At 48.9% G+C, this 70952-nt stretch overlaps 2 protein-coding genes across 3 annotated transcripts in view; both read right to left on the bottom strand.

Annotated features, from left to right (window-relative positions):
* Nucleotides 1-22079: 22079 nt before the first annotated feature.
* Nucleotides 22080-52597, bottom strand: ANKRD10 (ankyrin repeat domain 10). 2 transcript variants are annotated; one of them, XM_081294091.1, is made up of 7 exons: nucleotides 51558-51704; nucleotides 51213-51524; nucleotides 48722-48874; nucleotides 44673-44764; nucleotides 34308-34543; nucleotides 26908-27003; nucleotides 22080-23590 (listed from the first exon to the last, which is right to left on the bottom strand). In XM_081294091.1, exons 3-7 carry the CDS (start codon nucleotides 48860-48862, stop codon nucleotides 23142-23144), a joined length of 1014 nt encoding a protein of 337 aa, XP_081150217.1. In that variant the 5' UTR covers nucleotides 48863-48874; nucleotides 51213-51524; nucleotides 51558-51704; the 3' UTR covers nucleotides 22080-23141. The 2 variants fall into 2 exon arrangements, with proteins under 2 accessions (XP_081150217.1, XP_081150216.1); XM_081294090.1 differs by lacking the exons at nucleotides 51213-51524; nucleotides 51558-51704 and adding an exon at nucleotides 51793-52597.
* Nucleotides 52598-59158: 6561 nt separating this feature from the next.
* The window catches only part of LOC308648922 (uncharacterized protein), a 12888-nt gene continuing 1094 nt past the window's right edge, over nucleotides 59159-70952 (bottom strand). The window contains exons 3-4 of the mRNA XM_081294125.1: nucleotides 61228-61305; nucleotides 59159-59404 (exon numbers count right to left, since the gene is read on the bottom strand). Coding sequence (XP_081150251.1) covers nucleotides 59334-59404; nucleotides 61228-61305 — 149 coding nt within the window. The 3' untranslated portion in view covers nucleotides 59159-59333. The remainder of the gene's footprint in view (nucleotides 59405-61227; nucleotides 61306-70952) is intronic.

The raw sequence follows: 70952 nt of genomic DNA, 5'->3' as shown, positions 1-70952 counted from the left end.
GGAGGGATCACAGGGGGGCTGGAGGGAGCACGGGGGGCTAGAGGGATCACAGGGGGCCTGGAGGGAGCATGGAGGGGCGGAGGGAGCACAGGGGGGCTGGAGGGAGCACGGTCAGGCTGGAGGGATCACAGGGGGCTGGAGGGAGCATGGAGGGGCGGAGGGAGCACAGGGGGGCTGGAGGGAGCACAGGGGGCTGGAGGGAGCACAGGGAGGCTGGAGGGAGCACAGGGAGGCTGGAGGGAGTACGGAGGGGCTGGAGGGAGCACGGAGGGCTGGAGGGATCATAGAGGGCTGCAGGGAGCACAGGGGGGCTGGAGGGAGCACAGGTGAGCTGATGGGAGCACGGGGGGCTGGAGGGAGCACGGGGGGCTGGAGGGAGCACAGGAGGGGCTGCAGGAAGCACAGGGGGGCTGGAGGGAGCATAGGGGGGCTGGAGGGAGCACGGGGGGCTGGAGGGAGCACAGGGGGGCTGGAGGGAGCACGGGGGACTGGAGGGAGCACGGGGGGCTGCAGGGAGCACGGGGGGCTGGAGGGAGCACCGGGGGCTGGAGGGAGCACAGGGGGGCTGGAGGGAGCACAGGTGGGCTGATGGGAGCACGGGGGGCTGGACGGAGCACGAGGAGGCTGGAGGGAGTACTTGGGCTGGAAGGAGCACAGGAGGGGCTGGAGAGAACATAGGAGGGCCTGGAGGCAGGGGGCCCATCCGCCCTGCTGCAGGCGCGCCCCGCGGCACCCTTGGCTGCCAGGTTGCGCGGCCCACGACGGCCCCGCCGACTGGTGGCGGCCACTCGGGGCGCCCTGCGGACCCGGCCTGCAGGCGCGGAGGGCCGGTCGCGGAGGCGTCCTTCCCGCGGGCCGAGCTCACCAGCGTGGTCCCAGCAGCCTGCGCTCGCCCCGTGCCGCGCGGACGCGCCTGCCCCCTGCCGGCGGAGCGCGGCGCCTGGGCAGCTGCACTCCTGGCCCATGCGTCCTGCCGGCGGGTGCTGGGGACTGTTTTTTACGTGCAATGAGTGGGGGTACCTGTGAAAACATTCTTCCCTTTTCACTTTGATTAGTATCTTGCATACTTTCTAGGAATGCAGGTGCCATGGCAAGGCGAATCTTACATGAAATGATGCCAACTTATTTTGTAAGGGCTTTTTATTTATCTGGGAAGCACTTGTAAGTTCACTAGCAAATTTGCTGTGCTTCAGTGTAGCCATCGAGCCGTGTTTACAAGTGCACCCGCTGCTCTGTACCTATGCGGCTTTTCAGTTTTCTTTTGGGGGGTTGGTAGAAAACTACCACATGTCTAAAACTGATTTCAACCAGATTCCAATGTACAGTATGACTTTATTTATGCCTACTTATATAATAGCTTGAAAATAGCTTTGAATACATAAATGTGAAATGTTATGTTGTTCCAAAACGTCATTAGCACTGTGCATGCCTGTAATCCCAGCGGCTTGGGAGGCTGAGGCAGGAGGATCTCATCAGAGTTCAAAGCCAGCCTCAGCAACCATGAGGCCCTAGGCAACTCAGTGAGACCTTGTCTCAAAATACAAGTGGGGTGTGGCTTAGCCGTTCAGGGCCCTGAGTTCAATCCCTGGTACCTGTCCCTCCCCCCCAATGCCCTTGTTGACATATCCCAACCCCCCTGCCCCTTCTGAGCTGCTCTGCCCAGTGCCTCAGTACCAAGGCTGCTGTGGGCACAGGCTCTCAGGTCCTGGGCACAGCGAGGCAAGGGCCCCAGACGACTCCTGACGGACAACCTGGGAAGTGGGCTGGCAGCCCTGTCCTCTGGGAGCATGCGCACAGCAGTCCCTCAGAGAGAAGGCAGCTCTGTGAGCACAACGTACAGGAGACCAGGGCAGTGTCCCAAGCCACCAGGAGCTCCTCGGCAGGCCTTCCAGGGACACAGCGCCTGGCTCTGCATGTCTGCCTTTAGATCTGCTCTTGAGTCTGCGTATTTCTCACAAGCCTTGCACTCTCTCTGGTGAGCACGGCCAATGAGCACCCCCTGACGTGGCACCAGCCCCAATCCTGTGCGGGTGGGAAGGAGCTGGCATTGGCAGCTGAGTGACAGGGCCAATGCTCCCCTGGAAGGTGGGTCCTGTTGGGACCTGCCAGATGCTTACGCTGGGAGCTGGCTGTTGCTTTCAGGATGAATCACTATTCTGGAATGTTCTCACGGAGTCACAGAGACAAGGATTTTCTCTTTACATTCCTCTCTCTTTTTCTGCTTCCTGAACCCAATGACATCATCTGCTGTGAGGGGTTTGAACAGCGGGCCCCAGGATTCATGGCCGCTCAGGATCTCAGAGTGCAGCCTTGTTTGGAAAGTAATTTTTGCAGACGTAACTAGTTAAGTCATTCTTGCCAATGACTGGTGCTCTTGCAAGAGGGGGGCACACATGAGGATCCACAGGAGGTGATGTGCGCGGCTCAACCCAGGGTTGCTAGCCACTGCTCGCAGCTGCAAGACCAGGAGGGAGCCGCCCCAGAGCCTTCGGCAGGAGCACAGCCCTGGGGACAGCCTGCCTCAACCCCCAGGCCCTTCTGTTTTGAAGCCCCTGCCCCCGGGTCTGGGGTGCCTGTCAGCCCAGGGCTGATCCACTAATCCACCACAAATAAGTGATGTGGGGGGGGGGCTCCAGAGTCCACAGGGACGAGGAGGAGGGTCGCCCAGGGAGGCTGGGCGTGTGGAGTGCTCCTCCCTGGGCTGCCCAACCCAGGAGGCTGTCACCAGGAAGCTCCTCTGCGGCATGTCCGTCCTGGCTCAGGCTTGTTGCAGGTCTCCTGGAGCAGCCCCTTCCTGCTCCCCAGCTGCCCTCTCCAGGAGGAACCTGCTTCAGCAAAGCTCCGCTCTGGGCCTCAGCCTGGAGCATGCCCTGATGCTGCCCATCAGGAAGGTGGGCAACGGGGGCACCAAGAGAACAGGGCTGTGTGGGGAGGTGAGGAGGGGACACAGCGGGCCCAGGACAGTGGCCGCTAGGAGCTGGGCCAGCAGGAGGGGTGCTCCCTAGCGGTCCCCTGATCTTAGAGGTTGGCTCCAGAGCTGAGGTGACAGTCCCTGTGGTCTGAGTCCCTCGGCCTGTGGTGCTGTTGCAGTGGCCCTGGGAAACCACTGGGCACCGCAAGAAAGCACCTTCTGCACACGAGGCGCTGGGCTGGCTGAGGGCAGAGTCACCAGTGGCACCGGTGACCAGCTGGTTAGGCGCCCCTGGTGAAGGTTCCTCCCTCTCTCAACACCACCAGCCGGAGGACCAAGCTGCTAGGACATGAACTCAGGGGTGACAAAACCCAGCCACCTGGGAGTCTCTGAGCACCTGTCTCCATGTTGGAAGCTCTGAGAGAAGCCATCATGTCGCCTGGCAGCCCTCTGGCCTAGAGGCACAAGACTCGCCTGTTGCAGCTGACTGCTGGTCCTGCTGACGTCTAACCAGAGTCCATGGCGGAGCCCCATCAGGAAGCCCATGGGGCAGTCCGCATGGCCTCTGCTCAACCCAGGCGGTCGGTTAGGTCTGCTGAGAGGCCAGTGCCAGGTCCTTTGGGGAAGGCCCTGGGGCCAGCAGAGGGAGCCCAGAGCCGCCATGGACTGCCCATGGCTGGAGAGAGCCAGGCTGGAGTCAGGCAGCAGGGGCCACCAGGTGCTCCAACGGGTTCACCGAGGGTACTGACAGCGTTAGGACGGTGGGCACAGCCGTGTCGCGCACGCGGAACAGCCCCGGGACGTCCAGGGACCGGCCTAGCGTGAAGCCGCTCTACCCTTGGTCTTGGCCTGGGTCTCACTGAGGCTCAGCCCTGTGTGAGGCAAGTGGCCCCCAGCTGCACCCCAGCCCTCGGTGGGAAGAGCGTCACTGAAACCACTGTCGTCCCTGTTCCAAAGCACGCAGCTCCAGGGGCCTCGCGTGTCAGGTCCCAGCACCCTGGGGCAACGGTACTTCAAGGTGACCTTGTGTGTCCTGGCAGGTTCTAAGCCTGTCAGAACCACAGTGGACAACATGGAACGATGACGTGGAGGGGAAGGTGGGTCCATTCACTTTCTCCAAGTCACAGCTGCTCCGAGGGCACAAGCCGTGAGAACGTCCCCTCCTCAGGGAGCCGAGGCAACTCCAGCCCGAGGGGCTGCCGTCCGGCTAGTCCCTGCCACAGCTGGGCTCCGGGAAGCCTCCAGGCCGGCAGAGGTGTGCCGTGCCAGGTGGAAACGCTGCCTTGGTGGTGTGTGTCTGTGTGTGGCAGAGTGTTGTGGTATGTGTTGTGTGACTTGTGTGTCCTGGGATGTGTGTGGTGTGTGTGCTGCATGTCTTGGGCGTTGGTGTGTGTTGTGGGGTGTGCGCTGGAGTGTGTCTGTGTGTCCTGGGGGTGTGCTGTGTGTGCTGTGTGTCTTGGGCGTTGGTGTGAGAGGCGAGCATTCTCAATGCAGGAAGGTTTTCCAGGCACAAAGTCTGCGTTAGAAAGTTGGGTCAAGAATTGTTTTCTGGGGCTGGGGATGTGGCTCAAGCGGTAGCGCGCTCGCCTGGCCTGCATGCGGCCCGGGTTCGATCCTCAGCACCACATACCAACAAAGATGTTGTGTCCGCCGAGAACTAAAAAATAAATATTAAAAAAAATTCTCTCTCTCTCTGTCTTCTTTAAAAAAAAGAATTTTGTTTTCACAAAGGTGTCACAGTGCGGGGACTCCTGCCTTCTTCCTCATGGAAATGGCTGATTTAATAACTGCTGGCTAAAGGCAGACACTCCAGGTCTCCGGTCATGGTTTAAAAGGCGTCGTCCATGCTAGTGAGTCAGTCGATACATCCAAAGCAAACGGCCCTGAGAGGCGTCCCGGAGCGAACGCACACCCTCTGTGGGAACCGCTATTCTGCTCCCCGCAGACCCGCTGCCACCGTTGGGTGGGAGGAGTTTCAGGAGCAGAGCAGTTGAGCAGTGACCGGCACAGCCTCTCCTTCGCAGGGGCCCAAGCTTGATGGGAGCTTGATTAAATCAAAAATGAAGAGGCAGGGCTGTGTGTGAGGCACTGGGTTCGATCCTCAGACCACATAAAAATAAATAAAATAAAGGCCTTCTGTCCTTCTGTAACTACAAAACAACAAAACAAAACAAAAAACAAAAACCCAGGAGGCAGGCGCCCTGGCCCCTCCCAGGTCACAGCTGCTGCCCCTTGCTCTCACCTGGGAGTTCTGGGTTCCAGGTGCGCCCTCTCCCACACCTGGGAGGTGGGGGCAGCGCAAGCCTTGCCGAAAGCCTCAGGCGTTTCTGATGTGGGCCGCCTCAGACCACCCTCCACCCTGGACTTTACCTGGGTTCCTGGGTCAGCAGCAGCAGTGTCACCTGGGAGCTTGTCAAATGCAGCACTCTGGGGGCCCGGACCTGCTGGCCACAGCCACAGGACCTCCAGCTGATTGGAATGCACATTCAAGCTGAGAAGCTGGGATTCAGTCTTTGCTTTGCACCTGCATGGTACCTGGGAGGCCACGTTTGTGAATCAACTCCTGTGAGCAGGATGGTGCTCTGACACCATGGAAGAACACCTTTACCCGGGCCCAGGTGCTGAGAGCTTGCTTGCTCATCCAGGGTCCTTTGGCAGCAACTCACAGACCTGGGGAGGGCTTTAGGGACCCCTGATGCCTCTGCCTTCTTCCTTGGAGTGGGTCGCCTGAGACCACATCCTTCCATCTTGCCCCCGCCCCCTTCCCTTATTGGCGCCTCTCAGTAGGCAGCCCCCTCACGCCCACCCAGGAGAGATGCTCTGGCCTGGAGGCACTGCCTGGCTGCAGAAGCAGGCTTCGGAGCAGAGAGGGTGGAACAGGGAAGGAGGAGAACGCTGTCTTCAGGTAGCCTGGAGCTGCGGTAAAGGACTTACACACTCCAGACGACAGAATGGCCAAGGGTGGGGAGATACTCCAGGGAGAACACCACGGACACGCACTCCGCTGTGCAGATGCTGTGCAGCTTCCCATTAGCACCGAGGGGACTGCAGAGGCCCCAGACTCCGCCCAGCTCTCTCTCTCAGCTCCATTCTCCACACCTGAGCACGGGCCCTCAGCAGCACTGGGGCTGTGCGACTTGTGTGCGTGACTCTCCTGAGTTGTTCAGGGCTCTGCCTTGGTCTTCCCTTCTGTGGCCTCCCTGATGGACACACACGGCCAGGTCCTCCCCTGCAGGCCCCCTCGCCCCGGCCCCTGCGGGACCCTCTCTGGCAGCTGTTCCTCTCCCTCCACCTGCTCCTCCACCCTGCCATGGGCTCTGGTCTCCACCATCCACGAGGGCGCTTTTCCAGCTCTTGTCTGACTTGGTCTTGCAGCAGCCAGCGCTGGACGCTGTGGCCTGTCCTCTTAGGTCTCTCCTCCCAGCCAGCCTGCCCACCCTGACTCTCCCTGCCCACCCTGGCAGCCTCCCCTGGCACGCCTGTTCCCCAGCCATCCCCGCTCCCTCCTCTTTCCCTACCCATCTCCTTGGGGTTCACCTGTTCCCCTGTGGCACAGGCCCTGAGGCATTGGCTCGCACACCTTCTCGGATCCTCTTGGAGGTGGGAACACTCACTCACTCACTGGAAACCAGATATTTTCAGTGGATTTGGTTTGAACTGTGTCCTCCTGAAAGATGGAGTCCTATCCCTGAACCTGCAAATGAGGTTTATTTGGAAACAGGGTCTTTCCAGATGATCACGTTGGGGAAGGTCGGTAGGTGGGCCGTAACCCCAGGTCACTGAGTCCTTATACAAAGGGAGATTTGAGCACAGAGATGGACGGACAGACACCGGAGCGTGCCCTGTGGAGGTAAGATGTAGTTTACAGGCTGAGGAGCAAGGCCTGGAGATTGTCCCTCACAGCCCAGGGGACCAGCCCCACAACACTTCCCTGCAGGCTTCTGGCCTCCAGAACCGGGAGACAATAAGTTTCTAGTTTGCTGCACCAGGTTGTGGTGCTTTGTACTGTGGCCCTGTAAGCGACGGTTGGAGGGCAGACCCTTCAGAGGTGCCCCTTGGGGGACCCGTGCCCTCCAGGGATGTTGTCTTCATGAACCAGCTTAGCTCCGCAATGCCTGGGCAGGGCTGTGCCCCACTGCACAGCTGGCCATGCGGCTCCCCAGCAGTCAGGTTCAGGACCCTTTCACCGACCCTCTGACCCACCAGACCCAGCCTGTCGGGCAGCACCAGTGCCGGCGCCTCCTCATGAGCACCTCCACCCTTCCCTGGGTGAGAGGGAGGCAAATCCAGCAAATGTGTGCGGCCAGGTGCACGGGAAGGGACCTGGACTCAGCTCTTCATTAAAAGGTGCTAACCCACCACCACGGCCAGCCTGGTGCTTTGGAAGGAGCTCTGCAAAGGTGTGGAGGATGCAAGTTCTCCAGCTAGAGATGGTTACGTCCGAGAAGCCGAAGGACCTGGTGCAGATAGCACAGGGGGTGGCGGGGAGGGGGATTCTGGAAGCACTCAGTGACGGGCTCTGGGGTGAGGAGGAGCAAGCGGCCCCGAGCCAATGCTGTCCTCTGGCTCTGGGGCTGGGTTTTCATGAGCCAGGAGAAGGATGGGTCTGAGGAGGAGAGAGGGCACCCAGCAGAGCCCCTGGGAGGCATAGTGCCGCGCAGGGTGAAGCTCGGGCAGGGCAGGCTGCTTAGCCCTGAGCAGGCACGGGCTGTCCATGAGGGGCTGCCAAGATGCCAGCCAAGCTCCATCCCACTACAGAGAGAGAGAAAGAGAGGGAGGAATGAGGGGAAGGAAAGACGGAGGGAGGGAGGGAGGCTAACTCCATCCCTAGTACAGAAGGAAGAACGAGAGAAAGAGAGAGGGGAAGGAAGGAAGGAACAAAAAGACAGACAGACAGATAGCCAAGCTCCAAGTCCATGTGGGAAGGAAGGAAGGAAGGAAGGGAAAAAGAGGCGTTCCCCAGAAACCCGCTGCACATACACCTTGTGGGGTGAAGCACTGAAGGCATCCTGGGGAGCCACGAGGCAGAAAGGACAGTGGCTCAACGGCTTCAGAAACTCCAGAGATGAACCAGAGACCGGAGAAGGGAGGGACACCAGGGAAATGGCCAGCAAGCATCAGCTTCACACTCTTTAGTTGTAGGACCAGAGACTTGGTGTTTTTTTGGGGGGTACCAAGGAACAAACTCAGGGGCACTTGACTCCTGAGCCACATCCCCAGCCCTATTTTGTGTTTTATTCAGAGACGGGGTCTCAGTTGCTCAGCGCCTCACTGTTGCTGGGGCGGGCTTTGAACTTGTGATCTTCCCGCCTCAGCCTCCTGAGCCGCTGGGATTACAGGCGAGGACCATCACATCCAGTTTAGGACTAGGAACCTTTAAAGCCTTAAAAAAAAAAAAGTTGGGATGGCAGAAGAATTCAGCAATGTGACTGCATACAAGATGAATTTAAATGAAATTAAAATAAGCCCCACTCAAAATGGCAGCAAAAGCTGAGAAACACCTAAAAAGGAGCATCCACATGGACTCGTTCCTAGTCGACACCCCACGAAGCTACACATCTGATGGGTATGTATAGGCCGGCCTTGCCCAAGATCTGGACAAGAGGGACGCACCCCCGGGAGGAGATGTGATGTGAAAATGCCGGTTCTTACGTCCACCAAGAGGTGTGGTGCTGCTGAAGCCGCTCTCGAAAGGGCCGTGGCTGGCTGACCACCTAGTCCCTGTCCAGCAGAAGAAACGAGTGCATGAGAATAAGCAGTGGAGCTGGCTGGATGCACATGACCAGTGGGGCTGGCCTAGGCTCAAGTGACCAGTGGGGCTGGGCCTAGGCTCAAGTGACCAGTGGGGCTGGCCTAGTCACAAATGACTGGAGGCAGAGCTGAACCTGCGGCTTTCTGCTGAGAGCCATAGCCAAGTAGGAATGACGCATGGCAATTTCCTTGTCAGCCTACCCAATGTTGCTTAGAAGGAGGACTCTCCATTGTGGAAATGGGCTTGCCTTGGACCCAGGTCATTTGCAGTGACATTGCATGAAAGGTGACCTTGCTCAGGGATTAGGGCGGATCCGGGTTTAGGGTGATCCGGGTTTAGGGTGGATCTGGGTTTAAGGTGGATCCGGGTTTAAGGTGGATCCTGCTGGGAATAGGGCGTATCCTGCTGCCTCAGGCGCCCGCTCCTTGAGTTCCCGTTGAGTTCTTGGGGGATTCAGAGGGTATTTCGGGTACGCAGAGCCCGGTGGAGGTAGTGGATTTTCCCCAGAACCTGCGTGTAGAGTGCCGGCGAGAGTTCGGGAATAAAGAGTTGCTGTTGGAATCTACAAGGCTTGTGTGGCTGCTCAGTTATTTTGTGCCCAGCCAGACTGCGGCAGCTTTCCAACCACAGCAGATGTTCAGCACATGGTAAAGGCAGCATGTAAATGGCCATTGGTAGAATTTGGGGGCAGCACCTATAGTTTTAGAAGAAAACAAACGCTAAAGCTGGCCTCATACCATTGGCAAACATCAATTTTAAATGGATTAACAACTAGATATAAAAACAAGATTATTATAAGTGAATAACAGAATAAGTAGCATGTGTTTTTGAAATCCTGTGGTCAAAAAGCGATTTTATTTAAGAAGTTAAATTCAGAAACTGTGCAGCAGAGCAGACTTGACTACTTGCAGACAGAAGCCTATCTGTGAAAGGCAGTAGAGCAAGTAAAGAGCGGGGATCGTGAGGCGAGGAGCACCACCATCCACAAGGACCGACCACAAGCACCATCCACACGGAGGACAGGTGCTAGAGCGTGGGTTCCTAACGACGGTGTGGGTGAAAATCCCCAGGACATAACCAGGAGTGGGGCGTGGCAAGGATGGTGCCTGGAACTTCCCTGTGCTGGAGCTTAGAGCAGGGTCAAACCCTTGGTGGCTCCGTCTAGAGCGTTAACACCTGCGGGGTTTGAGGACTCCTGGTCGAGGATGCTCACGGGGCCACTGCAGCAGGCACAGACCCCACTTGGCATGGCCCGATGGACAACTCTGACCAAGGCTGGCAGGCACGAAGCCAGTCTTTGTTCAGGTCCTGGGGGACCCTGTGTGGCCTTGCCTCATGAGGACGCTCTGCGATTCTGCCGGAGCACGCTCTCAACTCCTACCCCGAGCTCTGCTGGTTAAACACTGGCACGGGGAGTGGGCAGGGGCACAGCAGCCCACAGAGGGTGCCTGCTCCTGGAGCTGGCGTCCTGTCTTCCCTGTGAGGCCACCTCCCCTGGGGACAGGGCTGCTCCCTCTGGGTTTCAAACACAGTGCGGGCTCCTTGGCCGGTCCCACTGGACAGACCCACGCGTATCCAGCCAGCCGGCTCCGTGGGATCAAGAGCAGACATAATCTGAACAGGAGGATGGACCTGAAGGTGGATGGGGTGGGCGGGGTCACTGAGGCTTTCCAACCAGGAGGTGACACCAGCCCGAGGAGCTCTTGGCCTCTCTTTGAGACGACAAATGTCACTTAATGTTCAGCAAGAAGCACCAGCCAGGCCCATGGCAGGATGTGGTGCTCCGGGTGTCTGAGAAGGGGGACTGGTTGTCACAGCCCACCTCTGTCCCTGACTCCTCCCCGCGGCACAGATGCTGCTTTTGCAGTCGGAGGCCTTCCTGTGCCTCCTGGGATCCGGCCTGGAGGCGCCAAGACAGATGCCACGGCCACAAGAGCTCTGGCTCCCGTGAGGGCCACACGGGGGATAGCTCTGTGCTGTCGGAGGGAGCAGGAGCAGGGGTCTGTGGGTCTCTTGGGATCCCTTTGATGGACACTGCTCCTCCCAGCTGCCTTTCCTGTCTTTGGTCGCTATTTGGAGCACAGGGGCCACATCTGCAGGGTGGGAGCCCAGGGAACAGAGAGCGTGTCTGGTCACACAGGCTGCAGTGGTGACCAGAGGGCAGCCAGCACTGCCCTGGCACGCATCAGGGACTCCTGGTGACAGAGCAGCAGTCCAGGAGGCAGACAGCTCAGAAGCAGATGGAGGACCAGCCTTCCAGTCAAGACTATACAGTAGGTGGCACCGGGTGGCCCCAGGCCCAGGGCTTCATCCCCAGCTCTTCAAACGCAAGTACAGGGAGTGTGCTAAGGTAGGGCACACGAAGACCTGAGCCCCTCCCCACGTCAGGGGGACGGTGAGCTCACATCAAGTCTGGAGTGATGCACACGCCCCCGGCCATCACTGGCCTCAGGAAGGTCACGAGACGCCTGAGAAGGTAGGTGTGTCTGTGCTGCGAGCTGTGGGCACACTGACCACAGCCTTGGTGCTGCCATCCCAAAACAAAGTGGGCACTCCCAGTCAGAGTAAGGCTCAAGACATCCTCTCCCCAGAGGGCAGATGTTAACCACACCACGCTGCTGTTACGGTTGCATGTGAGATGTCCCCAGAAGCTTGCGGGTGAGTGCCTTAGACCAAGGAGTGCACTGACCCTCTGATGGGATTAACTGAGTGGGCGCTGCACACGGGTGGTGGCTGGAGGAGCCGGGGCCCTGGGGGGAGCCTTCGGGGTTTGTATTTGTCTTGTGGAGGGGAGCTTTCTCTGCTCCTGGAGCCATGGCCCCCGGCTGCTTCCTCGACCACGCCCTTCTCCAGATGCTCTGCCCCACCTCAGGCCCAGGGCAGTGGAGCTGCCGTCTATGGACTGAGGCCCCTGAAACTGTGACCCTCAAAGTTTTCCTCCTCTAAAATCGCTCTTGCCGGGTCTTTAGGTCACAGTGGCCAAAAAGCTGACTGAAATAACTGCCAAAACATTTTATGGGGCTGGGGATGTGGCTCAGGCACAAGATGTTGTGTCTGCCGGAAACTGAAAAATAAATATTAAAATTCTGTCTCTTTCTCTCTCTCTAAAAAAAAAACATTTGAAAGCTCTGAAAGTCATCAAAAACATATTAAAAAAAGAAAATCGGCATATATAAATTAAGATACAGCATATCAAAATTGTGGGAATAGCAGTATTGAGAGAGAAACCTGCACTGTCAAATGCACGCATTTGAAGAGAGGGAAAGTGCCAAGCCAGGAATCTAAACTACCCCTCAAGAAGCCAGAAAAAGAAGAGCAAAATAAGCTCAGAGCAAGGAGAAAGAAGAAAGCAACAAAGACGAGAGAAATCAACGAAATCTAAGAAAATCAATGAAAGAGCAAGCTTGCGTTTTGAAAAGATCAATACAATTGACAGGAAAAGACAGAAAAGACACAGTTTACCAAGACGAGAATAAAAGAGAGACTGCCACCGTCCATTGGGCATCCGAGGGGATTAGGGAGACACTGAAATGGAGCAGACCCCGAGTCTCACAGTTTCAGACTTAGAGTTTTAGTCACCTGTCATCTCCCCTACTGCCAACCTCAAGGAAGTCTCCACGTCAAGTCGGTTTCTCTGGATAATTCTACAAACGTCAGAGGAATACCACAAATTCTACATAATCTCTTCCGTCCGGTGGGACTTTATATGTATATATTTTAAATGAGCTGGCCTGCATTTTCTGCCGCATCCTGTCCAGTCTGTGAGCAGGAGTCGCTGTGCCCAGCCCACACTCCAGGGGAGAATTAGACTCTCCTGGGGAGGGCCTCTGTTTGCACCTATTTTAAAGCCACCACAAGCTTCCTTGTGGCCAGACCACTGGGGAAACTGTTGGGAGGCGGCCAGATACCGAGGGGAGCTCAGGTAGAGGCAGAGATGAGACGGTGAAGAGGTGGTCTGTGAGGCCCAGGATCCATCACGGGGACACCTCCTGTGCAGCCTGAACTGGGGGAGCGGTGGAGCCTGGCCCCCACAATGGCCACTCTACAGCCTTGTCTGCCTGACTCCACCTTCACAGCAGCTCTGGCGAGGCCCCAGGCCCCCACATGAACAGGAGGGGAAGTGGTACTGTGTGCATCGGGTGTGGGTTTAGGATACAGAACGTCCTATTGTGCAGTTAAACAGGACCATGGAAAAACTGGAGGCCACGCAGCTGCCCACCAGCAGCCTAGAACCCAGAGCCAGACAGGCTGATTCTGAGCCTCACGGCATTCCCGATTCTCAGCCTGGCCTCGCGGGACTGTTGTAGGAGACACTGGGTTGTTCTGCAGAGCTCTGTGAAGCAGGACCAGCCTGTGAACGAGGAAAGCCCTGGTTAAGCAGGAAAACCAACCCACCCCCACGGACGGACATTTCTCAGGAGATTGGTATCAGATCAATTCAAGGAGGAAACTAATTAGAAGTTCATCTACTTTTACTCAACAGAAACATGAAACAGAAATGCACAGCCTGGGTGCCTGCTGTCCACGGATCACGAGCCTGGGTCAGGAAGGGACTCCAAGTGCCCCGTGCCCACTCTCCCACCAGGACTCTTCCTCCCTGACTGGGAGCAGGCTCAAGGTGGGGTCGTGTTGTGGCTTCTCTTTCTACGCTGGCCACTTCCAGTGTGGGACAGCCAGTGTCACAGGGGTCCCTTGGTTTGCATCTGTGTGCACGAGTGACCGTTTCTGTGAAATCCCGTCCTGGAAGGGCTTGTGAGACTGTAGGTCTGAACCTGGTCACGGCGGGTGGACAGTGGCCAGCTGTTAGAAAAGTTCCACTTCCTGCCCCCCTTTCAGAGTTTCCAGTGCCACACTCCACAATGCCTGGTGCCGCCAGATTTCTGGATATTTCTGTCTTCAGAGAACTCATGCGTGGACTGGAAACCAAGCAGAAGCCCAGGGAGACTCACCCTTAGTCCCACCCTTCAATGGTGTCTCCAGTGGCCCCCACTCTTTGTCCCCTAAGTGTGTGGTCTGCACTTATCACACCTCTGGCTTCCCAGTTTCAGCCCCACCCCACCTCACCCACATGCCCTGCTGGTTAGTGACCTTGGGCTGCTCTGCTGTCAGCCTGCGGCACAGTGGCTCCTGCATTTCCAAGGCCCCTTCTCCGTGTCCTTCTGAGAGGGATGCCACCGTCAGCCAGGAGGCATGGATGTGGGGTCTTGAATCTGGTGGCACCGTGGGGGGAAACACTTCTGATTAAGGTGCTGTGCTCTGGGGTTCTCCACTCAAACCCTGATACTGCAGTGTCATTGTAACCGTGTGGGGACCGGCTGGACCTGGTGGCAGCCACAGTTTTGCCAGCCAGGTGACCCAGGCACACATTCTAAGGCCCACAGGAGGGTGGTGGCTGCCCGACGCCTGGCCTGTTTCTGGCTGATGCTGCACGTGCTGTTTGGGGAAAGGCAGGGACATTCGGGTTGTCCTCGGCCTGCTTTGGTTGTCATGCACACCTGCTCCTGCTGCTTCAGGGTCAAGCGTCCACCCAAGACATGCTGCTGTCCGAGAACATGCGAGGCTCGGTGGTAATGCTCCTCTGGGGTCAATCCCAGTAAAAGGAAAACAAAGACAAGCAGCCGTGAGGCCCCCCTACCTCCCCGCCCTCCAGTGCTCCCTCGTCTGGTGGAGGGTCGCAGGTTGTGGTAACAGCCTGGCCTGCTGATATGTCCCCGAGTGCCCCCACTTGGAGGAGAGAGGACGGATCCCACCGCAGCTCTCTACCCTGGGGCCAGCCCCCTGCCAGGAGGGGTGTGCTCTATAACTGTTGGCTATTTTGGTCATACTCAGAGACTTCGAAGCAGCTCACACTTTCAGAGGAGTTGCAGAGGTCACAGGGCCCCCAGGTGACACCTTGCGTCTGTGGGGTCCGTTCCCAACATCTTGAGAGTCCACACCAGTGCCCGACTAGCCTTGGCCTTCACCCTGTCCTGTTCCTGGCCCGGCGGTCCACATCACTGCTCTTGGTCTGCTGGGCCTGGCTTTCCCTTTTCCTGTGACCTGGGCCCAGCCCGTGTGCCAGTGGTGTCCAGCCCACGTGCCAGAAAACCACAGAATGCAAGTGAAAACTGAGGCCAGGTGTACACAAGTAAATCTTTTTTCCTCGTATTTTAAATGGCTTTTGCTGGAGCGTTATGATACAAAACAGGGGACACATGGTGACACCACCACGTCACACATGCCATGCTCAACTCGTCCTTCCTCCCCTTCCCTCTCCCTCCTCCGCTCCCCCGTTCTCATCTTATTTCTGCCTTCCACACGGGAGAGAACTTGAGACGGCTCCTGGAGTCTGGGGCTCACTTCACTGAGCACCGTCTTCTCCAGGTCCACCATTTTCCTGCCAACAAGGCCTTGTTCTCCTTCAGGGCTGAGGAGACTCCCTGAGTGGAGAGCCCGCATTTCCTGGGCCCTTCACCCACAGAGGGGCCCTGGGCTGCTCGAGGCTGGCTCCTGGCACCCAGGTCAGCTCTCCCAGTTTTCCTGGACGGGGACACATGCAGTCCCCGCTGCTGCCACCACCACAGCTCTGGCCCCCATCCATCTCCACACCCACCGCTGCACCTCTTGGCCACCAGAAGGAAAAGAAAGCATGTCCTGCCAGGGCGGTTGCGGGAGGGTCATGTGGGTGCAGCTCCTGCAGGCGAGCTGCCGGGCGCCTCTGGCCAGCTCTCCTTGCAGGCACTCTTCCTCTCTGCTGCCTCGGGCTGAGGCCTTAGGGCAGCACAGCAGCACCACCCTGCCCAGTGCCGGGAAAGTCTCCAGAGCAGGGGGGTCTTCCACAGGGCTGAGCTCAGCAGACCTTGCCCCAACAAGCTGTGAAAACAGAAATCCCACCTGGATGCAACCCCCTAGGCTTGTTCTTGTCTGGGGGGCCTGCAGCTTGGGAGGTCAGCGCCAAGCAGGGACAGACAGACATGGTGGGAACGTGAGGTTAAGGGAGTAATTGGATAAACTGGGCCCACTGTACTGACGCCCACAGGCCTTGTCTTTAAAAGCAATTTACCTGGGAAAAGGCAGGGACGGGGTTTTTTTGTTTTTCTGGAGCATTATGATACAAAACAGGGGACAGCCCTGCAATCCCAGCAACTGGGGAGGCAGACTCAGGAGGATTGAGAGTTCAAAGCCAGCTTCAGTCATCTGTCAGGGCCCTAAGCAACTCAGTGATACCCTCAAAATAAAATATAAAAAAGGACTGGGGGGCACTGGGGTTGTAGCTCAGTGGTAGAGCACTTGCCTAGCATGTGAGGCACTGGGTCCAATTTTTAGCACTGCATATATAAATAAAATAAAGATCCATTGACAACTTAAAAAAAAAAAAAGGACTGGGGATGTGGCTGAGTGGTTAAGCACCCTGGGTTCCTTCCCAGTACCAAAGACAACAAAAAAGCAAATTGCCTGCAGCCCTGCCTGGCTTAAGTCCACAGGACATGCTGCACCGCCTTTATCTGCAGGAGAAATGCAGGCTCTAGAAGTCAAGAACACAAGTTACCCTGGGGGAGGAAGGGTTGTGACCCTTACACAGACCAGGTCCTGGAATTCGGGGAGATGAAACTATTTCCCCTAACCATAAAATCTGTAAGAACAGGTTCTCATCAGAACCAGTCTGTGGGTCAAAGTGACCTACCGTGGTCATGGCAGTGGGGACTTGATAGTGTGATGTCATTCTGTGCTATCAGAAGTCAAGAGGTGGAGCTGGGACCCAATAAAACAGTACAGGAGATGTGTGCTGCCCCTTTCCTCAGAGGACCCTCTCCCCCTTCCCACTCCTTCTGATAACCTGAGCCTGCAGCTCCGAGCACCGTGTTGGAGGGGAGGCCCTGTGGTGCCTCAGTTTCCTGCAGACCCCAAGAGCACTGGAATACATCCACACCCACAGGCCCAGGAAGTAGACCCACCCCACTGTGTCCCCGCAGAAACCATGTGGATGGTGGGCTGCGGAGCCTGGGGCAGCGCGCGGGACCCCAGGGCTGGCCCTTCCTCCTTATCTGGGAAACTGAGGCAGTGTGGAGGCCCCCTGACCCCAGGTCCTCGTGACCAGGAATTGTGAGGCGAGCCCCTGCGGGTGGCCCAAGCAGGCAGGGAATGCAGAGGCTCACTTCTGCCCTAACTGGGGATGCTTTTCCTTCTCTTCCAGTGGGCTGTGGAAGCCTCAGTAGCTGCAATTCTGAGGCTGTCTCCCGTCTCTGGGCCAGCAGCCCATAGGGCCAAATGGCCAACCTGGTTCTGCAGGTTGTCTTTTACATGCCCCACTCTGGAGATGAGGAAATAGTGTCACTTGTCATGTACTGGAGAATTAACGTGCTATTTGAGGCACAGGTTCATGTTGTTTTACTGGCAAACTGGCTTCAGTTATCTTGAATCATTGTCAGAAAAATCCCCCAGCACAGGGAGGCCAGTGAAAAGCTGGCAAGGGAGTGGCGCCTCTTCAGCACACAGGAGCTGATTTCTGCAGCTGTTCCTAAGATTGCGGACTATAATTCAGGGCAAGAGTGTGCCACAGACAGGGATGGTGAAGCGCCAGCATGAGGTCCTTCTGGAAGACACCTGGTGCAGCCCTGCAGAGGCCAGAGGCTTCGGAGCGGCCTTGAGAAACCAAGCAGGGCTGTTCCAACTTGCTCATTCTGTGCTTATTTTTTTTTTTTATTTTTAATATGTAAAAGGTTTCAGTTCTTCTTTAAAAAAGCAAAGAAGTGAAACTGAAGCCTCCTGAGCCCCACCTGAGGTGCCCCTGCAGTGGCAGTTCCCAGGTTCACTCCCCCACCTCCTGGTGCCAGCTAGGTTTCACTGCTGTGCGCCTCACTACCTCAGAGAGGCTGAGGGGCCTGAGGAGCCCAACAGAAGCAGCTGAGGCCACTTGCTGGGGGGTCTCCCGTGTCTGCGCCGGCTGGAGAGGCCCTGGAGGGGCCAATCTGCTCAGAGGTGGCAGAGATCCTCCTCATAGCCTCCTGAGCACCCGTGAACCCTGCACCCAGCAGAGTTGCACTGATGCTTCTGGATAAGTCTTAAGTGTTGGGCAACTCACCCCATGCCCTAACTGCCGGGCACTCAGTGCTTTGATCCAGCATGGGGATTGCTGGGAGTGCGCGTCTTCCTGTCCATCAGGAAGTCCCACCTACAGACCCTGGGCAGCCCGGGGAGGCTGGCTGGTCCAATCACGGTTACTGTGCCATGCAGCTGTTCTCATCTGTGCCTGATGTGAACAAGCTCGACTGCTAGGATCAGCCCCAGAGCCCCCCAGGGCCCCCCAGGCCTCAGTGAGGCTGCTGCTCTTGGGCTCCATGCTGAGGCTGCACATTGCTCCTGCTGTCTGTGGCAGTCACACTGCTCTGACCTCTGACCCCTAAGCCTGTGAATCCTGAAGGACTGCCGGGACTTCCTCCACAGGAACCTCTGATGCCTGGACACCACCAAGCATGAGTGAAAAACCAGGCACAAAACCCACAACACACTAGGACTCATTAGCATGGGAGCTGAGCCCAAGTCCCCGCTGCGGCTGGAAGTTCCCCTGGGTGGCCTCAGGAGAGTCCTCCCTAACTTCCTCTGATTACCTCTCCTTCCAGGCACAGGCCAGGACGGACGCTGTCAGTCACCAGCTCTCCTTGTTCCAGATCCAAGCACCCTGCCCCTGCTGTGGCAGTGGGCTGCTGGGTGGGACGTCCTCTCACCAATCCTAGTTGTTGCCAGGTGTGTGATCTGACCTGGGGACCTTGCGGCCCTGGTGTGCCCCACTGCACTCAGGTCACAGCCCAGTGCTGTGCCTGAGCCCCACTTGGTGCCCACCGGCCTTCATCCCAGAGGCATGTCCCTGTTCACCTGGGCCCTGACCGTCCAGGGCCCTCGCCTGTGACCTGGACAAGGGACTCTGCTCCAGGTGTGCTCTCTCCAAGGCCTCGTGCATCCACCAGTGTAGTTTGGTCATCATATCAAACTTCCCTCTTTCAATCGCTGTGGTTTGTCTTGACCCAGGGGACAGCTCTCTGCTGCTCCTCCAGGCCTCCTCAGCCTCCCACACACCTGCCCCTCAGTATCCGCTGCACCCGGTGTTGTTCTTACCTTTGGTCACTATCCAGACATGGGGCTCTGAGCCAGAACCATCCAGTGACAGTGCAGGGTGACCTTGAGGATGACCCAGATTTTCTTGCCCACCCTCCAAAAATTTAAGCAAAACCAGGGGCTCGCCCACACTTCTTGCATTGTTTGGAGCAAAAAATAAGACACCCTAGCACCCTGCGTGCCCAGGACAATTCCCTGCACTGCTCCCTGGAGGACTGGCCACTCCAATGCAGTGTGAAGAGGAACTCTGTGAACAGGTCGTCTCTTCCCACTGATCTGTCTATCTCCAGTTCTGATTCCACTAGCCTCTGTCGTTGCCAACCTCATCTACCCCAGAGCTAGGTGCCTAGAATAGGGCTGGCCACAGATGGGGTGGGGGATACCCCTGAGATGTCCACACAGGGCCACCTGGAAGCCCTGGCCAGCTTTAACTACTTTTCCCTAGGGCTGAGAGCCGCTTGCTCTAACCCTCACCCCGGCTGACTCATCTTCCTCCTCATCGCACATGGCCCGGTGGCTGCCTCAGGCTGGCCTCATGGTTACTCCTTTCCAGATACTTGGGTGTTTGGTGAGTGCAGATTCTCAACAGGCCAGCAATCCCCCCCCCCCCCCCAAAACTCTCTTGATGACATGTCCCCTCTTTTACCTACTCCTGGCTCTCAAGAAAATGGTTCCAAGAGCTTTTCTGTCTCTTATCGATCCTTTCCCTCTGTTGTCCTTGCTACAAAATCTGGAAAGAGCCAAATTCTTAATGAACACACTCCCCACATCTCCAGAATCTGTTACTTGGCTGCTGGGACCTCCCAGCTCAAAACTCATGGCTGTCACCCAGTAGCTCTCACACTGCTCCCCAGGACCATTCAGACCATCACTGCCAGAATGGGACCTCCCTTCTTCATCAATGGCTCTGAGAAATGGCTGGGGAAGTGCTAGCTCAGAAGAGCCAGAGGCTCGGTGACAATACCTGGTCACTTCTCACTGCTAGGCGCTGAGTTAAAGAGAAAAGTTAATTACTTAGGAACGCTGTGAAAAGCTTACCTTCGGCCGAGAACTTGTGTGATGAAGGTCGGTGGGCCCCTTCTCCAGGAGCACTGCCAGTGTTATGACCAAGACTTCTGGCCCTCGCCTATGGCCTAGACAGACCTTTCTTTGCAAATGTGAATGGCAGGTGATGTCGAGGAAGACCTGGGTACTTGGTAGACATGATTAACCAAGAGCCTGCCACTCAGAGAAAGACAGCTGACATTTGTGGCCAAGAGAATTTTAGCTTTCCAGCAAAAATTTCAGTTATAAAACATGTACCACTATGAGTCAGCTTCCCACTTGTGACTTTTATGAGACCATTAGTGATATTTATGTGATAATAATAAAATATTTCAACATTTGAAAATCTGCAAACTCAATTAAAACAATACTTTCCAAATAACCAATGCAGAATGTTATTAACGAGGCATGGTGGCCAGGTGTGGTGGCTCATGTGTGTAATCCCAGCAGCTCCTGAGACTGACAGGAAGCTTGCAAGTTCAAAGCCAGCCTTAGCAAAAGCAAGGCGCTAAGCAACTCAGTGAGACCCTGTCTCTAAATAAAATACAAAACAGGGCTGGGGATCTGGCTCAGTGATTGAGTACCCACCCCCGAAACCCTACAAACAAACAAACAAAGGTATGGGCTGGAAGTCCACTCTTGAGTACACGGCAAATGGACTTTAATTAAGTGAAGACCATTAGTTCACTGATGTGGATTTTGATTCAATATTGCAATGAAGCTTTAAGAAATCACCAAACACCAAAGTCAGCTACAAATGCTATTACCATGTCTGTTCCAGTTATGTGTCTATGTGAAGATTTCCTCTGTAAAACCACTAAATCTTTATCTGGGGCTTCTTTTTCCTGGCAGTGTCTCCTGGTTTTCAGTGTAGAGGACTTGAACATCTAAGAAACAGCCCAAGGTTTCATCGTTTTGGTGCTACTGTAAATGAACTTAATTTTGTTTTCTAATTGTTTGTGACAAACATATAGGAACACAAGCATAAGAAAGGGTCTTCATGCCAAAAAGGCTGTGAACCAACAAACCACTCTGGTAGTCTGGTATAAACTTACCTTTGGCGACTTAGGTTTAGTAAAATCCAAACCTACACCTGGCCAATATCAAAACGACACCTACAATTTTCTAAAGCATTCTTTTTCTCCTTAGAGTGCTCATTAGAAACAAAAACTTCTCGAATACAAAGTGAAAACTCATGTGCCTACCACTCAGCCCCAGTGCCAGTTCATACCCCTCCTGATCTGTCTCTACCGTTTCCTCCTCCAGTACTGCGAAGCAAACCCACGACCATCACAATGCCCCTGGTATCCCCCGACAAGAGCTCTATGCCCCAGCAAAGCTGGCTCTGAACCAGACTGCACCAACCACCTGCTGGTGTGGGTGCTGCTCCCCAAAGCAGCTGGGCAGTTTCTGCTCCCAGTGACATTGCGTTTAACAGTCCAGAAGTTCATGAGGTTCACTAAATCATTTCTCAGCATGAGGTCTCTGAAATACTTCAAAGAATAGTCCAAGCAGGGGATGGCGTCAAGTTTGATATCCTTTAAAGACGCAGAGCAATTGGGTAGCTTCTGGGGTCTGCCAGAGTTTCTGACACCAACTTGGCTTCTGTGCTTGACACCTGCTGCGCTCCACAGCCTCCCACTCCTCCTGCTGGCGTTCACCAGTGGGTCTTCGACAGTCGGGTCACATGTGATGCCACTACAATTCACATTCTTCAAGAGTCTACATTCACTTTAATATCTGCCGAAACCAAAGTCTGGAAAATTATGTTACCCATCTCTTATGAAAATAAGCACCCGAAGACAAGGACATATTCCCCTACAATAGAGTGAGAACAAGTGCCACAAAACTAGAAGTTTTTGATTCCCAGCCCCCAAACTAGAGGATCTGGGGGGTATGTGTGTGTGGGGTGTACCAGGGATGGAACCCAGAGGCACTCAGCTACTGATCCCCATCCTCAGCCCTATTTTGTATTTTATTTAGAAATAGGATCTCACTGAATTGCCTAGCTACTCGCTTTTGCTGAGGCTGGCTTTGAACTCGCCATCCTCCTGTCTCAGCCTCACAAGTCGCTGGGATTACAGGTGTGTGTCATCGTGCCTGGCTAAAACTAGATTTTAACAAAGCAAAAACATTTTAAAAATACAATGGAGATCATGAGAATAAAGTAAAATCTCACCAGAAGAATAAAACACAACACCAAACTCCTCCTTCCCTCCCTCCTGCTCCTCCCACTGCCAACTCCACCTGCCCTGCGAGAAAGTACACCTAGGAACAAAGTGACCGCGAGAGTGTTTTACTCAATTTGTAGAGAACAGTCTTAAAACAAATGTTAGTACACTCTTACAACACTGGTTTGCTCATGTGACATTTTCTCCATCTGCATCAATTGTTATTACAAAAATCCAAAAAGTAAAAATTCATTACAATCTTTGCAGTGTAACCACTAATTTTGCCTAAACAAAAGCTAATTTCTACAAAACCATAAACTTAATGCAGTTTTATTAAGAGATTCAAAATTCTCTCAATTAACTGGATATACATAGTGATATATGTGAGAATATATATATATACATACATATATATATATAAAGCAGAAAATCTCAAAAAACAAAAAGGGAAAAAAAAAAGTAAAAGTAGTTAAATATTTTGATCTGACAGTTCCTACAAAGAGTAATATTCGCTACGTATAAAGGAAACCATTATATGTGGTACAAATCCTAGAGAGCAAGTAGGAAATGTGGAGTAAAAACAGTCAGAATCCGCCCCAGGCTGGGCCTGTTCTAATGGAACCCAGGGCAGTAGGCTGCATCATGAAGCCACTGTGTGCCACACTAAAACCCCCACCCTGTGGCAAGTTGCAGTTTTAGTGAGAAGACTCTGAAAGAGACAAACGCTCTTTTCTTCGTACAATCACGAGCGGAATCTCTGTGAGGCTGCATGGTCAGGACCTTACAGAGAGAGCAAGGAGGGCCTCAAAAAGATTCCCAAGTGTAAGAGGTAACTCGCCAGGCATCTCGATTACTGCCCCCTTATCGTGATCAGATATAACTTACAAAAAGGAAAATGGCAATTTCTGGTGACAGTATTAAAAAATCAAGTAGACACCGGCATCAGAAAAACCAAACCGCAAAAGAGAATCTTCTAAAAGGATGAATACCCTGCAGGGACACCTCTGGGCACAGGAAGCCTGCTCAGGCACCACTCACTCACTGGGAGCTGCTCGAGCGGGAGTCTACTTTCTCAGAGTTCAAGTACAAAAGCAGGACGGGGGAGACCCTCCAAGTTGGTGCTGCCATGGTGCTATGAGTTATCGTCGGGGAGGTGGCCAGTCCCTTGTCCTCAGGAGCAGTGGTGCAGGTACATGGCACCAAGGACGGCGCTGTCATACCGCTGCTCCACCCGTACGCAGCTGGAGTGCTCGACCACGCTGCTCAGCTCAGGGATGCTCTCGGCAGTGTCCCCAAAACCGTGGTAATGTCCATACTGCAAGTTCTCCCCAATGTCCTCCACCCAGGAGGGCCTGCTGGCCACGCAGCTACTGGGGCTTCCATTCAGGTGCAGAGAACCGCACATCTCAGGGTTAACACTCATGGTCTTTTCTGGCTCCTCAGTCCCATTAACACAGACAGAACCCACTAATCCATTGCTAATTCCATTAGGTCCTGTCAAGCCCGGGTCATTCCTGCTTTCCATCCCATTGAGCGGGGCCACGCAGGAGAAATCCAAATGTCCATTGATGACACATCCATTTGTCAATGTATTCGATACGGAGCTACTGTTTTTCATATCTGCATTAAGAAATACACCTGTCACCAAAATTCAGAACAGGGTGGGAGACAGTATAAAAACGCTTCATTGCTGCCACAATTGTAAGGGATTTAGTTTCTTTTCTGTTGCTTCTTTTAGACAAACCAGCTCCTTTTCAAAAATTAAAATGAAAAAAATGAACAGGTATGTTTACAAACAACACACGGGACTAGAATCTGCCTGGCAAGATAGGAAAACGTAAGCACTCAACATCATTGGGCAGTCAAGTTTAGAAACACAGGCTGACAAACACAGCACGCAGAATACCAACAGTAGGAAGAAACTCAAAAAAATCTTATTTTAGAACTACTTTTGAAGAGCAGTTTTAAAAACAGCACCTGAAAAGGTCCATCAGAACTGAAAACTGTAAAATTAAAACTTCTCTATTTCTTAGGAGGAGGTGGGGCAAGGAAACGGGTAAATGAGGAATGCTCCGACCACGTACAAAATACCACAGGACAGGAGGAGGAGTTGGCTTTCCTCTGTGATGCTCAAATCCACAAGGGCCTCTGGGAAAGGCGGTGAAAGAGCACCAGCAGAGCAGCGAGCACAGGCAGAGAGAGGCTGCGCAGCCAGGGATGCTCTCGCATGGCAGTGGGCCAGGAGCACAGTTCTGAGGAGTCTCTTCAAATCCAGCAATTAAAATGACCATGAGGGCCGGGGTTTCGTGGTGTTAGGTCATTTTCAAAAACCACTTATGCTGGGGAAAAAAAATGCTGACAGTTTAACCTGCATATACTAACACCCAGTAGGAAGGCCACGTCCCATGGATGTAAAGTCCATCACAAAACGCTTGTATTAGAATTTGAGAATATCCAGGTTTTCAGGAATTCACAGAACACTACAGAGAATGATCTAAAATTATCTCTTGCTTGAAGATAATAAATTTCACCTTGAAGTCCTAGGCTATCAACAGAGGAGCAATAGATACAGAAGAGCTCAGTCCTAGTAACGTTCAGAATAAGGACACGTGTAAACAATCCAAATACCCTAACGAGCCACACACTGTGCCACTCTTATCATGAAGGGCCTCCTTTCTCTTTTACTATCAGACCCAAGGGGGACTCTGTGTCCTGCCTGTCTTCTGACCAAGACAGGATTGTTTCTGGTTCAATGAACAAGACATCTTCTAAACATTCCACAATCATCAAATTTTTTGGTGATTTAATCAACAATTAGCTTAATTGCTATTAACTCTTCAGGGTCAATGGATCTTTTTTTTCTCAAACTAAATACTAGCTTTTCTATTTAGTTAAAACTGAAAACTAGAGACCAGTGTCTAAAGGACTAAATATAAATAAAAAGAAATTAGGTTATTTCCAGGGCAAATTTTATATTAATTTTTTTTTCAAAAAATAAAAGTATTAAATCACTTTACACAATGAAACTCATAGATATGATGGCAACACTGGACAGTTACCAGTGTACTGTGTATATAGTTTTTTACTGACATAAAGTAAGCTGAAGCTTTCTGAAGTGCTCAGACCTCATCTTGCTCTGGAGACTGTGAGGGAGCCTGGGCAGGCGGTTGCTGCAACACTCCCTGGCTCAGCTCCCGCGGCACTTCAACAGCCCCTGTCCCACCACATGTCCAGCTCCCCACAGGTGCCACCAACAACCACACCCACTCCACAAGGGAGTGGGCAGCTGTGAACAACCTGGGGACAAAGCCTATGATACATCCTGCCCCAACTCCAGCAGTCCCAGAGAAAGCCATGCTTCTTTAGAGAAGGGAGGGCTATGGACCCTGCTTGAGGTCTTGAATGAGGGGCATTCAAAATGTAAAGGCAACATTTGAGCAGCTTTTCAAATATGCACTGTCCTTGAAAATGATCGTGTAAGAACAAAGAACAATACTTGGAAGTACTCAGGGGAAAGCAGCCTGACTCCTGTGACGTCCTAATGGACAGAGGCGGCAGTTCCTGTAAACGTTCAGTGGACAAGAAAAGTTGTTTCACCTAAGAAAAACGCAAGTAATGTCTAGTGATTTGTAAGTTTGTTTCCTCAGACAGTGTCCTAAGGCCACAGTGGAAAGCACAGGAAGGCCTACGGCATCTGACGTGGGAGTGCACAGGGCCAGATGTGAAGCCAGCCACCAGCTTTACATGAAAGGACTGGAAATCATGTGGGGAGAAGGCAGAACAATTGTCCTGCCCACTCAAAAGCACACAGCACAGTCCACTTTTCTTAAAAGCAGGCTTTGAGCCTTGTTTATCTTTAGCCAAGGCCAAATAGCCCCTGACTACAGAAAATGTACTATTTAAAATGTGCTATCCAATGATCAGATTTGCCCATGGCAAATCTACCCATTTCGTTTAATTATTTGGCAAAAAAGTGAAGCTACCCATAACAATTTGGTGGCTTCTAGAGATAATGTATTTCCTTGCATTTTGGTGAATAGAAATGATATTTTTCATGTGGGTCTGTGAAACAAAATATGATTTTTTTCTTCCCACTGAAGAATTTAGCATAAAAATGTACTCAAAAAACTTTTTTAAAAAAAAAGTATTTCTAAATTGATTAACATATTAAGAGAAAGGCTAAAATGTTTTTGTGGTCACCTAAATAAAAGAATGGCAGAAACAAGTGTTCACTAAATAGATAAATCCTTTCAGAAATTCCAAATGCTAGAAGAAATTGAGCTTTTTTCCCTTTAAAAATAAAAAAATATGACTATTAACTGTTTTAATATTAAACATCTTAACATATAAATTGTTTTGAGAAATGATGTTCAGACTTAGAGGGAATGCCAGACATCAAAGCAACCAAGACCATGGGACCAAAGATCCCCACGGCATGAGTGGGTCACAAGTCAGCACCATTGTTAACAGTTCCCAAGGTGCACAGTGGGCTCTTCCTGGCTACACACTGCCTTGAAAAGACTGGCAATAGCATGACTGGTATATTCATCCAAAGGCTGTCAGAAAATTAAAAATGCAACCTCATTAAAAATAAGCAAGGCACATTAAGCAAAACTTCAAATCAAAACGGAAGATTGCACTTGTATTCTCATATCCAGAGAATGCACCAAACACTTGTCCTTGTATCTACAAACTTGCCCAAGATGCGCAAATTATTACATTTTTTAAAGATACTGGACAGCACAGTGCAAAAATGGTTGAGAGAAAATTATGTTAGAAATAATATGCATACTGATTCTTGCAACGACAAGGGGTTTGCATTGCTGAAACAGTATATATTTCTATTTCTTTTGGTCCAACAGAACCACTCTCTTGTTTTGTGGTGTCTTCGACCATTGGGTTGTTGTTGCAGACAACAGGAAACTGTCCACTCCCACCTGTTACAGCAGAAAATTCTCTATCAACGTGCATTCTGTCAGCGTCATCTTCGGTCTCGCCGTTCATTAGTGGCATGGCGTAGTCCAGGCTTGGAGCTGCAAAGAGAACAAGGACTTCAGACCCTTTGAACACACAATAAAACTAAGACACATTTTCAAAAACCCTTTTTATCAGCAATGAATGCTTTTGAACTCTCAAGTAATTAAAAAAGCAAAGACCACTAATTTAATTTCCCACAATAAAAAATACTTCTTGAAGCGTGCAGTTCAATTAATGTCATGCAATTCCAGATATATTTTCTAATTATACTTGATGGCAAAAATACTAATTTAGGGATCTTAAGAGAACAGAGATCGGGGCTGGGGATGTGGCTCAAGCGGTAGTGCGCTCGCCTGGCATGCGTGCGGCCCGGGTTCGATCCTCAGCGCCACATACAAAGATGCTGTGCCCGCCGATAACTAAATAATAAAAAATAAATAAATAAATAAAAATTTATTAAAAAAAAAAAAAAAGAGAACAGAGATCATACAACCTATAGATAATTTGAAACATTTTTTCCCCAAATTCAGAAAATATTTTTCAAAAGAAATGGATAATTCTTAAACACACTGCCCAAGTGGCTCTTGATTGTGACCAAAATACAAAAAAACTGAAGACACACACTAAAAAATCTTGAGTCCCAAGGAATCTGGAGCTAAAGCTACACATGCACACTCTGTCCAGAGGTGGAAAAGGCACACATCTAGTCATGTCCACAGGCAACACTGTACATATCTATTCACCAAACTCGACAACACTCATGTCTCTAAATGTAACAATGCTTTTTTTTCTGCCAGAAGGATTTTAAAAATCACTGTTATATTGTGGTTTATGCATTCACAATGGCTTGAATCCCACCATAACTTAATTTCAGAAGGTCTTTAATTTGCCACATTCACGTGTACTTAAGATCCACCTAACCAAAGTTCCCTGAGGTCTGGTGGTTTATTCTTCTTTCCTCCAAATACCAAAGTTAACATCCTTATAAACACATCTGGTTAGTTTGCACTTCTGGTTCCTGAATAAATATCCAGAATTATTTCTGGATCAAAGAATGCACAACACAAATAACAACTCTTGCTGTGTAATATTTCTCTCAAACTTTTGAAAATAGAGAACTGAACTCTGTAACTTTAATCAGTTCTAATTTTAGAAACCTCAATCACTGTCAAGGTGTCAATCGCAGATTACTCCCCAAAGATGCTAATGTACAGAATGGGAAACATGATTCCTAACTACAAAGAGCAAGTTGTATATTTAGGAAATAAAGTAAAAGTCTGCACAAGACAAACACATTCTTCAAACACAGGTGATCTGAAACTCAAGGCACTAAAGCATCTTTTACTCCCTAAGATTTCCTAAATCCTCCACACCCCAAATCAGCAATGCCAATCCTCAACCTCACTAAAAAGCAGTACTCACTTTTCCAAAATCAATGGTAAACAGGTTAGTGTAACAAAAATAAAAATAACTAAAACTGGGGGAGGTAGCAGCACTGATGCCCTATGTGCAGGGGACGCTCTGCTCACTTCAGGGGGCTCCTGGGGGAGCTGTTACCTCTGGCTCATTTCCTTGACTCCACCGCACTGCTCAGCCAGACCAGCGTGCTCCCTCAACAGACGCACCCCCAGAACACACCCAGCAAGGCTGAGCATCTTCGCACTTGGCGCCTGGTTTTGTCGGAGGTTCAGATGTCAAATGTTTCTTGTATAAAACGACAACTAGAGGTCATTTTTGCAATTTCATACTTCTGAAGAGCAGGATTTTTAAGAAAAACACCTTACAGATAAAAGAATGTGAAGATCCCCTGCTCCCACCCTAATAAGGGTGCCCATCCTTTCATTTGCCCAGAGCCCAGGACAGTACCCAGGTCTAGGAACAAAGCCCACTCACTAGCCAGAAACACAGAGAGAAAGAAAGAAACAAACTTCAGAAAAACTAGAGTGTAATAAAACCTGAAGAGCCACAACTGCCTCAGGCAGGAGGGCCCCTGTAGCAGTGAGACTGAGGGCAGCTGGGCTGCCAGGGGCGCGGAGTCTGGTGCCAGGGAAGGCTTGGGGATTCATTCACAGACTGTTGGGACCAAGCAAAACCTACCCTGGAGCAGGATTCACTGCTCACTGGGCGGGTGCCTCCTGCTAATGCAGATGCTTCCTCATTTATAAGGTAGAAAGGAAAGGAATCCACACCGCAGCAAGCAGTCTTTCCCCCAGTCTGCAGTGTTGCTCCTATAGCCTGGTCCAGGAACTTGGGTGACCCGACTCTGCACCAACGCCTTCTTCCTCTCTGTATCCCTAGAACCTACAGATACGTGGCTCAATGGCTGGGCTGTAATTTTACGTGGCACACCACCAGCCATGGAATTAAACTGGCCTCTCCAGACCTTCAGAACCTGGGGCTTGAACTCCTGGCATTTAACACCAGGCACCTGTGGCAGCTCCTCCCACAGCTCCTACACCTGCTGAGGGGCCATTTTAAATATGGCACCCTGAACTGCAGAGGGTGGCCTGTGCAGACATCTCAGAGGAACCAACACTGGCCTCGGTGACCAAGCTGCATTCTATACTTGTAGCTTTGGGAAGGAAGCACTTTTATTTCCCGTCTTCCTACTGACTTGCAGTTCAAGGAAAATGGCTGAATATTTCCCAAACATATGTGCCATGATCCTTACCTTCCAACTGCAAGAGCAGACATCTGCTGAGAAGTCTCATGGTGGACACTGGAGATGCAGGGCAGAGAACTCCCTGCATTTGTCTCAACGTCCCAGCCTCCCATGCACAGATACAGCCCTGGTTCTTGACCTGGGGGGCCAGAGCCTCGGGCAACTCAGTGGCCAGCAAAACTACAAGTTCTATTACCAAAAGTTAAAAACATGGGGAAGGTGTCACTCAGTTTTGAGAGCCATGAGAGGGGGCTGTACTAAGAAAGTAATGTGCTGGACACCAAGGATGGCCACTACAGAGCCTCGCTGAGTGATACCCAGCGCAGGACAATGATGTCTGACTGCTAGGCACACCTGCAAGCAGACCAGGCTGTGCAACTACCATGGCAGGAAAACCGCTACATAGTTGCACCGCTGAGCTGCCCATGCTCTAGTTAGCTCCTGGGCACTGCTCCCAAGACCTGCCCACACTGGTTCTGTTCCTCAAGATCAGAGAAGCAGACGCCCTCTCACCTGAGCAGAAACTTCCAAGGACTCATGTGTAAATCTGAGGGAGATCGGATCACATTAGGTTCATGATCAACTTTCAAGTGCTCAGGGGGTGACTTAGAACCTGAGAAGTGGCCAATTGCCAAGTGGCCTTCCCATGGCAGAGTGCCCGTGAGTGGGAATGTGATCACAGGGAGGATGCAACTTCCCGTGGAAGGAGCAAGTGGAAAACACTCCTTCACGGTTCCCACCAGCCACTGGTCGTTGGGACTGACTGACTGCGATTGTCTACTTTTTTCCTAGGAAGGATCTCAGTTAAACCAGTACTCAATTGACCTTCCGTGGAACTTGGTCTCCTGTCATGGCCTGAATCCCAGCAGGCAGATGGTGAGAATGCTGTGAGGCGGGAGGTGACACCGACGGGGAAGTGCACCCAGGAGACAGAGCAGTAGTGCTGTCAGACTGAGGATGGGAAATCAGTAGAACAACCAGATGCTGTGTGGTCTCAATGTAGCACAGCCTGCTCACAGCATCTGAACACAATGAGGGGTGTTCTGCTGCTCTGAATTTTTAAAAACAATATGAACAGTTTTTCAGTATAAGTTTTAGGAGACCAGAGACATAAGAAGTTAAAGCATCTTATGTGGCTGCATTAGGGGAGCTAAATTAAAATTTTATTTTTGGGGTTTTCTTTGAATCTCATCTTTAAGACATGAGCAAACACCTAGTATTTACCAAATTAGCTAGTCACATTGCCCTTAAAACTTGTACTCTTCAAGTCTGCTCAACAAAAGCAATTACAAACAGAAAAATAGGCCAGTCTTAGCAGGGCACACATTCTAACGCCAACTACATGGGAGTTTGAGGCCAGCCTAGGAATCTTACAACTTTTTCTCCATATGAAATAAAAATGGCTGGGGATGTAGCTCAGGAGCAGAGGTTTGTCTGGCATGAGGCCCTGGTTTCATCCCCAGGGGCCACCAGAAGAATCAAACAAACCCAAAACACAAAACCCTCAAACTCAGAAAAACAGAGATACTTGGTGTTAAATTCATCCTGGAAAAAAACTATGCTGGGAAATTTCACTGCTGATTTACAGTGACAGCATTGTAGATATTTTTATATTACACACCTACATATCACAAATGAGAATCTGAGGCCAATAGCTATTTGGTTAGAATGACTGTGAAGTCAGTTCAACTTCTGAGACCTGCTGTCACCATAGACTACTCCTCAGGGCTGTGGTGGTACCAATCATGCCACAAGAAGTTTCTGTGTCCATCTGGACCACCAGCAGAAACAAACAACTGACAGGATCGAGTGTCCACCTGTGGAAAAAACTGCATTCTTTCCTAACCAGGGGCACTGGCAGGCTTCAGGATGGTCTTCAAGGACTACACATGCCAACACTGTACTGAGATACTCCTGAAGATGAACTAGGAACACCAAAAAACCCAAACTTGCTATTACAAAGCAGGTGCAGTCATGAAATCTTGAAGTTCACCTATCATTCCTTTCTGACCAAAGGACAGAAAGAAAGGACCCCACGCATACACTATCACTATCCCAAAAGAACAGGATTCCATCCTGGGGAAGAGGCCCCCTCCAACACTTCTCAAGACCAGCTTCTCATCAACTTTAGCTTTACTGCACCCTCCAGGGTTTATATGCCCATGTTTATCCAGTAACACTTCTGTTCTGAGCAAATTGCATTTTGATATGACTTGAATGGCTTTAAGTTATTTTAAAGTATGAACTTTCCTTGTGCAAGTTGTTTCCAACGGTTTATATTCAATTCAAAAAGGCCTAGTCATTTTTATCCATTTAAGATACTTTGTATCACGTTATTGGGGGGGGGGGGGAACTGCTGCAACAGCTGTACTTCCCAGTGGTTTACTGAAAGCAGAAGTACTACCTTCTGTAGGGCCAGACTCATGATCCCAAACTTAAAGAATGCATTTAGAGACCAAGCCAACTGGAATTATTGCTTATTTGAATAAACTTCACACTAAAAACATCATTCTATGTGATGGCTGAGTTGTAGGAAGACAGAAGAACTGTTTAATTAGTAAGGTCAAAGCTCTGATTTATTTAGTCAAGGTATTCCAGGCACCTATAGATAAGGAAAAAAACCTTAAACCCTTCTGATTATTTTTATATGTGAAGTTACTCAAAAGGATTTTTTATGCATGTTACATGAGGAAATGAAATATTTACTGACATGAGAATAAGGATTTATCAAAACCAGTAATTTAGATACAGAGCAAAACTTGTGCTCATACACACTTAAATGGCAAATCAAAACGAAATGTTAGAAATTATGAATATGAAGTAGTGCTGTTATTTTGAATTGCAAACCAAAAACACAACAAAGAATGTAAATAATTATAGATTCAACTTCATGCATAGTGGGAAAAAGAATCAGCTCCAGGACCCCACATTTCACACAGTATGTGACAGTAGGAAAAAGGAAACAAATGGCAGGGCAGGCTGGAAAAGCCCATCTGTGCTAGCAATGTGCAAACCCAGTGGCTCGCGGGGCATGTCCAAGGACTTGATCTGCAGAAAGGACCGGACCACGAAGGAGCTGTGAGGTCACAGTCACTCCAGCCATGGAGAGAGAATGGACATCAGGAAGCAGCTCACAGCAAAATGCATGGAGGCTCAAAGATGTTATGGAGACACTCTGAAACTGCACCCATCACGGAACATGCTCCATGAAGGACAGTGCACCTTTCAGGTGTGCATGATCGTTATCTCCAGCCACATGCTCTTCTGCACAAGCACCCTCAGGCTGAGGACCATGCAGTGTGGGGTGTGCAAACTGGACCTCTACCCACTGGACAAAATCAGTCTGACTCTACTCGATTGGCTGCAGTAAAGTTCAGGAAACCTAAGGGATCCTTGGAAACACCTTTTAGGACACTTGATAATGATGTACTTGCCAACTCAGCTGACATTAAAACCTTTTTCTTTTATTTTTTAGTTGTAGATGGACACAATACCTTTGTTTACTCAATTTTTTATGTGGTGCTGAGGGCCTCACATATGCTAGGCAAGTGCTCTACCACCCAGCCACAACCCCACCCCTACATTAAAAACTTTTGGAATTGTTTTTAAACTCCCTAAGTGGTATTTTAGAATCTGATTAGAATGTTAAGGGACATCTTTTTAAAATCACTGAACAGAGTTTAGACTTGTCAGCGATGAGGGAGAAATAAAGTATAAAGAACATTTAAACTAACACACATACAATTGATGCACAAGGGCATAATAAGGTCCACACTTTTACCATTTCACAACATTAACCAGGCATTAAGTCAAAGTGCAAATGTCGGAAAAAAGTAGTCTTAAAGCACTCATGACGTTAACTGAGGCACAGCGACAGAAGAGGACGGCTTGCCCCAAGCCACGTGCACAGAAGATCAAGATCTCCTACTTCCCAGGTGCCTGACAGCACTGGGTGTTTGGCATTTTTAAGACCAAAGAGCAGGATGCTGAGATCATCCTCAGCAAGTCCCACCTGAGCCTGTAACTTCAGTGGTCACTCACTCCACACTTGCTTCTCTGTCATGTTCTCCTCGCGTTCCTGCCATCAGTCAAAGACATTTCATACGTAAGTACGCACAGTCAGTCTCTCCTCTATTAAAGGGAAGACTTTTCAAGTTAAAGAGTGATCAGAGACTGCTACGCAAACTCCAAATCCATCTTTAAAAAACAGGGAAGAATGAAGTAACTTACCTCAGACCTGACACCAAACTAATACAGGAACTCACATATCACACAGGGCATGAAAACCAGTCGAAGTCACATTCCCCAAGCCAGTGGTGACAGATATTTGACATATCATCTACAATTATTATAAGTTCAGAAACATTTTCCAAGAAGTGAACAAACAAATCAGGTATGGTGGCATTTTTTTTTTAGTGGTTGTATTCTGAACAGATACAACAGATGACCAAATTCTTCCTAATTCCTGGCAGGGTGCTCAGAAGCTGCAGGTACACACTCACAGGTGAGGTAACATGTTCCTCCCACACCTGCCCTTGTCATGAGATACATCTTCACAGTGGTGGTCACCGTCCTGCACAAGAACTCTCCAGGCACGGCTTACCTTGCAGGAAGGTGCCTCTCCAAGGTATGCTCTGCCATGCAAGATACTTGCCGGGGAAGGAAAGTCCTGCTTTTCCCCAGCCCACATGGTCTCACCTCCAGTTCTGGCTTTCTTCACTCCCAAGGATTCCGAATCTTCGAAGCATCTCTTTCGATTTGTTCCCACACTAACACGATTGGGAAATCCGTTCTCATGGCCCCCACTCAAGGCACCATTATGACAGAAACGGTTCAGGTGACAATTCTGGAGGTTCAAGAGAAACTGGGTGCACTCTTGGAAACCCTGGGTTTGTGCAATGTCTGCTGCTGTCAGGCCACTGGCATTTCTCAAGCTGCACAACACAAAAACACTGAATTACACCTATTAGCATTTGAACCTGGTCTCTGCTCCTGCTGAACTGACTATCTATCTGAAGGTGATATGAAAAAGCCAACAAATTTACAGCAAATCTTCATTAAAGTAGTTAACTATCCTAACTCCATAACTAACTTCTCTTATACACATTTGATTTCTAAGCAATATTCGGGAGATAATAATTTTTAAAAAATTAATATGCTAAACTTTAAAAAAAGTCATCTTCCTATTACTTCTCAAGATTCTTTGTTAGTCTGAAGAATCTAAATTTATGCTAACTTCAGACTCAACCTGAAACTGAATTCTACACATTATCTGCACTTAATTTTTAATAACCCATCCTTTAGCTTCTGTAAAATCATAACAAACAAACATGTACTAAAATTGTCCATGGCATTCACACCAACTGGCTTCCTAAGAACAGTCCCAGTTCAGCAACAAGCTGGATTTTGTGCTGGCATGCAACACTGTAAGTGGAAGTTTAGAAGGATGCCCTGATGTTAAAGTAACTGCTGTCAGACTCAACGTCCCCCAAAAGTTTTGGTTTTGGGTGGTCTTAAGAAAACTTGCAGGAGTTCTACATGTCAGCATTTCTACAGCATCTGAGTAGATGTTTCCTATGAAAAGACTCTGCATAGTGTCCTAGGAACTCATCCTGAGACTACTCTTGCCATTCCCAAGAACCCATGTTTCACCCGACTGATGACACTAAAGTAAAGGTCTCTCATGTCTTCTGCAGTCACTATGTTAGAGGAGAAAGACCTGGCACAATTTAAGTGGAGACTCTGAGTAACACACAAGAGAAACAGCTGAGTGTGTAAATGTTTGGACACCAAATTTAAACACAGGGCACAAAAGCAACTCCATGTTAAAATTCCCCTGGAAGACAAGAGTACACAGGGCTCTGTGAAATCCTCCACAAAGAAGGCACCATTTCCCTGGCTGTGCTGCATATATATATAAGAGACCAGGCAACGCCAGCAAGCACCTCAGCCTGCACCACTGAACGGCCAATCCAGGACCCTGAGGCTGCTGGTTAGGGAGACCAGGAAGGTAACAAAAGAAAAAATCTGAAAAAGACAACTACAACCTAAGAGACAAATATTCTTCTTTTCAAGGTCAATCACAGCCTTGTATTCATATTTCCAGCCACACAACCAAAGCTCCAGCCTCAGAAGTAAAAATCTATGTTTCTGGATACTCACTGAACATGTTTACCTTTAAAATCATGATATATAAAAAATAATGCAATATGTATTTGGAAGGAAGGCCAAGCCCAATTTAATGGGATATAAAGAGACAAAAGACTTAAGAATTCCAGAAATGAACAAAATTCTCTTAAAAAACAAAGGTAACAGTGTTCAGTACTATCAGGAGCTTTAACATTTTTATTTGATCTAGGACCTTGTGGCTGTGAATCCTGATAAATATCCATCCCAACATTTGAACTTTGATACATGAATAAAAAGGAAAAACCAAATTTGGGCAGAGTGAGTTACATTAACCACACAGGCCCAAACCAGTGTCCTCTTGTTGCTGAAGCCTCCTGCAGCATCCTGAGCACTGCCACGCACAGGTGGTACTTTTCACCCACTGCAGGCTTCATTCTCAGGACACCAGAGAAGATGGTCTAGACAGGTCTACTCTGTCGAGAAATATAAACTGCTATGTGAAGACTTTCAAACTCTGAAAAATCTGAAGATAAAGGCAGAACATGAAGATTACAAAATAACAGTTCCTGTAGATAAACAATAGTCTCACTCTCCAGAATGCCAACCCCAGAGTATAGAAACAAAAAGCTGCCATTCCTAAGGGAAAAACAAAACCACCAACAGCACAGCCAACGGTAAAGAGCACTTCTTGATGGGTCAGAATGGGAAAGAACAAACCACCACTTTCAAATGATACAATCATAAAGGCCAATTTGGTGGAGAAAATTAAGACACACAGGGTACAGCAATATGGAGACCATCAAGTGCTGGGAGCACTGCAGCCAGGGTGCCACATGCACCCACGCAACACCAACTCACCACTCTCCTGAGGCCAGAGCCAACAACCTCCAGGCGGCTCTCAGCAGTGTCTTCCCGACTTTAAGGAAGATCTCAAAAGGAGGATCACAACCAACTCACACTGTGCATGACACGTGGGGGCCACACCAGCAAGCACAACCAATCAGCCAAGGTTCTGATGGCTTCCCACACAATCTAGGGTTCTGAAGACAACATGGAAGGGAGACTGGAAAAAAAATTTCCGGAGAAGTGTACTATACAGACAGCATCTGTGACAGAGGACAGGACACAGTAACGGAGGAGACTGATTTACCCACTGTTTAGGTGGCACTGCCCATGTGGCATTATCAGTTTTCTCCCTCTGTTCCCAGTGACTGCAGAAGACCTGAGCTACACAGTGACTTGTGTTACCAGGGACTGACTATACAACAAACAGCCTAACTTCACAGTGTCCGCGTTCTTCTTGAGCAGGACCTGTAGCGCCTGATGTTGGCCAGGCACCCCCTTCCTCTCCTGCTCACCTTCACCCACTGCCTGCATGCTCCTTATGCAGCCACCTCACTCCTCCCTGTCCACATCAGAAACCTCTCCTTGCTGGCTCTCCACACTCAGGCTGCACATGACAGACATGCTCACTAGGGAACATCTGATCCTGGGGTGGCACTTCTTCTTAAAGGGCTGGACAGTAAATATTTTAGGAACTGCAGGCCATGCCCTCTCAGAAACCACTCACACAGACAACAAAAAAGGCTATGTTCTATAAGCCTTTGTGGGCATTCAAATCTGAATTTCATATGATCTCGTTACAAAATATTATTATTCTCTTGATTTTTGTTCAACCAACCTAAAAAAGCAAGAAACATTCCTAGTTTACAGGCCATATAAAAAACAGCCAGCCAGCTAGCCAGCCACATCTGCTGAATAATCTCCCAATTTATGACCCTGGTAACTATCCCTCTACTCTCAATAATGGGTTTCTTGGAAAATGACACATTCCACACACTATTCAATTCAAAGATCACTTTTTAAAAAGTTGCCACATCTGTCACAAAACCTTAAATACTGAGAAAAAGACCTCAAGTTAAACCAACTGCTCCCAGTACAGGCCCTCGCAGAGAACTCAAGCAAATGCCGATGGCAGGCATTGAGAGACACCTTCAGGCCCGAGTTCCTCATCTATATCACCATGTAGGCTTCCAAGTCAGCATTAGAATAAATAATTAAAGTGTATAATTCTCAAAACATTTTAAAAATGGTTTGCAGTGCTGGGGACTGAACCCAAGGTGCAAAGAATGCTAGGCAAGTTCTCTACCACTGAGCCATACCCACAGCCCTCAAAACACTTTATTTAAAAATAAAAGCCTGGGTCTTTTCATTTTCACATATGCTTCACAGTGAATCAATATTTCAATTGTGGTATTTTAATAGTTGAAAAGTGATTCTGGTTAAAATGTATCAAATTCAGAAACCCTCATACTCTATATTTACAGTTCCAATTTTAAGTAGGTTATTAAATCTAAGGTACTTGTTTTAATTTGCTAAAGTTCATAAGAGGTAGACATAGAAACTAAATCACTGACTTACAAGTTTGTTACTTCCACCTGGGATCTAGTACTTATCAACACTCTACCCTTCACCCTATGGTCCACCAACATTCACTGACTCCCTATACCAAGTGTGGAATCAGTAAGAACAAAGTTAATCTGGACTGCAGCATTACACACATTCTTCTCACAGGAAACTGAAACTACCTGGAGGAAAATGTTAAAAACACTCAAAAACTGTGTGTGTGTGTGTGTGTGTATTTTTTTCTAACAGAGATTGAGTCTAAGGGCACTTTACTGCTGAGTCATACATCATCAGTCCTTTCTGACACAGTGTCTTGCTAAGTTGCTGAGGCTGGCTTTTATAACTTGCAATCCCCCTGCCTCAGTCTCCCGAGCTACTAGGATTACAGGTGTGGTCACTGCACCTGGCTTCAAAAACAATATTCTGGTGAAGACTAAGCTAGAGACAAAATCACACATGTGGTATTTTTAGATTGACACTTAGGGTGTTTGAGGCACGGGGTATGCAGGCTGTGCCTGAGATCCCGTTAATCTTTGTCCATGTTTGACAACCAGTGAGTGTTCTGGAAGGTCATTCTAAAGCCCTCGTCCACTCTCTGCTCCTAACGCCCACTGGAGAAATCTTTGAAAGTGGGCAGATATTTTTAAAAACAACAATCATTTGATTTTCAAATCAGTTGTAGTTTTGTTGAAGTTTAAACACTGATTTTGTTTATTAAAAGGAGGTTTAGCAGGAGCAGATTCTTTTGTTGGTGTTCTACCATAATGAGTGCTCCTCCCCGTCATTTCCAGCTCCTGTACCATTCACCAAGACTACCAGAGCAGTCTCTGGGCAGACACCCATCCTCTCCAACACTTCCTGCTACCCTTTCAGCATTGGAATACCAGCACAACACGTGGAAGAATGACCTCCACTTTAGTTAAGTGTCCTGACAACCAACTGGCAAAATAAATCAAATTGCCACTAGCTTTACCGAGGTTAGAACAAGTGTTTCTACTTTCTGTAAAAATATTTGAATGGAGCATTAAAATTTATTATACCTAAGAATTCCTCTCAAACGACTTTAGACTCCAGCTCCACTGAGGCCAGCCAGCTTGCTTTCGATTTTCCACTTACAGTGCCACAACACCAGAAGAGAAGCCATTCTGATGAAAAGTTGATTTTGGGGGGTTAATTTTGAAAAATCAAATATCAGAAAATACTTGAAACACAATTTTTAGAACCCAAGGTGCCACATAACCTCCAGGGTGTTTTCTTTTTGTTAATGCCATGTGACAATAAAAGATAACCACAATTTTTATATAAATAATATTTCTGTTAAATTTCTGATCTCAATTTAGCTATTGTTAGTTTACAAGTAAAAAGGTAGATATCATAAATTAGGGTAAGCAAAGCATGCAAATCTAAAGAGTCTATATCTGAATTCCTAGATTAGCATTAAAACCAATCACCGCAACAAATACCTCAACAGTACGCCTCGTGTGCAGAAAGGAAGCGATACTGAGCATTCAATGCCACAACCGTAAGGTTTTCGGAGAAGCACCTGTGGCAGTTTCAGCAGTTTCTATATGGAATGCTCCCCCTTTCTAGGATTACTTGAAAAAATCAAGTCAATTCGAATTACGTAGCTGTAAAACATTGACACGTGTAGTTTTTACAGATTCAGAATCTTCTGTGTGACTTAAAACGGGCAATGGTGCATACACAGGAAACTTAAATAATAAGGGATCACATTTGCAGGCAACATTTGATTAAAAATACATATACACATATGGGGTGCAGAAGTAATTGCTGAGCTAAGCCACTGGCCTGTCACCACCCTGACGCCGAGTGGCTGCTCCCAACACTACCTGTTAAGTTACCTCTTGTAATTTTTAGCATGAAGCCAATTTAAGTATGTCAATATTTTAACAAAAGTTTAAGAGTATGGACTAAAAAACCAACAACTCACGATTCTGGTTACTTTAAAATTTGGTATGCTGTATCACAAATACATTAGTAACTATTCCTAGATGGAAATAAGCAAATAAATGGAATCATTACAAAAAAAAAGATAAAACATTACTAAATGTCCATTTGTACAGATAAAACATAAGCAAACATCTAAAATTTCTTTAGTAAAAAATACACTGTGTATTTTTAACCCTTTGGTATCCAAACTTACATAATTAGGAAGACTTTCTTAAATATATTCTTTAGTTAACAACAGGAAGAAACTATTTTTTAAAAAAGTTTCTACCTGAATAAATTTGGTGCCAAGTTTTCATTTCAAGTTCAACATTACCGAGGACAGTTTTATGCTATAATTGAGCCACAATCTTGTCTACAGACATTAAAACACAAAGCTCATCATTCAGGAGTGTGCTATATATGCAACATGCTCTCACTTTAACTCAGTAAGAACGAAACATCAGGCTATTGCTGGCTCGACGTGAACGCACTACCTGTAAAAGCAATGGTTTAAAACAATTAAAATTCTAAACTAAACTGGTCAATAACTTGGGAACACTGTCAGACCACATCTGTTCCTGTCTGGCAGGGAACCTGTATTAGGACCTTCAGAAGGGACATCCCCACCCGCAGCACTGCAGAGAAGGGATGAGCAGGAGATAGCAATTTGACAGATAAGCTGTCATGCAACCAGGAAGGGCAAGGGCTAAGACGTGAGGGCAACTAGAGCTCAGGCATCTGAAGACTGTCTCAGCCATAATTCTAAAAAATGTCTTTAAAATTAGACTATTATCCTGAAGGACAAACAAGCAGCAAATGAACTAAAAAACAGAGATTTAAAAAATGATGGCTAATAATGTGAAACTAAGTTCATTTCTACTAAGGACAAAAGATGCAAGTGAATTTCTGACACTAATATTAAGTGCCCTCATCAGACATATTTGTCCTGGTGAAAATTCTGCCTCTAGGCCGGGCTTCAAGGTAAGCAAATAAAGGTGGGTCATTAATGGCCATTGATTTTGAACCATAGTAAGCCAATTCCATTTTAATTAAGAATTTCTAAAAGTTTAGCAGCATTTTTTTTTCCCTGTAGCATTAAAAAACCATCTGTTGGCATCTCATTTTAGGCTTCTGTTATTTCAGACAACTGTGCCTATTTTCTAAGTTAGGCAAGAATGAATGCTCTACAGTGAATCATTCTTCTTATTATCTCAGGTTAGAGCTTTCTCCAGCTACCTGGAGATTACAGTGAGATGCCTTCCAAGTTCAAAGTAATTAGGTTGACAAAATGTAGCTCACTTGATCTAGATGCTACAGACTAAATGGCCTCGAAGGAAATTCTCTTCTAGGAAGGCTGTGAGCCTGTAGCTGGCCTTCTCCACACAGTGTGGGATTAAAAGAGACCTGCAAATACGTCTGAGGCTCAAGTAGTTCTAGTGTCCTTCACGTCCAGCTAAACCCCCTTCACTCCATGTTAATATCTAGAAGACATGGAAACATTCTCCTTTCCCTCTCAAGAAAACAAAGTAGTAGCCAAAATTCTGAAAGTGAACCTGCTATTTACAGCATCAGTGTAAGGTCTTCTTATCAGCAGAAAGCAAAGCTTTAAGTCTTTCTCCAAAAATCACACTGACTTAACCTGTGTTATCCCAAGGAAAACTCAGTTGGCAGCTGTGTTAGTACACGCCCTTCTTCTAATCAAAAAGACCAAGTGTGAAGCTGAGGCAACACTGCTGCAGTGAACCTCCCACTCCCCAGCAAGAGAGACTGAGGGTGATCGCGATTTAACTCTCAGACCCAGATTAGGCCTTTTACAGTATACAAACATGGAGTCTGGTGACAGAACTGAGACTTGACCCTGTGTGCTTCAATTTTTACATGTAAATAACAGCAAATATTAATGACTATTGCTTAAGCCCCCAAAAGAAGCTCATATGGAAAAGATAACTTGGCACCAAAACTCAAGTTTTAAATTAAGAGAAGAAAACAAAAGTCTGTTAACATACTCACGTGTGGTGCTAGAAAATTTAACACGATGCACAGGAGCTGAAATGCCTTATCTTAGAGTTGCAACCTACATTAACAAGTTAGTTAACAAACCACTCCAGCCAGACACTTGGCACATTGCCCTCAGCAGCTACCCGTGACCCAAAGAGCATTTAGATTTTGGTCACTTCAGTGAGGCAGATACAGTAAAGTGGGGTAGAAACTGAACAAAATTATTCATTTAAAAATTCTGGTATGAGGAAGCTTTTAATCTGTTCATGGAAGGAAAAATGTACACTATCTCCTAAATATTATGAAATGTAAAAGAAAGAATTAACAATCTACCCATTTTAAACTGGAAAAAAAAAGTTAATCCTTTGCTTCTGTTCTTTAATTAAAAAAAAAAAAAGTATTATCTGCTAGGATTACACTTGACCATCTGAGTGGTATCACAGAGAACAAATAAAGTGGACCTAACTGCCATTACTTAAGGATTTAACTATTCTATGTTGCTATGACTAGACTAAACGGGGTAAACTATAAAAATGTGCAGAACAAAAAAAAGAAGCAATTTTTAATTTGGCTCACTGGCAAAACTCACATTTCATTTAGATGTTAAAACTAAATAACCACATATACTTATAGCAATAAATAATGATTACTTGTGTTCTATTTCCAGGCCAAAGACTAAGAATTTTAAGAATCACTTTTGGCTAGTAGCTCAGGCTAAATATTTCTTCTAAAAAAATCTGAAAGCCCAGTCCAGGGAAGTCACCACAGTGCAGGGTCTTGAGGGGGTGGCTCTTATACTGAGATGGGAAAGACTGGCACACGAGGCCATGCTCAGCCACACCTGGTGGAAAAGAGACACTTGAGGGTCCTGTAACCAAGGACAAAATTGTAAATAAAAGATGCTCATTTTTAAAAAGACACCTACTTAAAAAAAAAAGAAAGAAAGAAAAAAAAGGACATAATGATAGATACTGATTGGCTTGAAGGATTAAGCTGTCCATCCATTAAAATGAATAAAGTTAACATTGTTGTAATAAAATGCTTAGGACAGATTAGAGTATTGTTTGGAAAAATAAGTCATTAATTAAAAAAAAATCAACTCCTAATTATCCATTATTTCAATAAATAATAACTAAGCAACTTAATTATGTTATATGACTCTGTATTTCATAATCAAAGCTTCTGTTTTAAAAAAAATTGAATTTTTAATCTAAGCACAACTATAAAACTTCATCTATAACTTTAAAACAAGTCACTGAGAATCATCAATGTTTTAAAATTGTATAATATACATTAACATTATCAATTACTTTTAGATCATCTTAAGTCATGACTATATATTAACTTATAAGGGTCCCCTGCAATGTAGCAGTTATTAAAGGCCATATTTACAACATTGATTTGCCACATGAAGTAAAGGACTCAAGCCAAACTAATGGCAAATCTTGCCAATGCTTAATGAAACAGAAGCTAAGTCACTGAGACTGCTGACAGCTTCCAGCATAGAAACATGCCTTAAGTGAATCTGTATGGCTTTGCTGCTTAGGGTTTCTGTTCAGAATCTACTAGAATACAGAGTCAAAACAATGGAAACCAAAGGGTTAAACTTTTGTGGGGTTTACTTCTTCCGAAGTCTAAATATTCACATTTCCAATTAGAATAAGGTGGTTTCTATTTCTATGAATCATTCATAACACTTGAGGTAAAACAAAAAAGCTGGTATCAATTATCTGGTCATTACAACTCTATAGCTTACACTCAAGATTTAAGGGTGAAAAACTGGATCCATTGTTAATGCTGTGAACTGTAGAAGAAAAATTTTATAAAATAAATCTTTAAGAGAAAGTTAAGACAAACGAATTTAATACCTAAATAAATGTATAATGCCATGGCTAGCTAATGATTTGCAAACAAGATCACATTTCTAAATTAATATACTTAAAGACTATTCTGTCAGATGATAAATGAGCTAGCTGATATAAACGGGGCAACAACAAGGAATTCTACAACAATGCCACCGGTATCAAAGGCTCCCAGCAAGCAAGTCTGAAGTCTTTAATTACTTAGTTCTACTTTACAAAGAGTCATAAGTTAAGTCACACTAGGCTAATGACTGAGAATGTCCACAGCCTTCAGCAAAGATGGTCCTCACATCTGCTAAGAGGAGGAATTCAAAATGTAGAAAAGCCCATTGTCTTCAAAAGCACATAAGCCAAAGAGGCCTGCAGCACAATCCATGTGCTGGCAAAGAAAAGCGAGGACCTGCCACAGAGACACATCTAGTTAGTGGCGAAGTCAAAAATGTCAACTTTGAAATCCACTCACTTGACTGTTCCTTCTGTCCCTGATACATTCTCTCATGACAAGAATTTGGAGCCATCATGGAACTAAGCTCCTACTGCTAATCAGTGGTCAACTCAGACTACAATCTTGCTAACACCAACTGGTCTAAAAAACAAAACTGTATGACTAATTTTAAAAATAAAGATTTTAGGGCTTTTGCTTGCTCTACATGCTGTGGTTTGAATACAAACACCTTGACTACTTCTCTAGCTTGGGAGGATAATTGAAGGCACTTACTCAGTATGAGCTCCGTTCGCCACCAGGGCACTGATGCACTCGAGGCTCCCGGAGCGGGCTGCCTTGTGAATGGGAGTTTCCCCCTCACAGTCCTGAAACACACAACACCCACTCTCAGATCCAACAACATTTTCCACATTTTAAAGCAGAACAATTAGCACAAGCCAGATGTCTTCTCATCCATCTGTGACACAAATGAGCTGAGCATCAAAAAATTTGAAGCATAATACAAAGGAACATCTAGGTGAAGAGAAGACAAAGACTAGAGAAGGGGTCGTGTTCTCCAAAGCATTTAGCTAAAGGTCAATATCCCAAAATCCTGGGGTCTCTTTAGCAGGGACAGCATGAATGCTCTCAATCAGGATTTACAAATGTTTTAATCCTGGATCTTGGCACCAATGTGTACACATAAACCCCCAATAATTATCCTATGACAAGTTGAAAAAAAAACCCACATTATACCAAGGCCAAGAAATAGCACATATTATTAGCTAACTTACAGTCCAGCCTACCCATGTTCCTCTACCTAACTACCCTGAATTTTTTCTTGATTTGGAACCATATTTAGAAAAGATGGTTTGAGGTCAAAGGCTCAGGCAAAGACAGAAGGAGACCACCCCAAGGGTCAACACAGCAGGCTCTGCAGTCTAAACAGACCTCCGTTTTAGCAAAGACGACACAAAGGGGAACAGAGCAGAAGTAAGCAGATTCAGGGAAAACACCCTGGACTCTAACACAGTCAACCAGAAAGGATGGACTCCTTCATACCTGTCCATAGGCTACCAGGCAAGTAACAAGTAAGCAGTAAATGTAATCAAAGACCCAAGCAGTCATCACTTCTGTTAGAAAAATTTAGAATTTTTTTTTTTTTTTTTTTTTGTCCAGGGAATCCTGAGGGTGAAGCAGCCAGAGTTCTTGGATAAACCCACTTCATTGTCACGGGAGCTACCGCTGCCATACTTGCCTACAGCCTCACTGAGAGCGAGCCAGTGAGCAATTGGGCATGGTGTGCAGCATTGGGAAAAGCAGCTCCTCCATAAACCCAGTGGCCACCTGAGCTCCTTCTCAATGCACAATGACTCATGGGGAGGACAGTGAGGTGTAGGCCAACCAAGTAAAAACATGGCACATTATTTTGCAGAAAATGGAATACGAGAGACTCAAGGGGCAGAGTGGAGGGAAGAGTGTGTACATGTATTTTAATCAGGGTCCAAAAGGCTGTAAACAGAATATAAAGAAATCTAACACCCCAAACAACAACAAAAAATTTCAATTTTTGAAAAAAGAAAACCAGCAAACCATGTGACTATTCAAAAAAGTGAACTCTTCCAAAGAGGAGGGGAAGGGAGAGAAGTGGTACATAATAAAGCAAATAAAAACTAGATAAAGGCCAGGCGCAGTGGCACATGCCTGTAATCCCAGCAGCTTGGGAGGCTGAAGTAGGAGGATGTGAATTCAAAGCCAGCCTCAGCAACGGCAAGGTGCTAAGCAACTCAGTGAGACCCTGTCTCTAAATAAAGTATAAAATAGGGTTGGGGGATGTGGCTCAGTGGTCAACTACCCCTGAGTTCAATCCCTGGTATTGCCCTCCCCCCAAAAAAACCCCTGGGTAAAAATACTGACAAGAAAACTATAAGCAAGATGAAAAACCTGAGTTTGCTACACTATTTCAAAAAGATGATAGAATATTACCAGACACTAAGGAAGACACTGAAAAGCAGAACTATCCAGCCCCTGGTTTGTTACACAAGAAGAGTCTTGGCAGGCACAGCAGACACTGCTTATGACATCTGCAGTCAAGAGAGAGGATACCAAGAGCAAAAGGCCATGTGAAGGGTATCTGAGTCTCTAGTTTAGACCAATCACATCTCAAAAATACCTAAGTTTGCAATGTGAGTCTAGAACCATGGCAAACTGTGAGAAGAGGGAGATGTGCCAGGAATTCCAAGGGCAGCAGGGCACCTTGATTTTAACAAAGGAAACCTTTGACTTCTGATCTAGATATTAGCAATCAGAGCTGGCTTTCAAATACTGAACAAAGCTAGTCAAGATGAGCACTAAAAATGCAGCACATGAAAGCTAGCTTCACTTCCTCTTGGGGAAGCCCAACACAGGACTGCAGACAGCACATCAGCTTTCTACCATTTCTCAGCTCACCTGACAGATGACCCAGGAAGTCTGTATAAAGCATGAGGAAAACGAATGTCAAACTGTTGGCAGCTTACATGCCAAAAGATTAACAGAAGTGGTATGCCAGGTTCAAAAACTTAAAACACAAATGTCAGATAAAAAGAAAAACTATAGGGGCTGGGGATGTGGCTCAAGCGGTAGCGCGTTGGCCTGGCATGCGTGCGGCCCGGGTTAGATCCTCAGCACCACATACCAACAAAGATGTTGTGTCCGCCCAGAACTAAAAAATAAATATTAAAACAAATTCTCTCTCTCTCCCCCCTCTCTCACTCTCTCTTAAAAAAAAAAAAAAAAAAAAAAAAAAAAGAAAAACTATACAAGATAACCCAGTGGTACACTGGGAGCTAGCTGCCAGAGGGCTACTGTGACCTTAGGACCGCAGACTGCCCATTACAAGAGAGGCCAAGTCCAGCCCCCATGGATTAAGAGCAAGACCATGCCTGAGATTTAGACCACAGCTCTTCACCTTGAAAGATGAAAACCTGTGGCCTTCTAGGAGATTCTAGGGTGCCCAACAATGCCCGTGGGCACTCTGGGTGGATATGAGGACCTGGGAGCTTCTAATCCGGCAAGTATTTCAACAGTGGAAGCTGCTAGGAGCGAGGATCAGGTAGTCTTGTGCTGGGAAGCAGAGCACAGAAGAGGTGCTGCCCGGGTACACCTGAATGCTGTTGTAGGCACAAAAGCATACCTTCAGCCCACACCCTTTATTAGTTCACTACAGGGAGCTTCTAGATTCAAAAACCAATAGTAGGCAAATTCCTTAGACCTTTCTAAGTGACTTGTCCCAGGCCATAGTGCCCTTTCTACCTGCAGAGAGGGAGTCCAGGGTGCAGGTCCTGAGGCAAATGGGCAGCTGTGCTGATGCCCAGCATGGGAGGGTACATTGGAGATAATTCACAAGCAGAAGAGTAGCGCAGCAACAGAAACACATAAAGGCACGTCTGAGTGCAGAGGAGAGGGAGGGAGTGTGGAAAGAATACAGGTGTGCCTGCCCAAGGCTAGCTCAATGATAAGAACAAGCCTACCACCCAGGACCTCTCCTCCATAGGGTCTTTCCTACAAGTCTCACACAGAGAACAAATTGCCCAATTATGCTCTGCACTCCTTTCCCACTTATCCATGTTTCCAACCTGGCCGAAATACCTTACTTATCCCCAACTGCTACAGTTAAGGCGGGTAGCTGCACCATCTTCAGGAAGGGAACTACAACCACTTTATAACTGCCGTGATCAAGGAAGGTATTTTAGAAAAGACAAAGAAAAACAAGAGGGAGGAAATAAAAGGATTTTATTTATTTTATAATTAAAATAATAGGATTTTAATTATTTGGTGGAAAGATACTGAAAACATCAGTAAAAATGTGGGCGCATGCACACATTTCTTAGGATTATTTTATTGGTGCACATTTAAACCCAAAGGGCTGGAATCACTTATTCTTCCCACTCAGTAAATGACAGCAACTTTTCGAAAAGTCATCATCCCAAACGTGTGTCTGAAGCTGACCTAGGCCACTCCTTTTGCTAGCATGGATGTGTTTTTAGTAACTGTGAAGTGAAGCTGAAGCAGCTGGAGCCAGGAAACCTGAGCTGGAGGCCAGAGCCATCAATTACCAGTTGTGACCTCGGGCAAATCACCCCTAATGGCAGTAGATGATCTGGTGAGTCATAATAGGCAAAAGCACTCTATGAACAGTATGCAAACTTCTGGAAAGGGTCTATTATCCATAATAACTGAAGGAACACTCCAGTCTACCCTCAGGTAAACATTTCAAACTCATTAATTAAGGCCTCACTTTGAAACAATACCCTGGGAGTAATTATAACTGGGAAAGCAGAGACAATCCCCTAAGCTCTTACCGGTTTGTTAATGTTGGCCCCTGCTTGGATCAGCCAGACTAGGCACTGAGGATGTCCTCCAAAAGCGGCGATGTGAGCTGGAGTCTGGGCATAGCGTGTAGTAGACACATTCAGTGTGGCTCCAGCTCTCACCAACTGCATTAAACATTCCAACTTCGCACACAGCAGGAAGGGATATAAAAACAGGCAAACATGTCGGTATAACAAAATACCACACAAATATTATAATTTCCACACTGGGGACAAGTGGCATTTTTGCTACCCATTTTTTTTTTGAGAGAACAAATTAATTCCTTCCTAACACCATGCAAATTTAAAAAGGTATTTAGAAGACATTTTCCTCATCCTTTAAAAAAAAGCTGATGGAAAGAATGCAAAATATTAGACATGCACAAATATTTTGATTTTCCTACAATAGAAAAATCCCAAATCAGAAAAGATCAGCGTGCATTACTCCAAAACTTCTATTAAGACTTGTACATACACAATTTTGAATAATAAGTCATAGTGACTGTAAGTTACAAAAACATTCGTAGCTATTTCCACAGGGAATGCGCAACTGTACTGCACACTCCCAGCCCCCTTGTGGATTTTTTTTTCCTGAGACACTCTAAGTTGTCCAGGCTGGCCTTGAACTTGCAATCCTCCTGCATTAGCTTCAGGATAGCTGGGATTTCAGGGGTGTGCAACCTTGCCCAGCTTTATTTTCAGTCTTTAAAATCTGTGTGTGCAAAGAAAAGTATGCAAAAAAGGCAACACAGCTGAGCTCTATACCCAATAGGCAGCTAACTTGAAGACCAGCAAGTTAAGACAAGGATTTGTAGCTAAGCCTGAATACTATGCTGGCCTCTGGCTAAAGAGTACATTACATTCAACAAATTTATCCAGAGTCCACCAGGCACCCAGCATTTTTCAACTGAATCACATGTTCTCCCACACTGTGGAGAAACCTATTTTCTACTTAGGGACCACAAAAAAGCTATCCTGGATGCACCCATTCCCTTGTTTAAAGAGGACCACCAGGACTCTGGTACTCCTTGGATTCCAATGACTTGGGAGGTGGAGGCAGGAAGACTGCAAGGCCAGTCTTAGTAACTTAGATCCCGTCTCAAAAAAAAAAAAAAAAAAAAGATTAAGAAGATGGGATGGAGCTCAGTGCTAAAGCACCCCTGGGTTCAATCCCCAGTACAATAATAGTAATGAGGACAGACCTCACAAGGAGAACAGATGTTCCATGACACCCAAGTTACACACCTGTGAGCTAGACTCTCAGAAATACAGACATTTAAAATGTGGTCTGTTTTAAATGAATGTAAAACTGGGAGTGAAGGCAAATTGAACACTGCCTTTATTACCAAGTGAAAAATGAAAAGTATCAACTAGCAATAAGATGAATAGGTGTCAAACCCAATAAAATGGAAGTGGTTAATCTTTAACATTAGTTGAGAGTTCACTGGACCTAAGCTTGTTAAAAACTGGGTTTGAAATTATGGAAAGTTTTGCTAAATATGGTATCTTGTAAAAAGCAAGGTATAATTAGATATTTTTAATGTTTAGTACTCTGGGAACAAATAACTTGTGTGCCATGGGCATGATCTAAGGATATATGCCTGAAACTGTTAAAAAACAGTCTAGGCCTAACTTCTGCCCTAGGAGCTGCTTCTCACAGGTGGGAACCGGGGCACCAAACTAGATTTTCCAAGATCCCTACCTTAACCTAAAACCCATAAAGTATGGGCCTCTGGTACAACGGTACTCTCCAAAACAAACATACCACTTCCTCTGTAGAGATAAAGACCTTTTAAAAATAATTTCGGTCGTTTTTAAAAATTGTGGTAAAATACATATAGCATAAAATTTAATATTTTAAGGGATTAGGACTATTTTTCGTCCTCAAATATAACTGGGACCGCCTTGGGTTGGTAAATAAGTACTCCAAGTGACCATGTGCATGAAGCAAAGGTGTAAGCATTCCAGACTCCACAGACTGTCGTAGTCACGTGCCATCCCAGGGTGGGTAGGATGGAATCATCAGAAAAGTATTTAAAAAAGAAAAAGATGGTTCTTGCCTGCAAGACCTACTCCCTAAAACAGGCAGGAAGAACATCCAAAGTTTCCTAAAGCTTGGTATAAAAATAAGCCCTAGCAAGAGCCCTCTGGAGAGAGGGTTGTTAACTGGGGAGTGCCCAACAAGGCTGGGTGGCTCTCCCCAGCTCCAGTCTGACATCAGACGCCACCCCAGGAGATGAAATGGGGGGCGTCCAGAACTGCTAGGTCTCAGGTCTCCTTCAGACGCCTGGCCTCAGCCCGGGCACGGGCCTCCCCACATCTTCTGGCCCCGGCACCCGTGCCTCTCCTGCAGGGCGCCCCCCACCTCCGCATGTGCTCCTTCACCTCTCAGCCCCGGCACCGCGCCCCCGACCCTCCCCAGAGCCCGGGCACCGCCCCCCAGTCCGGACCCTCCCCTCCGAGGGCACTCGGAGACGCTCACGACTCAGGCTGAGACTCGTCTCTGAGGAACAGCACAACTGCACAGCGAGGGATTGAGCCGCTCCCTCTAAATTTTTAAGGGCCACTGTCTCTCCAGAGAGGCGACGCTCAGCAGACTGTCCCCAGCGACCGGCGTCCCGCCCTCGGGAACGCGCCGCACGGCTCCGCTAAGCACGCACGCGCGGCCTCCGCACAACCGCAGCGCAGTCCGGTCATTCCCTCCAAAAGCAGTCCCCCGCCGAAGCTCCCCGCCGAAGAGACTGCGCGGCGGATCCCACCATCGCATCTGCCAGGGCCCGGCCCGCCTCGGGAGCTGGGGGGTATGAAACCGGGCCAGCCTCCGCACATGCGCCCTGAGCCCTCAAGGTGCCCACCCCGCTTCCGCCCGGCGCTCCCGGCACGCCCCGCGGCCCCCAGGCTGCCACCCCGCGCGCCGCCGCACATGCGCCCTTAGCCCCTAGGGGCGCAGGCCGGCCCACCCTGCTTCCGCCCCGCGCTCCCAGCACACCCCGCGCCCCCGCCCTCTCCGAGCCCCCACGGGCAAGCAGCGGAAAATGGCGCCTTAAAGCGCCCGTGCCCACCTTGCCGAAATGCGCGGCCCAGTGCACGGGCGTCCAGCCGTAGAAGGAGTCCTCGGCGGCCAAGTGAGCGCGCGTCGTCTGCTGCAGCAGCGAGCACAGCGCGGCCAGGTCCCCGTCGCGGCAGGCGCGGTGCAGCGGGAAGCGAAGTGACAGCAGCTCTTCGCTGGAGAAGCCCGCCTCCACGCCCGCGCCTGCTCCCGCCGCCGCCATGGTCCGTCGCTAGAGAGCGCGGGGCTGGCGAGCGAGAGGACGCGAGTGAGAGCCCGCGAAGCCGCCGCTGGAGCACAAAGGATTAAGAACAGCGCCGCAGCCTCGTCCTACCCGCTGCGGAGCTGAGCGCGAACTGGAGGCAGGCGGGGCCTGCGGCGGGGCGGGGCCTGCGGCAGGGACTGGGGCTGACACCTGGGACTACGGGGCGGGGCGGGGCGGGGCGGGGCCTGCGCCTGGGGGCGGGGCCTCCCCGCGCCGCGCAACCGCAGTTGGCTGCCGGGCTCCGGAGAGCGGCGTGGCGGCGCCGGGCCGCGGCCGCGCCTCCTGGGGCCACGGCGGCTCCGGGTTTCGCGTCAGTGCGCCCGGCCGGGCAGTGCTCCCGCGGCGTCGGAGCTCTTCCCGTCAGTGCTCTGGGACGCCTGCGGAGAGGTTCCCGAGGTGGATGGTGGACCCCAGGCGGTGGCGCCTCGCTCCGCCTCGCCGGGAATGCCTCCCTGGACCGAGCGCCGGCTCCTGGTCCGTTTCCCTCCCGCAGACTCCACAGATGTGTGCGGCGTGAATAGGGGGCTGCGGGGCTTAGTTAAACGTCTCTTGCTCCACAGTCTGTCAGGTGAGGCCAGAAAGAATCTTTTAATAGTTTAAGCAATGCTTTAAGGGTGGAAATACCTGTAAACTCAGCTCTGTTCACTCTACCATTCATTTTTCTTTGCAAATGACTTTAATTATAGTAATTCTTTAATATCTATCCTCTCACAATGATTTCCTCTCTCCTTAAGTGCCCCATTTTCCAAAAGGACATAAGCCTACCTTCCCATTTGTAATAATGAGAGGGAGGGATTGCTCTTCTTTACCCCATTCGGGGAATGGGGTGAGTCTGAGACTGAAAAACAGGAATTTGCCTAAGGACAAGCTACTTTGCCTATGGCAGAGCTAGAAATCAGACCCAGGCCTAGTTTCCAACACACCACTAGGTTTTGCTCTTTTAACCTTTGGTCTATTTTGCATAGACAATATTAAAGCCTGACCAGTCAAACATGTTATAATGATAGGATAGTTTTTCAATTAAGATTGCTTTCTGTTTTCTTCTGTACATTGTTTATATAGCCGAACTGAAATAAGCCTGCGTATATATGATGGTGGATCCTCAAGAGCTCCCTTTTGGGGATCATGGATACCTTGTATCCAGTCAGTACTCTCAGATACTCATGTTCCAATTGGTGGTTCTCCCAAGTTTTACCCAAATCTTATAATTATTACTGTTCAACTCAAGGACTGCACATGCCCCAGGGGTATTATTTGCCGATCCCAAAAAAGAACTTGGAGGACTCAACAGAGAGGTTTTGGACTGTGTTACTTGCTTTTCCAGCCTGTGTACAGTGGAGGCCTGCCAGTTCCCACAAGCAGGGGAGTGGACAGGACAGGTCAGTTGCTGCACAGGTGAATTTCCTTCTTCAATTTGTGAGTACCCTCCTTCACAACAGGGTCCACTGTTTAGATCCTCTCCAAAGGAAGTGACCAGTTCCCCTCTCCATTTCCTTCAGTATTGTGTTCTTTTTAGACCTTTTTATCACACTGGAAGCTTTCCTAAGCACTGATTAGTGTTTACCCCAAAATTAGAAATCATAGATTTGTCTTAGAATTCTTGTTTCGAAAAAGCAAGAAAAAAAAAGTAAAGCAGATGTATAACTGATGTCCTTTGTCTAATTTGACGAAGCAACCAGAAATAAGCAAACAGGTGTTTGAAGAAAGACTCCTGATACACAATAGAAGACAATACTTAACATTCGATATGTTAAAAAAAAAACCCTCCCCCTTTAGAATTGGAATTGTATTTTTCTCATAAAGGATTGCATTGTGTGAAGGCTCACTCTGTGAGGCACAGCTCACGGCTCTGGTGTCCAGCCCAAAGTCAGGTGCCTCCTGTGAGGGTGGCACATCATGGAAAGAGTGTGGCAGAGCACCTGCTGCCATGTGCCAGGAGGCAGAAAGGCAGAGACTGGGGTCCACAGTTCCCTCGAGGGCACGCCCCCAGTTCCCTAAGGACTTCCAACTAGCCTTCACCCTCCTAGGGGGCCACCCTGGGGACCAAGCATTCCACACAAGGGCTTTGGAATGTATCCCATAGCAGGTAACTGACAAGAAAGGAGAAGGCAGCAGGCTGTGAGTGGAGCAGGTGCCTAAAGGAGGGAAGTCGGTAAGGGAGGGCCTCTCCTCAGGTGAGGATGGAACAGGTGACTTCCTGACGCCCTGACTTTTGGCCACCATGCAGTCATTTGAAATGTTGCAACTAGAATGACATCGGTTCCCCCCATGTCATTGCCATAGGGTGCCGCAGTCTGGCTGGACACAAAATAACCGAGCCACCACACAGTCTTGTAGATTCAAACAGCAACTCTTTATTCTTGAACTGTCACAGGCACGTTCTGGGGAAAATCCACACACTCCACCGGGCTCTGCATACCAAAATACTCTCTGAATCCCGGGAGAACTCAAGGAGCGTGCCTGAGGCAGCAGGATACGCCCTAAACCTGGACCCACCCTAAACCTGGATCCACCCTAGTCCTTGAGCAGGGTCACCTTTCTCAAACATTCATGCAATGTCACTGCAAATGACCTGGGTCCAAGGCAAGCCCATTTCCACAATGGAGAGTCCTTCCTCTAAGCAACATTGGGTAGGCTGGCAAGGAAATTGCCATGCGTCATTCCTACTTGGCTATGGCTCTCAGCAATAGGGAAGTCCCTAGCTGGTCATTGCTACTATTAAAATATGCCTCTGTGGATCCACTGGGAGGGGTGTGGACGCCTTCATGGAGCAAGCTCAAAAGTCCCCAGTTGCTATCCAGAGGCTCAGATGGGACTGCTCAGCTCTCAGGTAGAAGTTGCTGACCTGCCACTAGCTGGTCAGGTACCTAGGGCCATCAAAGGGATTCTCATCTTCCTGCAAGTACCACTGTTTTATTTGCTACATAACACGCTGGAAACAAAGCACTGGGCCTGCTGGGACTTTTCATGACCTGAGATAAAGGAATCTTAGCAGTCTCCTTCTAGAACAGAAATTGGGTGACATTAAAACAGCCCTTGCCTGTCATGACCTAACAGCATGTCCACTGAGCAAGTGTTTGCACTACAATGGTCTCTAGCAGGAACACACATGCTTGATTGTCTTCTAGAACCTTCTACCACCCTTCCTGGTCCTTTCAAACTCTAGAGTGATCTCAGAGTGGCTGCTGGGCATTTAGGGAAGCAGCCAGAAATGGGACAGAGGCCAAAGAAAACAGCCCTGCCTCCTCCCCACGGAGGGAGGCCCAGGGGGTCACTGCCAGGACAGTTTCTCATTATGCCAGCCTTTTTTTCCTTTCTGTTTCAGAGGGCTGGGTCCATATATTTGGAAAGAATGTGCAGGCCTTCTCTGCTGGAGGGAGTTTTGTGGCCTCTCTGGCTTAGTTCCCACCTTTATTTAAGGAAGATAATAATTATCTTCTCCAGGTAAAAGGGTCAATGTCAAGGTCAGATGTGTTGAGAGCCACAGTTTAGAATGACGCCTGGCATTTTGCTAGAGGGAATGGTTGAAAGGTGACCCTGTTCCTGGATTAGGGCGGATCCTGGGGGGTGGGAAATAGGGCAGCTGGGATTAGGGTGGATCCTGCTACTTTGGAGTTCCCGTGGAGTTCTGGCAGGGATCTGGGAGAATTGGCACGCGGAGCTGGTGGAGGGAGTGTGTTCCCAGGAAGTGTGTGTAGAGTGCTGGTGAGAGTTCGGGAATAAAGAGTTGCTGTTTGAACCTACAAGGCTGTGTGGCGGCTCGGTTATTTATGCCCAGCCAGACTGCAGCACAGAGGAGAAAAGGATTGCAGGCATGAGAGGGATTTTTAGATTGTAAAGATGAAGGTTACTAATAACTATCCAGAGTACCTTTATTAATTTATACTCCCACTGGTAATATATAGAAACCTCAGTTACCAATTCTTTTCTGCCATTAGGTATTACTTTAGATAGTTTTTTGTTTTTCTCAAAGTCATATCCTCCAGGGGTTTGGTTGTCAGGATTCAGCAACACTTGGGGTGTGAGGCAGCTGCTAAGCATGTCCCTGGTGCCCACTCAGTTCCTCTCGCCCTGCTTCTTGTTCCAGTGTCACTGGGATGTAGTCCCTGCTGGGTGCAGCTGGTGCTGCAGCCTTCTGACCTCTGCTCCCCAGCCCCCTCATCCACAGTGTGGAACAGCCCTTTCCTCTTAATTCTCCAGAGTACAGCAGGGAGCAACCTATAACTTTGATCAACACTTACTTGAGGTTTGAGTACACTGGCAAGGACAGGCTGCTCTACAGAGAAAAGCTAGGAGAGCACAGTGTTCAATCCCAAGGGCGTGGCAGTCCAAGGTCCAGTCCACTGGGCAGCCCACACACGACTGCTCCAAGCAGGCCCAGAGCAGTGAGCAAGAAAAGAGGTGAAATTAAGGCTCTACCTCACACCTACTGAAAAATCTGTTCCTCATGGATTACACTTAAATAAGAAAGCAAGATGGCAAACAGTTGAGGAGAAAACAGCGAACATGTTATGACAGCAAAGGATTTCCTAACACAGAAAACGCAGCCATTAAAGGAAAAAAAAAAAGGCAGATTTTACTGTAATTAAAAACTTCATTTTGACAAAAGTTACCAGAAAATGAGAGACAAGCTACTGAACCAAGGAAAATTGTTTGCAAGTCACTTTAACAAGTAAAGGATTTGTATTCAGTATATAAAGAGAAAAAGATGGATAGCAGAAGAAATGCTCCAAGGTTATTGATAGGCAGTTCACTGGAAGGAAGCTCAAATGTCCAATAGGGAGGATGCTCGTTCCCCTGTAATTGCTCCTGCCCTACTGAGTGCTCTCACCCACAACAGTTCTGTGCCTCAAAATGACTGCAACCCTCCTTTTTTTTTTTTTTTAAAGAGAGAGAGAGAGAGAATTTTTTAATATTTATTTTTTAGTTTTCGGCGGACACAACATCTTTGTTGGTATGTGGTGCTGAGGATCGAACCTGGGCCGCACGCATGCCAGGCGAGTGCGCTACCACTTGAGCCACATCCCCAGCCCCCCACAACCCTCCTTTGCCACACATTCTTCTCTGTCACTGCCCATCTCTCTGCTTCCTTCATAGTCCAGCCTTGGAGAACCGGGCATGGTCCTTGCTTTCTGTCCTTCCCCAGCCCCTTCCTGCTTGCTCGCAGCCACCAGCATTCCCAGAGAATAGCTCCAGTCAAATTCACTGCAGACCTTTAAGTCTGCCTAACTGGACAGTAACAGTTTGTCTCGCAGGACTATGCAACAGGTTGACCACTAGCTCTTGCTTTGTCTTCTATGACAGGCAAGCCCTCTCATTTGACCTCTAAAAAGCTCAAGGACCATATGGTTGAGACCTAGACATGTGGTGGTTTTCTGGATTTTCTTCCTATACAATGCCATGTAATCCCACACCTCAGACTCTGTATGTTGATGATCCTCAATTGATGTCTCTAGCCCTAGAACCCTGTCCCCTCCAGCCCCGGACTGGTAAAGCCCAAGGGTGAGCTAGGATCTCCAGTATCTCCATTTGGATCTCTTAGAGGCAGCTTCACTTGTGCCCCAGCAAAATTCTTGAGTAAGCCGAGCTGCACCTGTCACTCATCCCACACATACATAGTGTTCTCCAGCTCTGTAACTGACACCAGTGTCTATCTGTCCTGTGGCTAGAGTCAAGCCCCAGGATCGACACTTTCTCCCACACAAAGTCCAGCTGCAGGCCCTGCTGGCTCTGGCTCCAAGTACTTCTCCGTCGTCCAAGTACTTCCCTGCTTTTCTGTTCTTTCCCTGCTGATCCATCTCCCGTAAAACAGATGCAGTAGCCACTTCACTGCTACTGGCAGATGGGGGACCTTTGCAAAATGAAAGTGTAATAATAGCACCAGCGTACAACCTTGGAGGCAGGTCACTGACCCCTTATATCTGTTCTTTCTGGCCTGGCCACGTTGATTAAAACTTCTTCCTGATGGGGCTGGGGATGTGGCTCAAGTGGTAGTGCGCTCGCCTGGCATGCGTGCGGCCGGGGTTCGATCCTCAGCACCACATACAAACAAAGATGTTGTGTCCGCCGATAACTAAAAAATAAATATAAAAAAAAAGAAAAGAAAAAACGTGGCATGGGCTGGGGAGGTGGCTCAAGCAGTAGTGCACTCGCCTGATGTGCGTGCGGCCCGGGTTCGATCCTCAGCACCACATACAAAAAACTTCTTCCTGCCCCTTACTGCTGCTCATCTGTTAGATTGGCAGACTGGGATGTGTAGCCAAGGTGGGTCTCTTTGGCCCCCTTGAGCGTAGGTCCCACATACCACAGATAATCTCATATTCACAGCAGGTGCTCAAAATTTGTTAGCTGAATGATTTAATGAATAAAGTAAAACTCAGTGTATAGTGAAGTTGCATCTTTAGGAATTGAAGTACCAGTTTTAACACTTTGCTGCTTTCCCCCAGTGCAAACCACTTTTAAAGGTCTCTTTAAATTGCTTATGAAGGACAGCACAAGTCCCACTGTCTCTTCATCTCAGGACTTTGCACGTGAACATAGCTCTTGAGACTAAAGAACTGGCTCTTAGATAAGTCACTGAGGGGTCTCTCACTTGTGCAGACCCCCAGGGGTCTCTGCAGAGCTTCTGCCCAGGGTCTCTCAGCCCTCACAGCCAGGTGCTGCCTGGGATCACCTAACCAGGTGTCAGGGACAGTGTGGAGGCCTTGCCCACTGCCACCCTGCCTGCACCCTGGAGGGTACTGCTGCTCCTGCTGGGACAAGCTTTGCCTGGCAACTGCACCCCCAGTGGCCTCAGCCACACATTACATGGATTCCGGAGCCCAATCTCAGGGCTGTTGGTTTCTCTGGAGAGTCCCGACTATGGTCCCTGGCGCTGGTCTCCCTGTCCTCATCCCATTAGACAAAAGCTGCTTCAGATGGTGTTATTTTGCAGGCTAAGTTAGGTTTCCAGTTCCTTTTTGTTCATTTGTTTACAGACCAAAAAACCCCACATTACAGGAGTCTGAGGCAGGAGTTCAAAGCCAGCCTCAGCAATGGCAAGGAGCTAAGCAACTCAGTGAGACCCTGTCTCTAAATAAAATACAAAGTAGGGCTGGGATGTGGCTCAGTGGTCGAGTGCCCCTGGCACCCCCCCCAAAAAAAAAACCCCCACATTATGTGTTTAAACCTGTTAATTTTATTTGGTGTCCTTAAAAGCACTTTTCCTGACATGGAATGGTTTTGATTCTGCTTCATCTTTGCCCAGGGTGGGGCGCTCAGCTCCTGGGGTCGTGTTCCTCAGGCCGGGCTTAGTCTTTCTTGTGGTATGTGGAAGTCAGCATGCTCTCACTCAGCCTTTGTTTGTTCTTGAGACTATACCCTATAAAGAAAGAGGAGACCTCCTTAAGAAGTTATTGGTGCTACACTGCTTGCTGCTGAATCCTGTGTGTCAGCCCCCCAGCTCTCTTGTGACAGTGGCGTTCACACCAGTGATGGCCCGCTGACCTGTGGTGCTTGTGGGGGCAGGGAAGGCTTGGATGTCAGTGGCGCAGGCCAGCTCTCTCTGGGTTGTGCAGGTGTGGCCCTCACACAGGTATAGGTGAGTAGCAAGAGCTCCCTGAGTGCCAGGCTCTGTGAGCGCACCCTGCAAACACCATTCCCTCTCACCCCTTCAGCTCCAGACATGGGGCTAGGATTGTCCCACTTGGAGGAGCCAGCTAAGGCAGTCACTTGCCCAGTGTCTCCCTGGGGTCATATGACTTGTGGTTTGAACCTAGGTCAGACTGACTCCAAAGTCTGCTTCTTAGTCCTGACCCCACTTTCTCCTGTGCTGGGTCCATAAGAGAATGAGGAGCCAAGTGAGTGGATTTTTGTGCTGTTTCCCAGGAGGACACTTCGTGAAAGAAAGGGAAGAGCAAGAAGAGAGGTGTCCAGTGTAGGTGGCTTCAGCGGGAGTGGCCTGTGTGACGCTCTGAACATTTTCCCAGCTGATGCTCAGCGTGCATCAGACTTCAGGAGAGGAACCCCATCTGGCAGGGCTGACAGGGCATGAGGGGTGAGAGCAGGGTGTAGAATCAGATGAGACTGGCAACAAGTGAGAGGAGGTGGGCAGGATCCTGGGACTCCTGTGTGAGGACAGAGGCATAAGAGGCCCTGCCAGAAACAAGGGAGAGGACATCAGACAGGCAGGAGAGCCACATAGATGAGTCCCAGAGGAAGGGACCCTGGCGGGTTGGGCAGCAGCCTGCTCCCCTGCCGGCTTGTTTGATGCCTGTCCTCTAGTCCCTTCCTCAAATGCATGGAGAGCTGGGAGCTCTGGGTGGGGCAGAGCTGCTCCCTGCTCCTTCCCCAGGGCAGCACACAAGAGGGTGAGCTCTGTGCCCTGGTGCACAGAACTGCCAGTGGGACTATGGATATCCACCTCAGAGACTGGGAGGACAGGAGAGCTGTCTAATGAAGGACTGGCTTGGAGGGAGGCATAGGGTGTTCTGGAAGGTCCCACAGAGAAGCGTGGGGCCATGAGGGGTGTCATGGTCCTAGCCATGGGAAGTTCATGGTGGCTTCCTAGCAGTCAGGTCAAAGTAGAGCCATCTGAACACGGAGCGTGCCTGGCAACAGAGAGGGGCTCCACCACGTGAGCGGTGGGGAGCAGAGGAGACTCAGCTACAGGGGAGGCCTCTTGCCTCAAGTGAGAGGCAGACCCTGGGGTGGCCTCGGGACCTTCCTTGGCCTGGACACTTTATGGCAGGCTGTGGTCTCCTGGCCTCAGTGTGAGGAGACTGGGCATGGGTGTGAGGGCAGCCTCGCAGGGCCAAGTATTCCTGGGAAAGGGGAACGAGCCGAGAGCTGGTCCCTTTGGTTGACAAGAGAGTGACGTGTTCCTGAGGCAGAGCCCCGGGGGAGCTCCCATGGGTTTGGGAACTGGGCCACCCTGACCTCCACAAAGAGTAACTTCCTGTGGTTGACCTGCCGTCTGGCCCCCTCAGTGACATGGCCAATGACCTTGTATGGGACTGTCCGCCAAAGGCCCAAGAGAAAACCCCACGGGGCTCCTGCCAGGGGCTCAACCCAGCTCCTGGAGCTCTAGAGAAGGGTGGAGCTGGAGCACAGGCTCCATTTCCTTCTCTTCCTCAGGGACAGGGGGCTCCAGGGCCAGCAGCCATCCTCCACACCCACCGTCACTTGAGTTCCTGCTCCCTTTACCTATGATTCTTCGAAGACTGTCGATGATTTTCTCCAGAGCTGCAAGGCTTTTAATCTGATAAAGCGTTTCTTTCTCGTCTGTGAAAAAAAATAAGAACAATGATTAAGATTTAACAATTATGTTGAATTCCAGACTCTGATAGACCAGCTGACCTACACCTCAGACTGTAGCCTCCACCCTGCACTGCCCCCAAGTTCCTACGCCCAACCGTTACCATGTCCTTCCACTCTCCACCAACTCAGAGAGACTCGGGGAGGCCAGCTGGATTAGCCCCTGCTTCTCCTCTGTCTTGTCACCAACCAGTGCACAGCAGGTCACTTCTGCATGCGTCTTTCCCTTGGTCTTCTGAGACCATGCCATGGGACATCCATTAGAATAGGACAGATAATCATTAGAACCAAATATAAAAGACTACTAAAAAAAGTCAAATTGCAGGAAAAGGAGAAATGGCACTGTCATTCCATCACGACTCTTTGTGGTGGAGAAACTTTCCTAGTGCAGGAAAAGACAAGGGGGTTCCCATGTTTCCGCTGCCGAGATGGCTGAGCTTCCCTAGAGTCATTCCTCGGAGCCCAACTGTGGCACTTCTTTGCCTCATAACTCCCACGTGTGGCTCCCGAGGTCCCTGCTGTGGAGGCCACACTTGTGTGTGCCTGAGGAAGTCAGTGGTGGGACTCAGCGCGTCCTGAATATTGAGGACCAGGGATCCTGGGGCTGCTCTGCTTGTGGAGTAAATAAATCCCCACCAACAGTTGGGATCCGGCTTTGTGCAGGCATCTTAGTGTCCCCTGGAAGGAGAAGGAAGGGGACTCTGAGGGGCAGTCCAGCAGGAAGTGCTCTGACTGTGAGTATGGGAACAAAGGATTTGAATCTGCTCCCAGTGGAGCCTGGTGCTCCTTAGGAATCGGGTTGGAGAGCAGGAAGAGGACACTTTCCTGCAGGACGGACTCCTCAGGAGGCCAGGAAGGGAGCATTTTTCCTGAGGCAGAGCCCCGGGCAACTTCCAGGGTCTGGAACTAGTCTGGCGCCCGGGACTTCTACTGACTGCAGCTTTCTGTGGTCACCTGCTGTCTGGGCCTTCAGGGCAGTTTTCTAGCAGGAGGACTCTGATGGAATTTCTGCCAGGGTCTCCATATGTCAATGTTTGCAGCCTACAGCACCCTAGCCACTGGGAAGGCAAAGGAACCCAAAGTACGGGAAGAAGCAACAAAATTTGAATAACCATGGAGCTATTTTAAATTTGTCACCAGAAAGAAAACTTTTCAAATGGTAAAGCTCCAGGACTATGGTTTTACTGGTAAATTCTACCCAACACTTGAGGAAGAAGTTGAAACCAGTCTTACTAGAACTTTTCAGAAACAAAGAGGCACCTCCTCTTCAACTCCGTAACCTACTGCCAATATATAGAGATATTACCATGAGGAACATGTGGACCTGTACTCCTTGTGAATACAGATACAAAATCCTCAGTAATTATTTGAATATAAATGCAAAAACCAGCAAATATTTGCAAATAAATAAAGTAAAAACCACTTAAGAATAATGCATCATAACTAAATAGTTCTTATCACAGGAATGAATGCAAGCTTGGTTTGGCATCCAAAAACCATTCCATGTAATTCACCATTTTAACACAACAAAGAAAAAGAATTGAATAAAATTATCAATATGTGCAGGAAAAAAACATTTGACAAAATTCATTATAAAAACTCTCAAAATAAGGATAGTAGGAACTTTCTCAAACTAATAAAGTATGTCTATAGGAATCTTCCAGCAATGCCATGCTTAGTGGCAAAAGACAATTGCCACTAAAAGTGGGGATGCTCACTTACTGCGCTATCATTCAAACTCCTGGTGAGGGTCCTGACCCATGCAATAAAACAAGAAACAGAAACAAACGTCTTAGAAATCAGAAAGGAAGTAGCACTGTGGTATTTGCAGAGATAACGCTATGTAGCAATGCCCTAGGAATCTGTGAAACTGCTTCAGCAGTATTAGCATGGAGTCTTGGGCCTAAGACAACCCCTAGATCTTCTCCCCCAGAAGGAGCCTTTTGATTCTCTGTCCCAAATAACAGTGGGTCTTGCCCATATTCTGTAAGAAGGAGCCTTGCTGCCTCTCTCAGGGCCTGGGGCTTTGCTCCTTCCCTTTTTCTAGACTTGGTGGTGTATCCCTGCATCCTGGACAAACTGCTTCTCGCCAGGTGCCATAGAAGAATTTGGGTGGGATGGGGCTTCCTGCTGGGTCTCCAGCTAATGCCAGCCTCTCCCTGCAGTGCTCAGCCTAGGACTAGACTTTCTCTCCTCCCCTGCCTGCTTCTACTCTGTGGGACGCCTGGGATTGTAAGCTCCACTGAGCCCCAGTTCCAGCTAGTCAAAGCTGGCATGTCAGCCTCTACTTGCCTTTCAGAAAAGCTGCCTCTCTTTTCTGTGTTCAACCAAAAATGAGCTAGTCCTGGTGTCCTGTCTCTCTGGGGACTCAGCCCACCTGGCGGCCTTTTGGCCTCCCTCAGCTCTAATGGCTGAAGAAGCTGTTATCTTACATTTTATCTTTCTGTTCTCATGGGGACATAAGGACAAGAGGCACACAGGACGGGGATAGTGTTCTTCCCAGTTCTCCGTGTATTAGCTGGGGACAGAAGTCCCACAGCAGACTTACTCTAATCTTTCTGGATTGTCCCATTTCTGAATGTTTGCTGTTTTCATGTTCCCCAACTTGCTCACTCTTATGGGGCACTTGCCCCAAACTGTCTTTGTCAGGGCCTTGTCCAGGGGAAACCTTGAGAGGTGCTCTTCCACAGCAGCTTTGCTTTGGCTTCTGCCATGTGTATTGGCTGCACCCTTGCCAAGACCCACTTGACCAGAACACGCAGACGGGACCAAGTGGGACCTGGAGCCCCCACAAGCCTGCACTTACAAATTCTCAGTCAACGTCAAACGATAATCAGCTAACTAGAAAAAAATGTTTGCAACAAATATCATAAACTAACCTTCCACAAATTTGAATAATTGTTTAAAAATAAGATTTGTAAAAATGAGAAAAAGATGTCAATAGAAAATTCACAGAAATATATAAAAATGGTTCATAAACCTAGGAGAAGATGCTCTAGTTCACTTATGCTTGGACAAATATGAATTAAAACTCTGGAATACCAATTCTCACCTGTCAGTGACATAGCTGGAAAGGTGCAGGGCTGAAAGGAACAGGTACCTCAGGCAGAGTACAAACTCCATGGCTCCGTGTGGGGCTACCTGTGGTCCCAACATCCCAACACCACCTGCTTCTAGAAGTCCACCCTATCCATACACCTCCAAAAGCATGGAAATACATGCACGGTCCTTCATGGCATTGTAATTGCAAGATGTTGGAAATTACCTAAATGCAAGAGAGTTGTTGAATGAACTACCATATATTCCTCTCACAGAGGAAACTGTGCAGCCATGAAAACAAATAATGAACATTTGTGCAATCTGCTACTATGTGGAAGAGCATTTAGAGTGGGTCTTTCATGTAAGGAAGGATGTAAGAAAGCACACACGGACCTGCTTGAGTGTGCACAAGAAATGTGGGAAGGATAAATCAGAAGGTTAAGGGACTGATTGCCTTCAGGATGTGGGTGCGCACAGGCAGGAAGAGTGGGGGCTGGGAAAGTGTCATCACAACAGACTGAGGGGGCAGTGAGTTTCCAGGGATGTTACTATTAGTATCAGAACCATGGACATGTTTCACTCACTCCAAAATACATAAATAAAGTCACCAGGATGGAGGCAGGACCCAAAATGGAATAAAGTCCCAAATGGAATGTTAGATGTACATCCCATAACTCACTGAAGAGGGTGGGAAGGAAACGAACCAACAAGGGAACGCTGGCAAGCGTATCTGACTGCACACTGTGCGGCTGAAGGCTGAAAACACAATCATTGTCCTCTAGGTGGTAAATCTGTTTGCACGGTGAACATAGTAGCAATTCTGAAACTAAGGCTGAGTGAACGGGTAACACATTGCAGGTAATGAGAGCCAGGCTCCTTGCAGCTGAAACGACAGCAGACAGTGGGAAGCTAGAACGAGCTGAGGTGCAGTGGGAATCGGAGGTACCAAAGTAAACTCACGGTGCCCAGAACCTGCAAGGGGGATGTAGCCATAGCTAGATTTCTACACAGGAACATGTCTCCTCAATATGTCCACTTGGAGGGCTTGGAGACAGAGGTGTTCTAACAAGCACACCCAGAATCCAGCTCTTGGTTTCTGTCTTTTTCTTCCTCTTCTTCCTTTTTGGTACTGGGGATTGAACCCAGGGTCTCACACATGCAAGACTAGCACTGTACCACTGAGCTACATTTCCAGTCCTCCTTTTAAATTGTTTTTATTTTGAGACAGGGTCTTGCTAAGTTGCTGAGGCTGGCCTTGAACTTGTGATCCTCCTGCCTCAGCCTCCTGAGTGGCTAGGATCACAAGCATGCTCCACCATGCCCAGCTCAGCTCTTGGTTTCTAACACCATCTTCTAATAATGGAGCCAGAGCCTGAAGTTGCTGTGGTGCCAGGAATGAGGCAGTGCCCAAAGAGGAGACCACACACTGGAAGGACACAGACAATACCCACAGCAGGCCCTGAGACAATAGAGCCAGAAAAGAAGTGATATTCATGGCTTCACAGCCCACTGAATAAACTGAGTACCACAGGCTTGCACTGAGAGACTCCTAACTGAGCCACAGACTCATAGGAGAGTGACAGCTCTTTCTACAGTTGAATGTCAATCCAATAACTGTAGAGAGAATGCTGGAAATAGAAAATCCCCTGTTGGCAAATACTGCAATCATGATTTTGCAGTCAGAAATCAATGGATGTGAAATTAGTGGGTGAAAACAGGATGAGAAATAGAAGATTTGCAGTCTGAAAGAATCTTCCCATAAGATACTACTTATTTTCAAAGGAAAAAAGAAAATAACCTGATTGTGGAGAAGCCTGGCAGGTACCACTTTAAATAAGTGATCGAAGTTCACATCCCTGGCAATGGGATCTGTCCCCATCACGCCCCTCCTGGGATGCCCAGGGAAGGCACAGTATCACTTTTGTACAATGCTAACAGAAATGCAAAATCCAGGTTAGGCAAGGGCACATTCAGACAGACCCAGAAGGAGGAGGGTCTGAGGGTAACAGGCCAGAGCGCTTCCGGGTAGTGAAAGACCTGTGGCCAAGCTCCCAGGCCGGAGACTCAGGTGCATGGCAAGTGGAACCCAAAGATATCAGGATGATTGACATCTGTAGGGTATTTAACTGTTGTCTGAGTGTGCCTTGGGGCCTACTGCCTCTCTTGCAGGCCCCTGCAGCTCAAGAGTTCCTTGGGGGGTGGGCTACACAGCTGTCCTTAGGATGGGGCTTGAGATGTGTGCCCCAGGGGCAGGTCCCTCTGCACACACACAACAGGTTTGGTGAGTTCAGGCCTGACTTGGGCAGTCCTGGAGTTCACTGTTCCCTAAGGGAGGCCTGGGCTCCAGGGCCCTGGACTTGCCTCAGAGTTGTCCCTCCTCCCTCTGCCACAGCTTCATTCCTGCCCTGTGACTCTGTTCTCAGTCTGTGGCTCAGGGTCTCAGTAGACTCTGATCTGCTGCTACCCTGCAGTACTTGTCGGGGACAGTGGCCACAGGTGGTGTCTTCAGAATGAACTCACCTGCAGTTTCCCTGCTGTGGGCACTACTAGAAGGACTGCCCCCAATACGTTCTATCTAGAACCTAGAACCGCCAGGCAGTGTGCAGTGGGTGGGCGGGGCGGATGCAGAGGTAGTGGAACTTCAGTTTTAAGCAGAATCCAGAATCGTGTTCTGGTTAGTCCTGAATACCACCTGCTTGGATCCTTCAGAACACCAGAGAAACCAGCTGGAGAACGGATTGAAATGCAGATTCCTGGGTCCCTGCGCAGCTGTTGGGGGGCCCAGGACTATGAATCAGTAAGCTCCCTGTCCATCCGTGAGCCCACCATGCTTGGGAGCTGTGGCCTGGTCCCCCCATGTCCCACGTGCCACACACACACTTCCTTGTGTTTAGTCTCAGGGTGGAGAGACCTGCCTCCCTATGGGAGTCGAGCTTCTCTCCGAGCCTTTGCACACACTCTGCTCCCAGCAGCCTCGTCTGTTGGAGGGAGGCTCTTCTGGACTCCTGGGGCCTCTGTGGGAGGCTCTGGCTCTCTGTCCCCCACCGCCCAGGGAGGCGCGCTGACTTAGCTGAGCCTGAGAGAAGGGACCTGGACCTGTGGCAGCACCTTTTCCCCCTGCTGGCCGCTTCATGGACATGCAACACCATTCCTGCTGGGCTCCCGGGCTGTGGTTTTTCAGGGTGGGACCCCCATGGAAGGGCCTGGGAAGTGGGGGCTCCTCAGCCCAACAAGACCTGGGAAACCTGCCTAACCCAGAAGAATAGCCACAATCCCCCACCAGGGGCTTCATCCTTCACCAAGGAGAAGTTTCCACCCACATCTGCCTGACTCGGTTTCCCCAGTTCCTTTGGGAACTTAGGTGGGGGGATTGCAGGGTTATGTTCACCATCAGAGGAAAGTCTGTGGGAAGGGAATTGCTTCTTTTGAAGGTTTCTAGGACCTAGGACGTAGGACCAAGGATCTGGCATAATTCTTCTTAATACATACTTTTTATGTATAGAACATGGAAGAAAAGGAGGGAAGTTTTCTTCACTACACGCTTGTGAACACTGTGGCACATGCTTTCTGTTAGAATGGTGGACTAGGGTGATGAAGTTTTAAACACACGTTAAAAATGTGTGTTGGGAAGTCAGTCTGTAAACTGAGGCAAGCGTTATCTGAGCACTTGAGCCCAGTGTTTTGGGCCTGGGCAGAGGTTGGTGAACAGATCCTAGGAATTAGAAATGTATCCACTTCTGAATGCAAAATCCTGAGAAAAGGTCGACCCTTCCTGCTGCTAAAGCCATCCCTGCTATTTTATTTACTTATATGGGCAATATGAACATTGACGTGATGAAGCTGCATGGTGGAAAAGCACGTTCTCTGATCACCACTCTGTGGCCCTGGCCTGTCGTGTGTCAGACCTTGGTTACCTCCTGTCAGGTAGCTACCAGGATCGCCCTGCTCTCAGAAGCCTGCTGTGTTGACTAGGATGCCCTGACCCCTTCAGAGTCCTCATTTCCAAGTGTCTTGTGTTCCTGCAGTGGCTCTGCCCTCCCTGCATCCTGAGTGTGAGCACATCCGTGAACGAGCACTCCAGAGATCATCCCAGAATAAGGGTAAATTGTCCCTCCAGGCCGGTGTGACCTCCTCAGACCCGGGAAGGACATAGCACTGGCTTTGGACAACTGTTTCTGTCACATTTCCACAGGTCTCTGCCAAGACACAGCTGCTAAAGGAATGCTGGAACAGCAGGGCTCTGCTCCATGACCCAGATCTCAGGGACACATGCAATTAGAGGGTTAAAATGTGGTATACTTGCTTTTTTTCGTCATTATTTTTGGTGGTAATGTAGCTGCTGATCTTCGTGTTTCAAGGGTTACTAATTTCTTTGGATCCAAAAGCTCTTGGACAAGAATTTCATCTTGGGAAAAGCACACAAGGACATGTTAGAGCAGCGATAAGGACTGGTGTTCTGTGTGCTGTCCATACCGCGGGCAGTCAGTGAGCACAGTGGACAGGAAAAGGAACCCAGGGAGGGCAGTGGCAGGGGCCTGACTCCCTGGAGAACCTCCTCTGGGGTGGGCAAGCCGCTGCCTCCCTGGATGATTCCAGACTCGCTGAGACTGTGCACTCTTCTCCTGGGCACTGCCCCCAACTCTAGTCTGGACCTTGAGTGTCCCCAAAGGCCTCTGAGCTAAAGGCTTCCACTATGGGAGGTGTGGGGCCTTTAAGATGGGCCTGGGGTGTGGCCCTGGCCCCTTCTCCCTTTCGTTCCCAGACACGAGGTGGATTTTGCCTGCCACACTTGCCCACTATGACCACTGCCTGGCCGCAGGCCCAAAGCAGCGAGGCCACCCAGTCACGGACAGGACCTGCAAAACCATGAGCTGAACTTTCCTCTTCACAAGGTGTTTTGTCACAGAGACGGAAAGCTTATAACACCCCCCAAAGACACGGTGCTAGAAACCTTGCCCCAGACATGGTCACAGTTCTCCTCCCAGCCCAGCTGTCATTCTGTCCCATCTCTGCCACCGGGTATGAGTGTCTTTCCTGATTGCTACACAAGTGTGGCCTTATATTCTTCCTGTGCTTCCTTCTGACCTCTCCTAGGAAGCCTCTACCGTAAGAGTCCTGGACGTGGTGTCTGACAGGCCCGACCTCCATTCTGGCCCTGCTCTCAGAGGTGATCTTGGATGAGTTTCTTGCTCATGTGTCTGACCTTTGGCTCCCTTCTATAAAATGGGGTTTCTGTTTATCTCACGGGCCTTTATGAGGGTCAAGTCACACAGGGACCACGGTGGCAGCCACATGCACAGCCACTGGGAATCGCCACCATCTCTGCAGCATGGCCGTCATTTCATCTGGGCCAGTGCTGGGTGTGCTGCCCGGAGCAGCTGGTGACCAGCCCATCCATCAGGAGACGGGGTCTGGGAGAGGAGGGGCTTAGGAGCGTGATTGGCAGCGCATATGTGTGGACTGGGGGCGTTCACTCACTCAGTCACTTCACCCAGGCAGGGGGAGAAGATGCCCCCAGGCCTCTCCCCCCAGACCTGGGGCTGCCCCCTGAAAGGGCCCCCGTCAGCTGATGGGCATCTGCGTCCATCACAACCTCCTGACGGGGCTCAGCCTGGACAGCAGCACTGGCAGCCACGCTCCAGGCTCCCTGTCGGGTGGAAGGCCATCTCCAGCTGCTCCTGACACTTAACAGGTGACAGTAGGCAGAGGGCTACTGGGAGGTGAGCCCTTTATGGAAAAATTGTGAGCTGGGTCTCCTGTGCTCCGGGTCCCAGCTCTCTGCTCAGAAGACTTCTCCAGGCCTCAGTTTCCCAAGTGTCAAATGAGGGGTTGGACCAGACGATGGGCACTATCTAGGGCAGCTCTGGCCACAAGGACACACATTGGAATGCGGCTTGTCCACCCTGAGGTGGCCTCTGACCCTGAAGTGTGCACAGGATTTTGGAGACTCGCTGTGATGAGAGACTGAGAACGTCTCTTAGTAAGTGGACATTGGGGCTGTGGTGTGGTTCAGTGGGCAGAGAGCTTGCCTGGCTGCTTGCGGCCCAGGGTTTGATCCCCAGCACTGCAACAAACATGACAACAGTAATAAGAGCAAGGTTATATTGCTTATGTTGAAATAAGTAACATTAAGTGAAATACGTTATTAAACTGTTTTTTATGCTTCTTCTAAATGCGGCTGCTATGACATTTCTCTCTACCTGCAGCTGTTCCTGCATCTCTGTTGGATGCGTGGACTTGACCAGGGCCCTCAACCTTGCCGCGCTAGTCCCACAGGGAGAGCTGCGGGAACCCTGGTGTGCCAGCCTGGCCAGTGCCACAGAGCCTGGATCCCTGGGGTCTGGCTGGTCTGTGGACCTCACCATCAGCAGGGCTGAGGAGGGGAGGTGGCCATGGCTGAGCCTCGGGCCCCCAGGTGCAGGGGCCTCAGTGACGTCTGGTGAAACACAGGTCCCTGAGGGAGTTCTGGGTGGGGCTCCATCCTGGGTGTTTCTGCCGAGTCCTGGGTGATGCAGACACTGCAGGTCCATGGACTTCACGTGGGAAGTGAGTTTGTGGTGCTAACAACAGTCTGA

The sequence above is a fragment of the Spermophilus citellus genome, assembly GCF_964194105.1.
Source record: "Spermophilus citellus genome assembly, chromosome: 1".
Taxonomy (NCBI): Eukaryota; Metazoa; Chordata; class Mammalia; order Rodentia; family Sciuridae; genus Spermophilus; species Spermophilus citellus.
This window is presented reverse-complemented; position numbering and strand designations above follow the sequence as displayed.

What these genes read in the sequence shown, in the direction of transcription:
- ANKRD10 (XM_081294090.1), bottom strand. Translation starts at nt 52,002, where the DNA reads ATGGCGGCGGCGGGAGCAGGCGCGGGCGTGGAGGCGGGCTTCTCCAGC. An exon ending in GAAGAAAGCCAGAACTGGAG is followed by an intron (nt 27,004 to 34,307) that starts GTGAGACCATGT and finishes TTCTCTTTGCAG; the next exon opens with CTCCAAGCCTGGACTACGCC. An exon ending in AGAATTTTCTGCTGTAACAG is followed by an intron (nt 23,591 to 26,907) that starts GTGGGAGTGGAC and finishes TTCTTAATGCAG; the next exon opens with ATATGAAAAACAGTAGCTCC.